Source organism: Phragmites australis, chromosome 10 (assembly GCF_958298935.1).
Source record: "Phragmites australis chromosome 10, lpPhrAust1.1, whole genome shotgun sequence".
In the NCBI taxonomy this organism is placed as follows: Eukaryota; Viridiplantae; Streptophyta; class Magnoliopsida; order Poales; family Poaceae; genus Phragmites; species Phragmites australis.
In genome coordinates this window covers 34,850,849-34,919,160 of record NC_084930.1, presented here as the reverse complement: position 1 = coordinate 34,919,160, position 68,312 = coordinate 34,850,849, and the positions used below count along the sequence as shown (strand labels likewise).

The 68,312-nt window shown below is 44.2% G+C and overlaps 8 protein-coding genes across 14 annotated transcripts in view; 4 read left to right on the top strand and 4 right to left on the bottom strand.

Moving 5' to 3' along the window:
• LOC133931039 (uncharacterized) overlaps positions 1-4,338 on the bottom strand; it is a 5,426-nt gene extending 1,088 nt beyond the window's left edge. Inside the window, exons 1-11 of the mRNA XM_062377870.1 lie at positions 3,858-4,338; positions 3,512-3,775; positions 3,209-3,388; positions 2,960-3,095; positions 2,107-2,441; positions 1,610-1,739; positions 1,099-1,221; positions 490-534; positions 266-345; positions 85-181; positions 1-18 (exon numbers count right to left, since the gene is read on the bottom strand). The exon at positions 1-18 is cut by the window's left edge and continues 72 nt beyond it. Coding sequence (XP_062233854.1) covers positions 1-18; positions 85-181; positions 266-345; positions 490-534; positions 1,099-1,221; positions 1,610-1,739; positions 2,107-2,441; positions 2,960-3,095; positions 3,209-3,388; positions 3,512-3,775; positions 3,858-4,285 — 1,836 coding nt within the window. The 5' untranslated portion in view covers positions 4,286-4,338. The remainder of the gene's footprint in view (positions 19-84; positions 182-265; positions 346-489; positions 535-1,098; positions 1,222-1,609; positions 1,740-2,106; positions 2,442-2,959; positions 3,096-3,208; positions 3,389-3,511; positions 3,776-3,857) is intronic.
• LOC133931040 (uncharacterized) lies at positions 4,333-6,251 on the top strand. 3 transcript variants are annotated; one of them, XM_062377871.1, is made up of 2 exons: positions 4,333-4,536; positions 5,182-6,251. In XM_062377871.1, the coding sequence occupies exons 1-2, from the start codon at positions 4,345-4,347 to the stop codon at positions 6,124-6,126; spliced, it is 1,137 nt and encodes a 378-aa protein (XP_062233855.1). In that variant the 5' UTR covers positions 4,333-4,344; the 3' UTR covers positions 6,127-6,251. The 3 variants fall into 3 exon arrangements, with proteins under 3 accessions (XP_062233855.1, XP_062233856.1, XP_062233857.1); XM_062377872.1 differs by having other exon boundaries at positions 4,493-4,625; XM_062377873.1 differs by lacking the exon at positions 4,333-4,536 and adding an exon at positions 4,648-4,780.
• A 13,652-nt stretch (positions 6,252-19,903) lies between these two features.
• Positions 19,904-24,603, bottom strand: LOC133931038 (NAC domain-containing protein 7-like). Of its 3 annotated transcripts, none has more exons than XM_062377868.1 (4): positions 24,177-24,603; positions 21,857-22,060; positions 21,417-21,707; positions 19,904-20,751 (listed from the first exon to the last, which is right to left on the bottom strand). In XM_062377868.1, exons 2-4 carry the CDS (start codon positions 22,026-22,028, stop codon positions 20,204-20,206), a joined length of 1,011 nt encoding a protein of 336 aa, XP_062233852.1. In that variant the 5' UTR covers positions 22,029-22,060; positions 24,177-24,603; the 3' UTR covers positions 19,904-20,203. The 3 variants fall into 3 exon arrangements, with proteins under 3 accessions (XP_062233852.1, XP_062233851.1, XP_062233853.1); XM_062377867.1 differs by lacking the exon at positions 24,177-24,603 and adding an exon at positions 23,791-23,963; XM_062377869.1 differs by lacking the exon at positions 24,177-24,603 and adding an exon at positions 23,791-23,963 and having other exon boundaries at positions 21,857-22,051.
• A 4,147-nt stretch (positions 24,604-28,750) lies between these two features.
• LOC133931034 (monocopper oxidase-like protein SKU5) lies at positions 28,751-33,625 on the bottom strand. The gene is made up of 9 exons (XM_062377864.1): positions 33,226-33,625; positions 32,414-32,523; positions 32,026-32,296; positions 31,801-31,939; positions 31,117-31,483; positions 29,962-30,327; positions 29,798-29,876; positions 29,347-29,549; positions 28,751-29,247 (listed from the first exon to the last, which is right to left on the bottom strand). The coding sequence occupies exons 1-9, from the start codon at positions 33,352-33,354 to the stop codon at positions 29,139-29,141; spliced, it is 1,773 nt and encodes a 590-aa protein (XP_062233848.1). The 5' UTR covers positions 33,355-33,625; the 3' UTR covers positions 28,751-29,138.
• A 6,251-nt stretch (positions 33,626-39,876) lies between these two features.
• LOC133931033 (rho GTPase-activating protein REN1-like) lies at positions 39,877-53,264 on the top strand. 3 transcript variants are annotated; one of them, XM_062377861.1, is made up of 27 exons: positions 39,878-40,056; positions 40,156-40,563; positions 40,931-41,040; positions 41,412-41,540; positions 41,936-41,972; positions 42,318-42,394; positions 43,172-43,242; positions 43,330-43,408; positions 43,765-43,909; positions 44,541-44,645; positions 44,778-44,855; positions 45,136-45,191; positions 45,289-45,358; positions 45,542-45,626; positions 45,856-46,099; positions 46,187-46,408; positions 47,838-47,865; positions 47,944-48,260; positions 48,344-48,393; positions 48,920-48,980; positions 49,067-49,150; positions 49,445-49,561; positions 49,643-49,806; positions 49,955-50,042; positions 51,902-51,995; positions 52,107-52,315; positions 52,412-53,264. In XM_062377861.1, the coding sequence occupies exons 3-27, from the start codon at positions 41,005-41,007 to the stop codon at positions 52,613-52,615; spliced, it is 2,850 nt and encodes a 949-aa protein (XP_062233845.1). In that variant the 5' UTR covers positions 39,878-40,056; positions 40,156-40,563; positions 40,931-41,004; the 3' UTR covers positions 52,616-53,264. The 3 variants fall into 3 exon arrangements, with proteins under 3 accessions (XP_062233847.1, XP_062233845.1, XP_062233846.1); XM_062377862.1 differs by having other exon boundaries at positions 39,878-40,563; XM_062377863.1 differs by lacking the exons at positions 47,838-47,865; positions 47,944-48,260 and having other exon boundaries at positions 39,877-40,056.
• A 40-nt stretch (positions 53,265-53,304) lies between these two features.
• On the bottom strand, positions 53,305-56,575 carry LOC133931035 (BAG family molecular chaperone regulator 7-like). Its single transcript, XM_062377865.1, has 3 exons — positions 55,534-56,575; positions 54,898-55,173; positions 53,305-53,791 (listed from the first exon to the last, which is right to left on the bottom strand). Exons 1-3 carry the CDS (start codon positions 56,299-56,301, stop codon positions 53,588-53,590), a joined length of 1,248 nt encoding a protein of 415 aa, XP_062233849.1. The 5' UTR covers positions 56,302-56,575; the 3' UTR covers positions 53,305-53,587.
• A 5,292-nt stretch (positions 56,576-61,867) lies between these two features.
• Positions 61,868-62,248, top strand: LOC133931036 (lipid transfer protein EARLI 1-like). The gene has a single exon (XM_062377866.1). It carries the CDS (start codon positions 61,868-61,870, stop codon positions 62,246-62,248), a length of 381 nt encoding a protein of 126 aa, XP_062233850.1.
• Positions 62,249-64,515: 2,267 nt separating this feature from the next.
• On the top strand, positions 64,516-67,310 carry LOC133931032 (scarecrow-like protein 6). Its single transcript, XM_062377860.1, has 3 exons — positions 64,516-66,492; positions 66,595-66,796; positions 67,072-67,310. Exon 1 carries the CDS (start codon positions 64,715-64,717, stop codon positions 66,266-66,268), a length of 1,554 nt encoding a protein of 517 aa, XP_062233844.1. The 5' UTR covers positions 64,516-64,714; the 3' UTR covers positions 66,269-66,492; positions 66,595-66,796; positions 67,072-67,310.
• The last annotated feature ends 1,002 nt before the right edge of the window (positions 67,311-68,312 follow it).

Below are 68,312 nucleotides of genomic sequence, written 5' to 3'. Positions count from 1 at the left end.
TGTCTTATTGACCAGAAGCTGGAAAAGAGAGATAGTCAACCAAAAGATCATGTAGTAAACCAAAAAAAAAAAAAAATGATTTACCTGATATCTATCCCGAGTCTGTTTGTAGCCCAGTGCCACACGGAACACAAGTATCACAAGTGCAGTAATAGCAACTATATCAAGAAGAAAAGCTGACCTGCATTACCATGGAAACAATATATATTATTTTGTTACTTAAAAGAGGAGTTCCATTAACTTACTGATATAATCACATACTTACGGAGATGAGGCTAAACTCTCAAATTTGTAGTTGACAACGTATGCCAACAGCCCTATTACGGTAGCAATATCCAGCCTTACCTGCATTAAACGAAAAGATATCAACAAACCTAAGTGCAGCAAAGAAAAAAGAGTAGCATACTCCTGTATCTGTAAAAGTTATTAGTAAAGGTCTATATGGACAACAGGGGACGATTACAAAATATAAGTTCCATAGAGAATTACTGTATCTAGGATGCGGAAGGACAACTTCTTGTGGGGAAAAACCACCTGCAGACAAAATTCAGCGGTGATAGTTAGGGTCTGTTTGATAGAGTTCTCTCTGATTTAAATTCTCCGCGGAGAGTGATTCTCTGAGGTAAGTGATTCTGTGGATGAAAATGATTCTCTAGTGAGTCTCTAGAATAAACTATATGGAGGAAGTAATTCTGTGCGGGAAATGAATCAAAGGAAACTGATTTTTTCAGCTCCTCAGCTTTTAGTTCATTTCAAAGAATCACTCCTACGGATTCCACTCAGAAAGCTAAAAGCTGAAAGTTGCTGTTTGGCAGAGCTCCCCTGATTCTAGCCAGGAAGCTACTCTGGGAGCTCTGCAAAACAGACCCTTACTCTGTTGCCAATACGACTGAACAGTGTGGAGGTTATTGCAGGCAGAATCATACTATAATTATTGAAAGTTTTCTGGACGAATTTTTCATCTTAATAACCATAATAGGTAGCAAGTCTTCTAACTGGACAGATACCAGTAACCATAATGAGGTACACCGAGTGTATTGTATACCTCGGAATCACTCAGTTGTCTTTTCCATAGGCATCAGAGACTCAGGCACTTACTGGCAGATCTGGGATCGGAATCCTCTCATAAATTTTCAATTGTAGCGGCAGCATCTCGGGTTTAGCCTTCTTTTCACTTTCCTCATCAGTATAAAGTAGGATCAATTCTTGGAATGCTGGTTCCTGGCAAGGAAAAGTTAAGCATCTTCTTTGCAGATTATCTTACTTAAAGTAAAATTCCTGTAGGTTATGGACACCCAACAGTAAGTACAAACAAAACAGATTATTATTTGAATATTGCCAGTCTTCTATCCATGGCCAGTCTTCTATCCATGATAGTAACACGTCTGATTATTTGGGACATTTGAATTATTTCTAAAGCTCCTGTTTCACTATCCAAGGCACTTCATGGCCGTATGTGCAGTCTTAGCATGCATCTTTGTTTTCCTATTGTGCATTGGATCAACCAGTTATTCAACTAAACATAGCCACTTTACCTTCTTTTCTTTACACACATGAGGACATCTATATTAGTAAGAAACAGGTTTCCAGCAATCAACTTTCCACATACCTGAAGAGTAGACTTGCCAAATAAAATACGGAAAGATGCTTTCACTATCTCCCAAACATTGTTGTCGCAAGATTCTCTGCTTGCCGGCTCCCATATATTTGCAAGGGTAATTCTTGGTAGAAAATTTGGCCTGAAGGAAAAGTCATGATATACTCAATAAAATCCGTTAAAATTTAACGGACAAGTTACAGAATAATACAACCAACTAAGAACAAAAAAATCCAGGTATTATTTTTCGAAAAACAGTTTTTCTGCCAGTTGTAGTAAAATTCTTTCCCGAACTACTTCAAGAAGCAAAAAGTGGGCAACAACAATATTTGTGGTGGCTTGGAAGGATACATGCAATGGAACAGGACAATCTGGAGTATGCTCGATGAATCTGGGAACCTTTAACAAGAGCTTGGTCATGAGATTCTTATGGAACGAAAACTATTACCAAGAAGGTTACGAAGTTTCCCTAAAGGGAAGAAAAAGCTACATCTATTTGGGGGTCCGACCTCACATAGCCTTCAAGATGCTTTGTTTCAACATCAGATTTTATTGTTGCTTCTGGAAGAGAAGGGATCAATCCAGTCCATGCAAGCAATCTTCTTAACAGTCTGCCACGAGGACCAACAGGTGACAGAATTCCTTCATAACGAGAGACTGCCCTTTGTGCAGCAATCCAAATAGGAGCATCTTCATCGGGTAATTGATCAGACCTAAGTTTGTCCCACGAAGAGTTTTCCATCAACAACAGTGAATTATCTGCATAAGTTTGCTCTTTAAGCCAGAGTTTTAATTTGTCGATCCAGATCTGAAATCCCGGGTTCCCTGTTGATCTTTTCAGTGCCTGCCATGAACTAAAATAATCACATACAATTAGATAAAAGTTAATAGGTGCATGCAAAACCATAAAATTAATGGCTTCAGCAGCCTACATTGCTTGAGAGTTCAGACAAGGGAACATAACATGAATGCCAATTGATACATGTTGCCTAGACATGGTGAGAGCTGCAGTGCTTAAATTATTCAGTATAGTTTGGGTAGCTCAATTTGCAAAACTACGAGAGGGTACAGGAACTTTAATGATATTTGCTTTTCAGTCCATTGACTAGAGAACCAAAATTAGATGTAGCGTTGTGAGGTATATTATTCAGAACTGAATCATCACTTATTATTCAGAACTGAATCATCACTTACAACTCTGTTGGTAAGCTTGTTGGTTCCCACTACAATACTATAGCTAACTAAGAGTTAAGCTTGGGTTGTGATTACATGCAAGGTGAGCAAGATGCACGGAAGAGGTGACAGTTGCATTGAAGAAAATGAAACATACATGTACATATCAGGACAGAAAGATTGACTGACCTCATTAAGCCATTTCCCTGGTTTTTTCAACGGTTTGGAGAGACTGAAGAAGATACTCTGTAAGAGTTTTGATTGCAGGTAATCAAGTTTCTCAACTAATAATCGCCCTTTCTGCCTCTCAGTGGCATACCCACGCCTGAAAATGTTTGGGGGAAGTTTTACGGTGAGAGTTCCTTTTGTAGATGTGCATCAGGCAGAACCAGAACAAAAATCTCAACTTTTCCAAAAGAAAAAAGAAAAAAACCTCACCTGAATATTATTGCATTAGATTCAGCTGCTTTCTTCCAGTCGACGTAAACCGGTAGCGTCAAGAGGTAATCACTATTCAGGGCGTATGTCAAGAGCAGATCTTGGGCGGAGAGTTCTTCGAACTGAGCATTGCGCAGAAGGTTCATGAAAGAACGCTGAAATTGAGTTGCAAAAGCAACTCTTTATTTTTATTTATTTTTTGGTCACACAAACAATCAAACATTAGGCAGGTCGACATCGATGTAGCTTACTGAGTAGAAGAAGCATCCATCTATTCCTTCATTACTAATTTCTTACAATTACCTGGTCCGGGAATCAGGTTCCGGGGTTAATCCGAGCAGAGTTCTCAAACCCAAGCTTCTAGTAAGGAATAATGTCCCGTCTTCCTGGGTGATGCCGAAAAAGCCAGAGGTTTTGCCATTGACCATGGCTTGGTCATCACCGGAGGGCGAGGAGCTCCCAGTCTCCTCTTTCTCCTCCTGGTGGTGCTTCTGCGTGAGCATGTAATAGGTGCGCATGTCCTCGAGCATCTGCTTGTGCTCGGCGTGAAGAACAGCGTCCAAGCACCTGCACAAGAAGAAAGATAGGATATTTTATCTCCGCAGTGAAGTGCAGTGGAGTGGAAGAAGTGCTATTATTTGTACTCCACCTAGCAAAGCGCTTGAAGTCTGCTGCAGCAGAGGCGGCGGCGGCGGCGTCGGAGGGGAAGAGGGAGAGGACGGCGTCAAGGAGGGCGGCCTTGGGTACGGCGATGTAGCGCTGGCGCGGGACGTGGATACCGGAGATACCCTTCTGATCCCTTTCCCGCCCCCCTTTCAATTGCTCATCCTCGTCTTGGTTGTCCTCGTGGCGTTCCTCGGCGTCATCCGTGGTGGCCACGCCGTCGACCCATGGATTGGAGTCGGAGCGGAGCGGATCGAACTGGACGGCGGAGAGGTCGGTGGAGGAGCCGACGGAGCAGCGAGCGATCGTGGAGGAGGATGCAATTGTAGGCCAAGAGCAACTATAGGCGGCGGCCGGCGCCGTGGAGAAGGAAACCGGGATGGCGGCGGCCGGGTTGGCGCGAAGGAGGAGCATCGCTGCCGGCGCCGGTAAGGGAAACGCGCGCGCGAGTCGAGTGGACGCGGGCAGCAGTGATGAGTCGGATAACGTCCCGCCACGTGGCCTCCTCTCCTCTCCTCTCCTCTCTCGTCTTGGGCCGTCCAGGCCCACGTGACACTCGCATATCATCAGCCCATGGACTCGGCCGCCCAACAGATCCGATCCAGAGGCATCCGGCGGCATCTCCTCCTCCTCCTCCTCCTCATCACCGCCGCCGCCACCCGCCGGTATGCTTCTCTTCCCATCCATCACCCCTTTGCTTTGTTCTGCTCCGCCGTCAGCGTCTGGGAGTGACCGGTGCTGCCTCCACTGCTAGGTTACGTTGCGGATCCTTCCCTCCCTCCCCTGTGCCCGCCACTGGCCATGCGTTACGTGCTCGCCACCAGGCGGTTGCCCATCCTCAGTCTCCCTCCCGGCTAGGCAGCAAGCTAGGTCACCGATCACGAGTCTAGCCAAGGCATTCATCTCTAAGTAACTAAGTAGCTAATTTGTCCATCTCTTCTTCTGCTATGACATTTCTATTCAGTATGTCAATTGGTCCATTTGTATGTCAGATTGTTATCCAGGGCTTTCTCCCTCTGTGCTGCATGTACATCGTTACACTGAATATCAATTGCGACGTACCGGTGCTGATGTTTAATTTGGGTACCGATTTGGTACTACTAGTTAGTAATCTAAAAATTCAGCCATCGTTTTCTATTTTCTGTTGCTTCTAAAGGCAGCGAAGCATATTTTCTTTTTCTTAGGTGAACAATCAGCCTACCTTTCACTTTCAGTTTCCTTCATCCGTAACTAAGCACACGTTGTTCTGTCTACAAATCTTGTTATAGTATATAATGTGTCTGAACATGTTTATTTCTTCTTCACTGTAGGTCTGCACGATCTCATTCACACCTGATACAGGATTCATGAGCAGTACAGTTGCAGCAAGCAGTAGCCTCCAATCAGCCCTCTCATACTGTGTCAGGCAAGTCCGCAGCTATGACTACCACCACTACCTCTGCCTTCTCCACCTGCCTCCAGCTATGCGCAAGGCTGCATTCACCTTCCGCGCCTTCAATGTCGAGACAGCAAAGGCCATGGACGTTGTGTCGGACCCTAAGACCGGCCTTGTGCGCCTCCTGTGGTGGAAGGACGTGATCGATAAGATCTTCGCCAACAAGGTGGTCGAGCACCCTGTCGCCCAGGCGCTATCTTCGGTTGTTTCGGAGCAGAAGATCAGCAAGCACTGGCTCAAGAGGTCTGTGGAGGCAAGGATAAATGACGCAAACCGCGATGAGGGTGCCATTCCTGAGACAAATGCTGAGTTGGAGAGGTATGCAGAGGACACCCAATCCACCATCCTCTACATGACCTTGCAAGCTGGTGGGATACAGTCCACTGTCGCTGATCATGCGGCCTCGCACATTGGCAAAGCCAGTGGACTCCTGTTGCTGCTCAAGGCATTGCCTCACCATGTAAATAAGCAAGGGACGATACCATATATCCCAGCTAGTGTGGCTAAGGAGTGCGGTCTGCTTACACGGGAGGGTGGCCGATTGGAGGTCAGGATGGATGAGAGGCTCCCTGATGCAGTTTTCAAGGTTGCATCTGTCGCCGAGGCTCACCTGCAGAAGGCGCGGGAGTTGGCCTCTTCTGTGCCACGAGAGGCGATTCCCGTGCTCCTCCCAGCCTTGCCAGCCCAGGTCCTCCTGGATTCCCTGCGAAGATGCGAATTCAATGTCTTTGATTCACGGGTGTCAAGAGGAGTCCATGGGAGCTCTCCTCTGGGGTATCAGCTAAAGCTTAGTTGGTACGCATGGCGAAACAAGTACTGAATCCAGCCAACAATGTTTGTGGTAAGAAACTGCAGTTGTTGTTGTTCCTCTTAGCAAAGCTGCCTTCATGGTTTTGTTGAAATGCCATCAGATTCAAGAAGACCAGCAGTGTCTTCTACTTGCTCCAACGTGTCTTCTACTTGCTCCAACGTTGGGCATTTTTTCTGTAGCTTTCTGTACAATCACGCACACGTTGGCAAGTTTGTGTTACTTTTTTTACATGAAGCGGATGGATTTGAGTGTTCTATTCAGTTTGTTCTTCAGTTGTCCACTCCAGAAACAGGCCCTGTGCTTCTAGGCTCTTTTTACATGTCCTTGAGACATTTACTCACTTGCCTTTTTTATGTATTCATTGTATTTAAATGTGTGTTGTTTTTTGAGAGAGAGAAGAGAAGAGCAGCAGGTAGAAGGAACAGAGTTGTAATTGTATGGCTTGTCCTGATAAGAGGCCCATCAATTGTAGGCTCTTCTTGAGCCCACGAGGGAAACACAGACAGCAGCATGGGCGTCTTCGCACGAGCTACCGCGCCTGCGAAATGGTGTTGCCGCCCTCTCCTCTCGTATCGCATGGCTGCCCTGCACCTTATCGAGACTCGAGAGTGGTCGAGATCCAGGACCCTACTCCCTGTCGCCTCTCCTACGGCGCATCACTGCCGCGCCCGCCCCCTGTTCGGCTGCCACTCGCCGGCAGCGGACACCCAGCGAGGACCGACTTGTCGCTCTGCAAACCACATGGAGATCTGGAGCGCCAGCTCTGCAAGATGACTGAGCAAGTAAATGGACTTGACGTTAACTCTCTGTTGTTCAGGTACCTAACCAACTTGAGGTCAGCAAGACAGCTAACTACACATGCCTATCTTCTATAAACCATCAACAAAAGCTCATCATCGTCGTCTTCTTCTGTTTCGATCGCCTCCTTTGTTCCAAAGGTAAACATGAAAATATCACATAATAAACGACCTGTTGAGCAAATGGCAGTGACTGCCTTTTTATAGCTTCCTGCAGCAGGTGAACCATCCTGTCTCTTGCAAATTTGCAGTTAACTAGGTGGTACTTGTATTCTTGCAGCAATAAAATTTGTCAACTGTTATGTATATGTTTTAGCACCAATTGGGCCTGCTGTTTATTTCTGAGAGATCTGCCCTTCTATTTGTTGCTGTTCCCTACTGTCATCCTTTTTCTCCACGACAGCAAAAACACCATTATCATTTACTCTGCAGCCTTTTTACTACTTTCTAATGAGTAGCAATGTTTACCGTTCTAAAGTTTAACAGTTGTTAGTTACTACCAGGCACCAGGGTATGTCCAAGTAACTTCGAAAGTTCACTGAAAAATGTTTCAAAAAAGTCACACAGCTGCTAAAGCACTTAACTTCCTGAGGGCATCAGCAAATGAGTAATGTACACTGTCACAAATCTTGAGTGCTATGGAACAGCTCTTAAACAGTTAATCTGGAATTAACTTAATAAACAATTTAATTACGGTGCGAAACAAAATAGTTGTATTCTGTTCTTTATTGCTTTTGGTTGAAACCGCTGTGGCGGGCCTCTTATACTAAGTGCTATTAATGGAGTTTATCGTCGTGATCAAAGTTTGACTTTCCATAATCCTATAATTCTCTAAAGTAATGGAAGAATCTGAACCGATTTCCTTAAAGACAAGACAAGGATGCGTCCTTAACTCATTGAACAAAAAAAGAATTTTAACTGCACTAGTTCGATTGTGCGCTCTGCTGTGTATAATTTGGTAACATCTTTTTTTTTTTAACTTTGTCTAATCATGTTTCACCGTTTATTGCTCGGCTGTGATAAAAAGTAACTACCTGTCAGGTCATTGTTTGTATTGCTGCTGGACTGTTGGCGATTGTTTCCTGGCGGTGTTTCTTATGCCCATGGACAAGAAGATTAGTCCGAAAAATAAAGGTAATTAACTTGTATGCTCATGGACAAGATTTATGTCTTACTACTGTCGTTGATCATATTTTCTCAATGTTTATGACCTGAAAAAAGTTCCACGTACTGAATAAACCTGCAGCAGAACTCTACTGTTGCGCAAACACACCAAGAACTGAATCTGAACTGTTTCTGTGGTACTCTGCTTCTCATTTTACTTCTTTGCTCCAGGCTCTTCCTCTCTTTTTCTGAAACTGGAGACGGCACAGCATGCTAGTTCTGGGGTTGGCAAGGTAAACTGCAACTGGGTAAACACAGCTCCTCGGGAGTGTCAATAGAGTAGCAGTAGCAAACCTCCGAGAGGTACTTAGGACAAACACCTGTGCTGACGCTTAAAAGCAACTTAACATAGCCTTTTTGTTTGGGTCCTTTATGCCTTTTTTTCTGAATGTTTGGTCCCTTGTGGAGTAAACAGCAATCACTGATGGAAGAAGCATTGTCCCCTTGTTGGTTGTTCCAACACCGTTTGCTTGCTTCGGCCTTCAGACCTAGCCCCATTATTGTTGTTTCACTCTGGTTGCTTGCAGCGGGGCAGTGGTCTTGATGTGAGACTGGGTCTATGCCCAACGAACTCAACTCGTCAGTGTATTGCTTGGTCATGCCATATCAATTCCAGGCAGGAGACACGCCGCAATAATTGTTGCATACGCAGCCATTGCAGTCGGCGGTAGGATTGGTGTTCCCGGTCCCAGCGGCAGCACGCAACTTAGGAACCACGAATTCTCCTTGCCCTAGTATTTCAGCTTCCATTGCACTGCTAGGAACCTGGCCTGCCACCAAGTGACATTCCGTCTGGATTACTCTTTTAAAAATGTGGATTACTGTAAACTCAATTGTAGTTTATATCTCGTAAAGGTATCTGCATTGCACAGTCCATATATAATCAAATCACTTTCTAAGTTTTTGTCACACGAGACAGCACTTAAGGGTTTGCTTTTTTTTTCCCCGAACACGCAGAAAAGCTACGTGTCATTTTATTAAGAAAAGAATCGTTCGATTACATGGACGTACCACCAGCCGTGATAGTTTTTTTATAGGAGCGCCACTTGTTTTAGATTACATAACACGACCAATACATTTACGACAACACGGCACGCAACCCCGTTGTTCCCCCTAAAGTCCAGAGCCTGGCCTCCCCCAAGATCTCCCTCAGCAGCTTCGTCACCATAGGCCGCTCACCATTGAATACGCACCTATTGTGGAGCTTCCAAACGGACCAGGCAACCAAGATCACCAAGGAGTTGAAGCCCTTTTGGACCTCCTTGGGAGCTCTGCGTGTAGCACATCTACACCACGTTTGAAAGACCGAATCACTGCCATCTGGAGCCAGATCCTGAAGATTGACACGCCGAAGCACACGGTACCACACCTCTCTTGCGAAGACATAATCTATGAGAAGATGTTGTATCGTTTGATCCACCTGGTCACACAAAGAGCACGCCTACGGATGCTAAAGGCCGCGATGCACAAGCCGGTCCGCAGTCCAACATCCGTTGAGCGTGGCCAACCAGACAAAGAACTTAGCACACAGCGGCGCCCATGTCTTCCAAACCCTCTTAAAAGGTTTGAAGGCGATGGAACCCGTGAAGAAGCGACGATACGCGGAACGTGCCGAGTAGAAGCCAGAGGCCGTGAGCATCTAGAGGTGCTGGTCTGGACACTCAGTAACCAGAGACACCCCCTCCAAGGCGTCCCAAACCTGGAGGTAATCGACCATCGCCTGCATGGACATCCCCCCTTCGATGTCATGTATCAAAGCGCGATCTTGCAGAGCCTCAAAAATCGTTTGCCTGGATAATGCCCTCTTTGCCACAAACGGTACTAGAGCCGGCGCTAATAGCATAGAGCCACCGATTAGTCTAAAATAGCGTTGATCTTCCATCGCCAACCACTGAGATCACATACATCGCAAAGAGAGCCCAAGCATTAGCATGGACTGCAAGTCCAAGCTTTGCCCATGGACGGTCTGGCTGTGTTTTCTGCAGCCAAAGCCAGCGCATCCGTAGCAACCAACCAAGCAGCTCCAAATTGTGTATGCCCAGTCCATCAAGCTCCAGCGATCAGCACACTCTACTCCAAGCGACCACACAATGGCCACCATGCACATCTTTCTCCCCTTCTAAAGGAAGGCCCTCCAACGCTTATCAATGGACTTAATCATCCACCTCGGCACCTCCAAGGCCAATAGCGTGTAGATGGGGATTGCCGAGAGGACCACTCGAACCAAGGTGCATCTGCCCACTGTGTTCAACAGACCCGCCTTCTATCTCGGCAAGAGATCATCAATCCTGTCCATGATCGGCTGTAAATCAGCCTTGCACAACTTGCCTAGTGTCAGTGGAAGACCCGAGTATTTGCACAGGAAGCTAGAAAATTTGCACGGCAATTCTGAACGAACCAAGTCCAAGTCGCTCTCTTGACACCGAATAGGGATTACAACACTTTTATGCATATTGGTTTTCATACCCGAGGCCTCGCCGAAGCTCTGCAAGATGGTCTTTGAAATGGACAGATCTTGTGTTGTCGGATGGATAAACAGCACTACATCATCCGCATATAGGGATCTGCAATGCCCAACATCCTTATTCGCCAGTGGCTGCAACAATCTCTCCTGGTCCGCCATGGCAAACAACGCATTGAGCGTGTCCATGATGAGGATAAAAAGCATCGAGGATAACGGATCGCCTTGGCGGAGGCCTCGGCGGTGCACGATCGGCTCCCCCGTACATCCATTCAGAAGAACTCGAGTCGATGAAGATGCCAACAAATTGCAAATTATTTTCCTCCACTTAGGGCCGAAACCCAAGTGTGCCAACAAGAAAGGCCAGACCACAGAGTCAAACGCCTTTCTAATGTCGAGCTTAAGTAGCGCCCGAGGCTTCCTTTGATTATGCAGAAATCTTGCCAATTGCCGAACAAGGAGGAAGTTCTCATGAATACAACGGCCCTTGACAAAGGCACTTTGGTTCACAGAGATCATCTTCGGCAGCCAGTGCGCAAGACGGTTGGCCAAAATTTTGGTGACTAGTTTGGAAAAACTATGGACCAAGCTGATCATCCAGAAACCCCGCACATGTTCCGCGTCCGGCGACTTCGGGATCAAAACGAAAAGAGCCGAGTTGAGCAGATGCAACTTCCTACCATCTCCACCATGCAGCACATGCACCGCCGCCATGACATCATCCTTAATCACCAACCAGCATTCCCTATAGAACTTTCCCGTGAAACTATCGAGACCAGGTGCTTTGTCCGGCGGCAGTCGCTTGATAGTCTCCCACACCTCGGATTCACAGAACAGCAGCTCCAAAACACCAAGATCAAAGGATGGGTGACTTAGAACATGAAGGTTCAATGAAATGGACCGATGGTGAGGCGTCCTGATCAGCTCATTGTAGAAGGACCACACTGCCTGTTCTTTGTCATCTTGAGAAGAAATGACCTGATCACCGACTTTGAGTCTTGCCACAAAGTTCTTCCGTTTGCGAAATCTAGCATGCAAATGAAAGAACGATGTGTTTGCATCGCCCTCCTGCAGCCAGGAAATCTGCGACCGAGAGCGAACAATGGTGCGATGTAGTGATGCGAGGGCCAGGCTCTGCTTCCTTAAACGGCGGCGCAGCCAGGCCACCGAACAGGAGAGGTTCCGAGCGTCCCACACGATTTCGAGCTGGTGAAGCAGCTCCCTGGCAAGATGGATCTGTGAGTTGACGTTGCTGACCGTCTGCTGACTCCAAGCCTGAAGATCCTGGCTGAGTCTGCTAAGCTTGGACACAAGGCACTGGAAGGGGCATACGTCTTGCACCGGTGCCGACCACACCTGGCCAACGACCTCTTGAAAGCTGTCAAGGCTAGGCCAAAAGGACTCGAAGTGGAAACACGGTTTGCACTGGAAATTGTCCCTAAGACCTAGGGTAAGAGGGCAGTGGTCCGAGATACTCGTCGCAAAGCTCTGGAGGAGGTAATCCAGGAAGAGATCCTCCCAATCGGCCGTGCAAAACACCCAGTCAAGATGGACTAGGGTCGGTGAGGATCGCTCGTTGGACCACGTAAACCGTCTACCATGGAGGGTTACCTTGTGCAGCTCTGTGTCATCGAGTAGACGGTGAAAGCGTCCCATCATGGTGCGATCCACATGTTCATTATTCTTGTCGGACAATTTGTAGATCATATTAAAGTCCCCGGCCACCACCCAAGGCCCCGCACGTTCTTGTAGGAAAAGGAGTTTCTCGGCATTGAGCTATAGTCCATACACACATGTGAGCCACCATTGCATTCCTTCACCTCCCTCAAACATGATAGAGAGGGAGTAGGAATCCACTCGACATGATATTGCCGCACACACATTTCCCTTCCACGCCACCATGATGCCCCCGCGTGTACCGTTCGCTGGGAGCGTAATACACTGGTCGAATTTCGGACCCCTAAGGTGTTAATGAGGATGTTGGTAGTCATGTTGGCGACCTTTGTTTCTTGCAAGCATACAATGTCAGGTTTTGCCACATTGATGACCGCACGCATGGAGTTGCGGTGTGCTTGTTGGTTTAGACCACGTATGTTCCACACTAATATGTTGGAGACATCCATTAGGAAGGAAACAAATAGCAACCAAGGGATCCATTGCACACAGTACAACTCACTCAACACCTAGTGGAGATAAACTCCATAGACTAGACCTCCCCCTCATCCGGCACGACCCATCCAAAGAGCGATGCGAGCGCAACCAGGTGGGCACGGGAGAGAGGTTTGGCAAACAACTGTGCATATTCATCCTAGGCCGACCTATCAATGGGACTCCCCTCTTCAAGGACATCCAGCTTTTTCATGAGAACCGTTTGAGCTCTATGAACCGCATTGGACTGGGAGTTTCTTGCCATATCGTCTAGCCTTCTGCTTTACCGGCAAGGAAACACACTCGACATCGAGGGCCTGGGCCGGCGCTTAGAGGTGGGTGGCTCCAGCAGCACCGAGTTAATGGATGTGGTCACACGAGCAAGGAATTCAGCCACGACAGACTATGGAGGTGAAGATGGTACATGCTCTGTCCTCCCCCGCCGTCGACGTCTTTGATAGACCAGCGAACATATCTTGGGAGGGTAGACACACAGAGGGTGGGGTGAGGGCATGTACATAGCATGAGCAAACATATCAGTTGCAGAAAGGCAGGAATCGACCCTCAGCCCCAAACTCTCAGACAAAGGCGTAGGCAAATTCATCTTCAACTCGGACAGAAATGCTCTCGAGTCCAGCCCAGATAGGCTTGGCCCAGAAGACGACACAAGTCCCTCGGCCTGGCCATCGGGAACCGGTGCCAACCTGACTCCAATGAAGTGCCAAAAAATGGCCATACGAGCATCCCTGCGTGCTCCAGGTAGGGAGAACGGGGTCTTGGAGAGAGGCAATATTCCAGCTGTCGGACCTGCACATCCTTTTCAGAAGTGGCAGGGCATGGGAGTGGACGAGTCGTGACAGACGGAAGCACATCGCCAACGGAGCTCACGTGACTGGGCCCTTCCGCCTGCAGTCATGGCTATTGACCAGGCAAAGCAGGGCACAGGTTCGAGATCTCCACAAACATTGGGTCCCAAGTCCTAGACAGAGGGATGCGCGCAGTCATGAGAGAGGCATTAACGTCTAGTGGGACATCACACTGCACGCAAAGATGGTTGTAGACACACTCCCCGGCCATAGGGTCCCAAGAATCCGGTGGCAGAACCCGATGAACAGTGAGGATGGGGTCCGGCAGATCCAGAGCTTGGACCGGTGCCTCACGCGCCCTGGCCATCGGGCACGACCTTTTTGCTTCTTCAGGCTTTTGGCCACTTTGCAAATCAGTCTTTTCGACTTTCAAACGACCAAACCGTAGTGGAGCCGCCTGGGACCAGGCCATCCCTGCCACCGGCGGATGGCCATCGCGCCACAACATTGTCGATGGCGGTGCAGCGATTGGATGTAAGCTAGTGGAGGAAGAAGGAACAATCCTGTCGAGAATGATGATGTCGCGGCCACATGCTCCATTGGTGTCTCCTCCATCCGCCTCTGGCTGGAGTTTTGTGCTTTTGGGCCAAGGCCTGGACCGGCCTGCCGGATCAAACCCTGGATAATCCTCGCCGTCGCTATCCTAGGTATCCGGAGGTGTGCCCCCCTCAGAGGAATCCGAGAGCGAACTCTAGTCATGGATCTCTGTGATGGTGATGGTGATGTCGTAGCGGAGGTAGGCCTGCTTGGAATGGATGATTTCGTCCGGGCGTAGGAAGAGACCCCTCTAAACGTATTCCACCACGGGCTCAAGAATGATTAAGCTCACCTCCGAGGGGTGAGAGCAGGATCAATACACCAAGTTACCACGCCGAAACAACGCAGGTCATCCTTGGCCATGGTGGACAGCGTAAGCTGCAAATTGTAGCCGGAAGAACCCAGGATGTGCTCTGCGGTTGAGATGTTGCAAGCCTGCACCGGGATCCCCCTGAGCTCGATCAGCACATGGTATAGCATCGAGCCTGCGCACGCCATCTACTGTCCCGTCCACGACCTGAACTGTAGTTGGAAGGGCGAACCGACAGGCATATCGGAGTGGAGCACACGATCACAGAGCGACGAAGTCTGGAAGACAATCAGGAAGTCCTCCAGTGAGCCACGGTGAACTGACAATTCCACAACATAAATACCATAAGAGTCGACCAAAAGGGATCAAACATGCTCCGGGGAAACCGGAGGTCTGGTTCTAACGACAAGCGCCACCAACGCCTGAGAGAGATGAGCCTCCTCCTGGATCAACCCCACCGACAGTGGAATGACGCACGTTTGATGATAGGGTCGCTGCTCAGTAGGTGTCGTTGAAGGTCCGGCTACCGGCGGTGGGGACTCAATTGCATAGATGGTTGGAGGAGAGAAGGTGCGGCCCATGGACTACGACGCAGCAGACGGTGTGAGAGAAGGCACCGACTTTGGGGAGGCAGCTTAGGACGCAGGTAACTAGCGTTGAGAGCGACTTGGCTGGCAGAGAGGCAACTCTGATCGAGGGAGACGCGGGGCCTGGAGGCAGTGCGTCCCTGGCGATGTTCCTGACGATGCCATGGGCAGGGAGCAAGGGCGCTTGCAATGGCGAGCTTGGTGACCCTCCTGTCGGCACCGCAGGCAACGTGGCAGGTTCCAGCAGACGGCTGCGGCATGGTCTGTAGAAAAACAGTTGAAACATTTTCCTACGAGATATGCCGGGACCGGTCTGGTGGGCGGCGGGGGCAAAGCGCGATTCCGATGTCTTTTCCTCCTGGTGACCAGCTGCCATCCCTCAACATCCACCACCAAGCGGCCTGGGGCCACATCGTCGGAAGGCGGGGCCTGACTACCAGTTTGCAGAGATTGGTGCTTCGATATTGTTTGTGGGCGCTCCGGCGATCGTAGTGGCTCAGTGCGACGAGTAGCGTCGAGGAGCACCAGTGAAGGGGAGTGTTGTCCTTGCTGGCCTTGCGTAGATGTGTTGCCCGTAGCGACCTCGGGATAGGACGGCAGCCTTGTCGACGACAGACCGTCGGAGTTAGCGGTTGAGGCGGATGAGGGGCTGAAGAGCATCCATTCTGGCAGCTCTCGCCCAGAGAGGGAGGGCCCGACCAGACCCGGACTGAATGGAGCGGCAAGGGGATTTAGGGTGGATGGCGTGACCAGAGTGGTCGCCGGCGTGATGAGATGGTCAACGGGAGGGGGGTTGGCGACTGCGGGTGGGTGGGCGACCTGGGGCGAGAGCGCTCCATCCTCATGTTAAAATTAAGGGTTTGCTTTACATATTTGTTTATTAAAAAATGCTAAACCTGTTGGTACATGATAACTGGGCATCTACGGTTGTAATATATCAGCTGTTTCTTACTCAAGCTTGGTCGGTGAGGGGTGTGCGTGGGTGGGGAGCTAGTGCTATGATTGAACTTGTGAGCAGACCCTTGATTTCAGAAAAAAAAAAATAGAGAGAGTTAAAGGATTGCTACTTTGCTAGGGGTAAAGACACATAGCTTAACATAGACCACAGCATCAGATAAAGATAGATTGAATTGCAGTTTTCCTCCCCTGTTTTCAAGGATACTGTTTTTCCTCCTTGTGGACTAATATTGAGCTGAACTTTTTCCATGCTTCCTTGAATCAAATTCTTGATATTTCACTTTGGTCATTCTGCACATACTGAAAGTTGATATGCCATTTTTTATATAGGAGCGAAGCTGATATTTCACTTTGATGTGGCCGGCCTTTGGGGAACGACGGGAGCAAAGGGTTTACATTTGTTGCTTGTTTGAGTTTTCTGTTTCAGATCATTTTTTCTTTAATGGTGCCCATGTAATCATCTACTAACCCGGCCGTTACGGCCTATATTCGGACGGCTCTTTTCCTTATATAATGACACAGCGCTCTCCAGCGTGTTCGAGAGAAAAATATGAGTGTAGCTGCTTTTTTTCCTGCACAAACTAAACAGTGTAATACCGTGGAACGATCTATAAAGGATCTTGATCTACTTTTCTTTTTAAATGGCAGAATAATAGATTGACCTGGTTACATTTGGCAACTGATAGTCTTCATCCATCATTACATGATACATACTCCTCCAGGCTCCCGCGTGGAATGAACACCATAACGAAGTAAGTACAAGGAGCCTTTTCCCTTCGCTCCATATCTTTCTTCTACATGTTCAGAGTATTCTTTTGAAGTGCATCTATATATATGCGTAACGTAGCATCCATTCTCCTATAAAAAAAACGTTGCATCTATTCCTTTTTTATTCGTTTCACTTGAGAATAAGATTGGCATATGAATCATTGTACCTGCAGTGTGAAAACTGCAGAGGATTAAGTAGAGAGAGATTTAGAAGGGCTGCGGACATGATGGGGTCTCACATGAGGGCTTTCACGCAGACATCATGTTATCTTCCTCTACAAACAAACATCACCCTCTCGATCTGTCTACTTAATTATAGATAGCCTCTTGGTTCTCTTCCCGCTCTCATATCATCTTCCATCTCATGCATGTTCTTGCCTGCCTGGTTCCCAACACCCCCCTGCCTTTTTCGCACCTTCTTTTTAACCTCATACACGCGCGGCCGGCGCAAATAATTATACCATATTGTGCTTGCCTAGCTTGTTTTCCCCTCATCAGAAACTGCATGCAGCCACTGACATGCAGGTCCGTATGTATCCCATCATACCATGTAGTATACACAACCGATCGAGTAGCAGTTGAGAGGTGTGGTGCATGCAATGCTTTACTGGAGTGTGTGTGTGATGGATGCTTGCTTGAGGGCCGGGTGTGTGGAGTGGACTCCACGGCTGGCTTGTGGTCAAGTGTGGGGTTCTTGCACTATATATAAAAGCCGGCCGGCCGGAAGCTGATCGAGTTGGTGGGAGGCATGCATGCATACATTGTCTTTGCTGCTCGATCTGATGCATGCATGCTTGCTATCTTTGTTCTTTGATCCCCTAAAGCAACTTAACACGGTCGATCGGGCCGGGAAGCATTGCCTGCTTGCCCTTCAATTCTCCTCAAGGGGTCGCTCGCGCTCTCCGTGTCCGGCCATCTCTAGCTAGCTTTCTCTCTCTGTAATCTGCTTGTCATCAGCTGGCTTCACACCATCCTAATTAGCTTGCATTGGGCCATAATCACCAACGTGCAGTGCAGTGCAGTGTTCTCTTCTCTGTGGTATAATAGGTGAGTTCCATTACTGTTATTTCCCTTTCTTTCACGTCATTATATTAGTTAATCTAATATACAGCTGTCATTTCTTTGCCTCTTCGATCTCTAGACGCTGGTCAACTCAATATACAGCTGGCCAGTCTATATATATTACCTTTCTACATATCCCTTTGAAAAGAAATGGTATGCTTTTGCTTTTGATGACTCCTGACTCCTGAGGGAAGAGCCAGCTAGCTGCTTCTTTCTCCTGAAACAAGGACTAGTTGGACAGATGCATGCATGATTACTCCAAATTTTCGTTATGGTCTGAAGCTGTGTGCGAATAGGTGATCATGCATCATCTTCTCCTAACTCCTGATTAAGTACTTCTTGTAGTGATGCACATGGCGCGCGTATGTTTGTATATATGAAAAACTGATCGACTTTTAGTTAGTTAATTTTCTTTCTTTGGCCTGTTCTCTGCTCATCATCTGGTGAAGTTCTTACATGCATGCCCCTTTTGATCTTCTCAATATCTTTTCTTATGGTTAGATACTTGCAGTCGGCCGGAAGAGCTAATATAAGTCGTTTCTTTCAAAACATATATGTAATGAGTACGATCCCGCTCTAGAAGTATCCATTTATATATTGCCTGGTATGATATTCCTGTTGAGTTCTGCCTAATCTCAAGATATTGTCCTTGGCATCATTTAGTCACAACTGTAATGGAGGCCTACCACGTACGTCCTCTAAGGAGCTGAGCTGCCTTTTTGTGAGAGGAAGTTTGGTCTATGATAGGATTTGTTGTTGGTGTAATCCCTTCCCTTGGTGTTAGTTGTAAGAGAACATAGCCTCCGTACCTACTGTCATCTAAGGAGCTCAACGAAACAATGCCACTAATTATCGATGGTTTAGGCTTTAGATAGTACACGTATCCCGGGTACCCAGATAAGTTATGGTGATGTGCTTGAAGCCCTGAACACCTATGACCCACATAATATTCAAGCTATCGAAATTGAACACGAAAATTCCACCGGTGCATACGGATTTATGGCTTATCAAAATAGTTCATTTACGTTGAGATTCATACTAGAGTGGTAGGTGAAAAAAAAATATAAAATAAGTGAGAGAAGTAATGAATATATGAGTATCATGTTGAAGTGATGGACGGTCGAGATAGATCTTGTGTGTGCAAACACATGCAGAGTTGCATTTCCGTATTGAAATCTAATGAAACTGCAAGGTTGCATATCATCCTAAATCAGTAATGTTTTCGTCTATCCCTACGGCCTTCTTTTCTGAAAAAGAAGAATCAGTCGCGCGTGTCTGTTTTTTTTTTTCATGAGCATTATTCCTGCGTATTCTTATAAAACAAGAATTAGCAGTTAATGAGCTGATCCCTATAGCTACTGGTGACTATGTTAAAAAAATAAATCAATGCATATTCACATGCCTTCCTTCATACAGAGAAGAATGATGGATCATCCTTTGGACCACATAGAGAGAATGATTAGTCATCCTTCAAACTCTGGTTCTATTAAGGTTTAATTAAGTCCAACAGTGACATACACATACGCCTTACTTATTAATTTCGATATTTTCCCCCTCTTTTGTAGATAGTACATAGAATAAACCAACTAGTATGGCCCATCTCTGGTAGAATTGTTGCTACTTACTCTTTGCAGTAACTTTTTACTTTTATTCAAGAAAAGCTAAAATACTAGAAACATACAGTGGTACAGCTATGAACATCTTCTTAGCAAATTTAATTTACATGGTGAAGCGCTGGGGTGATGCTTGAGGATACTAGCTAGCAAAAGAAAAATGCTATAGGATAGATAGGCTCTCCTTAGGTAACTTGTGACAGTTCCTGACTCCATGTTCAACACGGTTTCTCATAGCAAACTGAACTTTTTTTCAGTGTAAATGACATCATATTCAACACTGGTATGGATCAGATGATTCAGTGATATGTCGTTTTTGTTTTAGAATCATGTTTACGTTTCTCATCTTCATCTCTCGTTATGTAAGCACAGCAATATAGGGATTCCATATCATCTAATTTATCATAATAGTATTCCACTTGAAGAAAAATGCGGTGCCAAAAATACAATGTAGAATCACACGACAGTATAAATATATCATATGGCTATCAAGTTAATTAATTCATTGATAGACCAACATCTTACTTTCATATAATTGAAAGAGTGTCACCTATTACAAATAATGATTCATGAAGTTTCTAAGTTCTCCGTGACCTTATTTCATATAGAAACATAGTGATCAAGTATATATTTAGTACAACATTCTGAAGCATGTAAGTAGCACAATAATACACATCACAATATAGTCTTATTTACACGGCATCATGTCGATCAAATTACTTATCTGTCCAATTGATATGATATAGATAATCATCATTGTTGTAGCTCTTAAGATAATATTTATATATGAGGTAGTATGTTTGATTAATTGCATCATCACTTCCACGGATCAACTTGGCTGCTGGATGTTGATGTCGATGCATAATCAGTGGCCACCTCTGCTTGCTTCTCATTGACCTGAAGAACGTCTCCTTCATCAGTATAATCTACACCCTTTGTTGCGTCGTGACTAAGTTGAGATGCAACAAACTTGTCCAGAACTCTCCAATCAGTGACTTGGTCGACTGCATGCTCAATGAGCTGAACATGTTGGTGGTCATGGTGCACATTGGTTTGGTGGTCTGGTGAGACCAAAAGAGAATGGAAGGAAGGGCATTCTAGCTCGTGAGGAGTGGTGTTGAGAACGTGATGGCTCGGCATTTGGTACTGCAGCTTCAGTTCCCTCTTGTAGGCATTGTTCAGCATTTGGAGGTGTTGTTCTTGCAGTGCCATGCTGTGGTGTGGGGCCATTCCGCTCATGGGAGAGTTAAGGTCATGCATGAAGGGTCCATCTTCATCAACGTACCAGCAAGGTGCATCATGGTCTGACTCTCTTCTTGTTGTTGGAAGCCGCTTTTTGAACACCCTACATACTACCCATCCTTCTTCCTGAAATATAGATGATAGACGTTAAAAAATATAATTCATGGAGTACATGTGATTAATAAAAAAATAGAGACCATGCATCTTGAATCTACAAAATATAAGATCGATAAAATAGAAGAAAACTAATATGCTGAAACGCATGTGGGGTTGTGGGTGCAAGGGCCCATATCCTGCCTATATGCATATATGTTCTTGATCAATTCACATCGCCCTAACACAGTGATATCTAGATAAGCATATGAGAGTACTTATTGATCAATTCACATCTCCTTAATAGTGATCTGTCGACAAACAATTCCATGTGTTCTGATATGCAGGCAAAGCTGGTTGCAGTGAGTAACGGATCACATGCAATTGAGGGATGTCGATCGGTCAGCGGATCAATACACTCAACGACCACTGTGAATACGACAGTTATGGATTGGCATTCTGAATTTTATGCATGTGTATGCATGATATACGGTGTAACTCATTGCTTGTATCATATTATTGAATATATGAAACTTCAATGGTTAATTTTTGAACACTGAGTGCAATTAGTTAATAAATAAAAATATATACTGTATGTACTTAATTTTCTTTTTTGAGGGAACATTTTATCTACTTGGTGGTGCATTTAATTAATCTGTACAAGCTAATTACTAAATTGGAACGGGTGATGGACTTGCCTGCGGAGGGCCATTCTCATTGGTTTCAAGGCGGTACTCATGCATGATCCAGTCAGACTTGTAGCCATTGGGAGCCCTGCCCTTGTAGTACACCAGCGTCTTCCTCATGCCGACCAGCTGCCGGTGCTTATTGGCGTAGATCGGCTTGTCCCTGCCGGTGGCCTTCCAAAACCCTGCCGCGGTGGCCCGGTTCGTCCGGGTCCCGGTCGGGTATTTCTTGTCCTTGTGGCTGAAGAAGTACCACTCGTTCTGCTCCTCCTCACCAGGTCCTCCCAATCTGCACTTCTCTGCATCAATTAATCGTATATGAATGTACAAAGAGTATATATTTAGCCTTACTGCCGAGAACAAACTAAACCATCGGTACTATATATGTTAAACTAGCTGAATGATAATGTTACGGTTTCAGTTTGTGACCATGCATCTATCAGCTAACCTTGGAGATCCCATGGCTCTATCTTGTAGAGATCGACATCTTTGATGACGTTCAGATCGATCATTCTTGAGGCCACCTTCTTCCTGAGGTAGTAGTCCACGAGCTCTTCATCAGTCGGGTGGAATCGAAAACCTGGAGGAACCAGCTGCGTTTGTGCTTGTGTGCTTCTCATACCGATCGAACGACTAAATCAACCTGCCGAAACTAAATTAAAGCACATATATAAACTTCTATATATTAGCTAGATCCGGTCATGTATGCGCGCATGTATCAAACTAGCTTGCTAGTGATGATCAGTTAAACAGGGGGAGACCGGTGTGGAATGATCAATCATGCATGCATATGTGTATCATCATAATTTTAACCCGGCTGCAGGGGCGCATGCGATAATGGACGGATGAAAAGTAATACTCGAGGCAAGCATGATCATTTGCAGTAGTGACGCATGCACTAATTACCTCCATGCATGCATGCATGTGGTGTGGTGCTGAGCAGCTGAGCGTCACCACTCATTGCTCTTCGTGGAATGTTCCCCTGCTGGCCTGCTGCTAGTGAAAGCTTCTCTCATCACGCATGTCCAGGCAGGCCCTCTCTAGTGCATCCTGGCCTCTATATGTGTATGTATAATGTGCATTGTGTATTTCACTCCCATTGGGGTCTCCCATGCATTAAAGTGGCACCCACGCGTTGCCTATGTATGATCATAAGTTCTGGCTGCAGGTGTTATCTAAGTAAGCGTAGTTTTTCATTCTGATCGATCGATATTATATTGGAGAGATATTGATTAATTTGGACTCGATTGTGTGAACGAACGTACCTATGATCGATTAACATATCAAAGCATGGTCGATCTTGTGCATATTGTCGACCGGTAGTATATGCTTAGTTCACAAGCGTCCGTGCGTTTTAAATTAATTAGTACAAATGTACATTTCAAATTATATATACAGAAGAACATGTGGCATATATGATTACGCTTTTCGGGAGAATATATGCATATTTTTCTGGAGAGACTATTGTCCATATGCATGCATTGTATGCAGTAGATTTGCGTACAATTTTGGCATCATTCATTACAAAATTAACACACAGTGGGAGGAGAGGGAAATGCAAAACAAAAATCTAGGAAAAGGTTGATAAATTTATTAATTGCAGAGAATGAAATCATGTACCATAGCCATATGCCCAAGTTTTTTCTTCGTAAAAAATAAACAGAGGCTTCGAATTACACATTGCATGTATGCAAGTTAACGAGGATAAATGGTTTTAATTATAAACGTGGCATGGCAAAAACTATATATATATATATATATATATATATATATATATATATATATATATATATATTTCTAATTGTAAATTATACTACTATACCTGAGATAACTAATCTTGCAAGCCGATCTGGCCCTTCGAAATTCTCTCTAGAAGACAAAAATCACTGCAGCACCGCGTGTATGTCATAAACATATTTTTTGTGCATGTGTTTTTGTACGTGATTGCAAAACTGGTTTATATATAGGAATAAAGATTATTGTATCTGTAAATCTGATGTTGAATTATAAGAGAGAAATCAACGTGGAAAGGATGAAAATAAAGGATATTGATCCTAATTAATGTTTCTAATTGTTGTATATCAACATGTAGATTTACCAAATTAAAGAGACCCACATCGTTGTATGTGTTTAGCACGTACTAGTTTTGTGAGTGGATTTGTCCAAGAACGCTATTCTTCTGCGATCAACAACATATATCCTAATCAGATTCAAACGGAATATCTCTAATATCATATTATACTGGATAGAGTTCTATCTAGGGTTTTGCATAGGACAACTAAATATAGGTCTTATATGCGCCTGAATGCAACCCGGAGATCCAATATGAAAAGTAACATAAGATCAAGAAAACATGAGCGAGAGAGAGAGAGAGAGAGAGACCTGTATATACCTGTCCTCCTTGGTCTAAGTTCGAATCCAAATCAGTTGGATGTGATGAAACCTTGTAGAAATCTAGAGATCTAGCTAGCTAGCAGCTACAGTAGAGCCAGGAGACAGGAATATATGAACTTTTTCTCTTCTCCCTGGCTTGGTGTATTATCTCTCTCTCTCCACCCCCCCCCCCCCCACCTCCTCTTTCTTTCTAGGTCATTATCTGGTTCGGATCCCAAGAAGAATGTCACAGCAGCACGTACAACAAAAACATCAGCAAGAAACTTTTAAGGAGATGACAAAAAAAGTAACAGTTTAACAAGTAGACATGAATCGCAGTGTAGTACGTATATGAAAAACTTTAGGTTCAAGTCACAGTAGCATCAGATACAAACCTTCCTATAAGATGCGTTCATCAGCATGAGCCATGCATGCAAGTTCTTGATGATTTCTCCCTCTTCGATCCTCCTGAGCACAGAGAGCAGAGAGGAGAGAGATAACGGGAACGGGAACGGGGATGATGATCAAATTAATACAGAACGGGCCGGGACTGATCGAAATAGGAAAAGAGAAACAATAATGCAAGTGGAGTTAAAGATTGAAACGGAGCACAATCGATCTATGGCCGCCGTGAATATCAGAGGCAGAAAAAGAAAAGAAAATCTGAGGCAAGAGAGATGAGGGGGGAAGAGGAACAGGAAGGTGCAGGTGCAGCTAGCTAGGGTGAAAGGGAAGGAGAGAGAGAGACAGCGAGAGGTGGAGGCCGGGGAAGAGGAGACGTAGAAGAAGAGCGAGCTTTGTCTACTCCCCACGCAAAAGGGGGCAGCGCCAAACAAATCCCCCATCCATTGCCTCGCGCCATCATTCCTTCCCTTTTTTCTGTCCTTTTTATTTCTTCCAAAGAAATTAATATCGATCGGTCTTAATTACTTCTGATCATCACTTAGCTTCCTCCCAAAGGTAATGGCCGGCGGTAATTAAGATCGAGGCAGCAACGAACACATGCATAGATTAGGTTTGGTTAATTAATTTTCAATTTGAGAGTAAATTGGAAATCCGCCCAGCTATCGATCCATTAATTTTTCACGAACGGCTCACTAACATGGCACTGGCAAAGGTCCGAGGTTTAACCTCCGGACGTGCACCCGCATTTAATACCTCCAATATAGACCCGAGAAGAGCATCCGACTGAAAAATAATAATTAATTGTTCCCTCGGATTTAAATTTGATCAATGGTCCTATATATGGTTAATAAGCCTTTGGATGAACCGGTTGAAGATGCATCAAATTACGTCTCGATATGCTATAATTAAGAGAACAAAGTTTTGATTCAGACGCGGCTAACAATTACTGTTCATAAAGAATAATTACATATGACCGACGTACTTGTGATATAATCCACACACTTCTCATCGATATATAGCATTTGGGTGAACTAGTTAAGTTGCAGCGCGAAACTAGCTCAATATCGTCGTCCAGTCTGCATCTACCATATAAAGGGTACGGTAATTTGCCTCTACATGCAGTTTGAAGGGTACGTACTAGCGAGCTTAGCTAGTCTGAAAAGAATTTGGAGGGATGTATCTGCTGGTAGGATACTTGGGTTTTGACGTGACCGTGCTTCTTATGTCGTGTAAAGGTGTTTAGCAGCTACCTCGGAGATGTGAGAAACAAAAAGGTATAGTTCTTGCAAGATAATGATATAACACTACAACAAATTCGACCATCTATAACAAAATCGGAGTTATTTGGTGACGATTCAAGAAATTTCGTCATGAGTTCGTAATGAAGCAGTTTTATCATGTGTGTCTATGACAAACTCTTACCCATCGTCGTCAAATATCCACTATTTTATTATATTACTATATATCATTATCAAAAAAAATAAGACGATGTCTAGTATATTTTAATGACAAAATCTGTTTTGTCACGGAACCATCTTGATTTCACCCACACCGCCTCCTTTTTTCCCTACGCCCGGCTCCCCTGACATGTCACTAAACTTGAACCCAACACTCCAGACCCTAACCCCTCGCCTACGCGATGTCGGCCGCAACCACCTCCTCGACCCCTTCGGCAACCACCCAGATGGTGCCCCGCCGTCCTACCCAGCCTCCTCAAGTCGTCGAGGCTAGGGTTTTGGTTTTTGAGGAGTTGGTGGTGCCGGAGATGTGTCTGTCGTGACACGATGAGGTAGAGCAGTAGTGGATCTAGCGGTCAAGGACTCGGATATGTGAGTGCCTTGCTGGTGAGCCTCAAATCTCTTTGATCCATCACATGGAGTTGTGTTGGAGCCTCAAATATCTCCCCTAGCAAATAATCTTGGCATGAGATCAAGAGCTCGAGCAGTCAACTCCTCTCCTCCCCTCCCCCTCTGCCCCTCATACGTGCCGTCGCCCGTCGTTTTTGTGTCGACTCCTCCTCGATCCTCCCTGCCCAACGTTGCTCCTCCTCACCTGAAGCCCTCACCTCATTGCCGGCTCACCTCCTTGCTCGATGCCACCGGCTCTCCTCTGCAAGATCTGTGCCAGCTGCGCTCTCTCAGACGGCCACCGACGCGCCATGCCGCCATCACGCGTCTTCGTCGCGGTGAGCCCGTGACATCCACGACCTGCAATGGCTCAATAGTGCTTTCCATTCTTTGGTGATTAGAACATGTGACTTTGAACTGTTTTTTATTTAGGTTGATCTGTGGTTGCAGGCGTTTTAGATCCGGATTGATAGATCCTGATGCTTACAAGAAACTGAATTTTTATGTTTCTTTTGTTGTTTGATACACAGGGAACGAACACAATGGGGGCAGCCGGTAGTCTGAACGCCGCGCCGAAAGAGATGGCTAATTTTACTATGAGTTAGTATTTCACTTTAGCTTTAGATCTCTGATTCTGAAGATCTCTCTTAATTTGGTTTCAGTATATAAGCAACGCGAGCAAGAAAGTTAACTTTGATATGCTCTCTTTCTGCTTCATTAATTTCTCTTCACTTTTGATGTTTGACCTAAGCCTGACATGAGTCGCTTTGCATCGATGGTTGTCTAGATCATGAAGATCGATCGGACGAGCAATCTGCGCGATCATGATATATAGGCTGTGTTCAGTCTGCAGTCGTCGTTCCTTGCAGGGGCGAAGCCAGGATTTGAGGTTGGGGGGGACAAGCCAGTGAAGCCTATGACCAAATGGCTTGTGTAGTTGTGTGAGCTGGGCTGCGGGGGGTTCCAAAATCGGATTGGGGGGGCCCGGCCCACCCCGGCCCCCCCTGTAGCTTCGCCCCTGGTTCCTTGGTCATCAGCGCGTAACTAGTTAAAATTAGGGAGCGGATGTGTATATGCGTATACGTATGTGATGTGGGTGTAATTATATATGTGCCCGTCCCTAGCTGCTCATGCATGTGTCTTGTATCATACGGATTATTGGCACTCCTGCTTGTGCATTAGTGGTGCATTATGTGCATATATATGTAGATTGATCGTTCGAGAAGGAGATGAAAAGGGAATATCAAGAGCAAGCGCTAGATCGGCATCATATGAGAATCAAGTCTTGGCTTATATGATTAGTGAAGGTGGGTGTATGTTCTACTCACTTGGGGATCAAATCCTAAGTTTACTTCATGTGTGTCTCATCAATACGAATTTTTCTTTCATAGTGATGTACTCGTCGACAGCAAAATATTTATAGTAATTTTATCAATCTTTAAGCTCCGCATATCTGTTTTTCAATAGACGTTGTATGAGTGTGAGTGTGCGTGTTTATAAGTTGTACTAGTATTTTAAAAAAATATCGGCATCATATTTTTCTCTTTGAAGACAATCTAGCATCCGCACTTAGGTAGTTAATTGTTATTGGGCCCTTGGATCATATGAAATCAAGAGGTGAATAGAAGCGGGGTATTACGGATGCAGAATCAGATTTACTGGTGGCTTTCTTAATTGTCGCTTCAAGATATATGGGTTTGTCTCTACTGCAGTCAGTGTTTCTCAGCACCCATGAGTCAATTTTTTAATCCATTCGATCAAGACTCAAACACTCTTTTTTTCAACCTCTAAACACATGACACCCTCCCCTTCTCCCTTAATCTCACCGGCCACTGGCACCGCCCTCCTACCATCCGTGGCTCCAGTGGTGCCCCCGCTGCTTCGTCGCACCGCCGGGCCAGCAGCCACCCCTGACTTTCGCTCTAAGCTTGCCCCCAAACTATAACCCTAGCCACCACAGAGCCTCGCCGGAGCGTCACGCGGCGCGGAGGCGAAGAAGACCTTCCTCAGCACAAATCATAGCAAGAACGGGCGGACAGAAATTCGGGTGCGGATAAAGGAAGCTTTGCACGATAAGAAAAGGCAAAAGAGGTGTGTGGGAGAATACAATCTTGGCTTTTGCTGAAAAGATGGCAGGCATGCCGGCCGGCCGGCATATTTCCCCTCCCGGCTAGCTGCTAGCTCCATCCACCTATGCATCTTGATCCATCCATCCATACCTCCAGCTCATTCCCCTGCAGTGCAGTGGCAGCAATAGAGAGGGCAGGGGCAGGCGTGAGCTTTACCCGATGATTAGCCTCGCACCGGCATAACCCATGCATTCTTTATTATTTATTTGTTCCTACAAAAATGCATTTGGGCCTCTCTAGCTACTCGATCTGTATCTGTACTGCTGCTTTGGTTTCTTTTCCTCGTCACGAACTGCACCGCATGTCTGGTCTGTGCTCGCCGTTCAGAATGTTCCTACACCGTATCATACTATCATGCATCAAGCTAGCATAGCACTCCAGGTAAACTGCAAGAAAGTCACACTAAACAGCGCTCCCCATGAGTCAACGGCTGCACCACCACCTTGCCCTTAATATTATTATTCTGTCACACTCACAGCATATTGTTAAACTACTTACCAGTCCACTAAAAAACACCGTTACGCAGTTGAAGCCAAAGAAATTTTCACCCGCACTCGTATCTGATGTCAATGATGTCATGCGCAGCCATTCGTTTAGGATATGGATCTCTTCAATTCAACTCATCGACCAACAAATTCACAACTTAACATTTAAGACTTTGCTTGCAAATTGCAATGGGATGGCTACAACCAATATCCAACTCTCCAAGCTAGCTTAGCTGAATGCGAGAAAGAAAAAATCTCAGGCAGCACAGCACTCCTTGCTTGCAGGTGCTGACTGCCGACAGACTCAATGCAATGGTGTACCGCTCACTACACAATTCTGGTAAATTCCGACAACACTTGTCGCCCAAGATGATGCACAATGACAGGATTTCCACACAAATCATAAATGGAAACCTACAAATTGGACCTACTCAAACTCTGTCAATATCCTCCTAATTTGCAAACAACTGACCACAATCTGGCAAGTTTTTTTAATGGAAGAACGTCAATGCAACCAGTGAGACCAAAACTGCAAGCAGATAGCCGTTTAGTTTTGCTGCATAGACTGATGAACTTGATGAACCATGAGGTTTCTGGGCCCTGGAAAATAACGACAGTTGAAGCATTAGACATTGCTCATATATGGCTATATGTAAAAAGGATCTACTATCTAGAGCAGCACATAAGCAAATCGCATACTTCTGTTTATCCTTGAGGAGGCCACAATAGAGCATGTTATCTGGAGCCACCATCTCAGTAACATTATAGCCTCCATCTGGATCCACAACCCTGATGTAAGTCTCCTGACCAAGATACCATGTGTCGAGGTTTTCTGTGCGTACATTCCAAAAACCCGGGCTGTCAAGTGACAGCATGACAGCAGTCCATGCTCCAGGAAATACCTACAGTGTCAATGTATGATATAGTAATATCAATATAATTAACAGCAGGCTGCAAAACTTTCCGCAGTGATGTCTAGATAAGTAAATGTGTCTCTTCAATCTTCACTAATAGAAAGTAACATCTTGCATCCATCAGCTCATAAATAAATATCGCCGAGGGTGTGAACACTAGTAGTAACAAAAGCATCCTGGAACACTAGCACTACACAGAGAAATGGTTCATGCAAATGATATCCTAGAATATATACCTGAGTGGTGCAACGAGAAACACCATCCCACTTGTTGTACGTCCCCCGGCTATTCTCAGTCCACTCACCATAGTCCATTCTGTTGGCAATATGCAGATGATTCAGTATACAGGACAATTACCGATTTGTCAACAAAGGAAATGAAAACTGGGAGCTTTACTCACCCTACGACCCAAAATGCATATCCATCAATATGGTAGGTCTGGACTTTCGTGTCATTGTTCTGAAATACAATTTCCAAAAAGTTCTTGTATGTGGAGTTAATGACAGAAGTTCTGATCACTGGCGGTCCATCAATTGGCATAGTAGGGAAGTCAAGTGTGTAGACTCCTTTCTTGTCATAGAGATCTGCCAACCTCAGGGGAGTATCAGGTGGGGAAAAAGATATACCACTCAGTGTAGTCCGTTTTTTCCCATTGATGGTAATAGGTGGTTCATTCCTTAGCTTGTAAACCTGGCTGACATTGATAGAGCCATAGTGAAATGAACCTTGAGGATTCGGACGAGCAGCACCAGTGCTCACATTCATCCTGAAAGAAAAAAAACAAGATGTTTTTTTAGGCCAACGGATGGATATATCCATCATCCAGAATTACTGTGTGCGCATGAAAACTTGGGGAAACAGTGCTACATGTCTAGACCGTCTCTGTTAACAGACAACCTTACACTTTATTGATTAATGATGCTAGCCAGACACAAAACTAATGACTATTAAGCCTTTAAGAGGTCACTATTGGTATTGATAACAAATTGAAGTTTCTAAAGGAATGTATGAGGAAGAGGTGCTAAGGCATGAGAACGAATATTTGGGCAGAATAACTCTCAAATGAGTACACTGCCAAAAGTGTTGATTTGTGAAGAAAGGATTCATGTATTTTATTCCAAAAGGAGCTTTTGCCATTCAGAATCAGAAAGCAAGTCATATTTGGACAAAATCTCTTGGAGATCAACATATGACTAAATGTACATAAACTACATTATGGGAGATAGCCGAAAGGCCATGGAAAGCCAGGGGAAAAAAACCAATTAGAAGGAGCTATGCTACTTGTTTGTGCAAGAGTACCACAGAAGTGTAGTTAGGTGCATAAAAAAAGATAGTTATATAAATATTATAGCATCCTCTCAAAAAAAAATATAACATATGCTGGGCAAGTGGGCATAGATAGAGAAGACTATAAAAAAGTATCAGCACATGATGGGTCAGCCATTTCTAAGATCGATGCTTTTAAAAACAGGGACTTGGATTGCGTCTGAGAAAATTAAGCCACTGGTCAATTGGACGGTCAGCGACCAAGAAGAAGGGTTTATTTTACACAAACCTGATTGAGCGCGCCTGGTTCATTGAGAAAGTTTTGTCGTACTCATCATTTGGTGGATCAGGAAGAGGACCAGATGCTTTTCCCTTTGAGTTTGAATATTGCAAAATTGCAACACCAGTAACTCTGGTCCAGAGTGATTCATTCACAAACCTAGCGCTGCCCACAATGTAGTAATCGCTGCTTGCGTTCTGATCCATTGTGACCAAAAATGAGTAAGACTGCCCCACATGGATGTCGAGATTTGTGAAATTCTGCTTCATTGTGTATGAACCTTCTGCTTCAACAAGGGCCAAGTTGTGGTTCTGAATCCTGAAGTTCAAGCTCGTAGAGACACCCACATTATGGACACGGAAACGGTATGTTTTTCCTGTTGTGGAGTTGAAGCTGTCAGTAATAAAATTATGACAATGTACAAAAGCAATCATTGTTCAAACAAACTTTCCTATGCCTCGTCATGAAAGTGATAATGAATCATCACCTTCATTCCATCAACATCTCAGTGAAAACATATTGTGCAATCAGTGGTAGCATTAAAAAATATGGGAAGCAACAGCAGAGGGATAAACTTTAGGAACCAATTTTTTTCTGTTACCATGGACATGGATTAGGGGAACATATAAGTGATAAAAGTCACTGGGTTTTAATGAGACAGTCTATAATGCTGAAAGTGAGAGAACTAATCACCTGGCTCAACTTTGATCGTCTCGTACTCGATGCCATCAGGGACGAGGGAGTCATTGTATCGATATGGCCCTTTGCCATTCATCAAAACACCATCAGGCATCCCCAACTCCTTTCCATCATCCAGCATCTTCCTCAGGTCCTACACAAAACAAACACAATCAAAACCCTTGATTATTGGAAAAAACTATAGGCATCCTGCGATAGAGCCTGCGATTTTTCCCCTACCGTGTGGTTCTTCTTGTACCAGTCCCCAATGAACAACGTGATGTCCCCATCTGGCGTGTCGAATGGGACTGAGATCACGGCGCGGTTGTTGACAGTGATACCTCCAAACCCCCCGGCGGCACGCTGCATGCTAAGGGGTGGAAAGTAGAAGAAGCTCCCAATCTGGTCCTTGACTTGGAAATTGTAAGTCCAATTCCAACCAGGGGGTATCGGGCAGGTTGTGCCGAGAACTCCATCCTGCCAGCAATTCTTTCTTTGCTGGATCCCATCCCTGGTTGGATTAATAGACCAATTAATACTTGAAATCACATTGTGAGTCAACAAGATGAAACGGGCCCATAACCTTAAGTCCATAGGAGCCCCTAAAGATCGAACCGAGAGCGCTCACCAAGTGATGAGCACTGGCTCATCCAAGCTGTTGAGCACATTGACGACCACATTGTAGTTGGTGGTGACATTCATGATAGGGCCAGGGAACTGCTTGTTGATTGCTATCACCTGAAACAAGATGCATACAGAGTTACAGACAGAAGTATGATGGCGAGCATCTGTGAGGAAGCCTAAAAGGACTGAAGGAGTGGGAAAACAGGGAATAGTGTGCAAGTGTTGGCAGTGATAATCAGTGGTACAAGATTAGATCGGGAAGCCTGGATGATGGAGTACATGAGATCTGAATGAATGAATGCCTATTGGAGCGCGAGGAGTTGGTAAAAAAAAGGGCTGAACTTTGCAGGTTTGAATTCACGCGAACCGCCAAGGGGTTTTAAAAAAAAAGTAATCTTTGAGCGAGAAACGAGTATGCGAGTCTGAAATCCTGAGAATGAATTGCAAGGAACAACACATCCAGTCCAGATGCAAATGCTCGATGGAAAATGGAATCCTGAAGGTAAGCACAATAGCAAGGGCTCAAACGCTCAGTGCAGAGAGTTGGAGATGCTGAAAAATGGAAGTTTCCCCTAAGGAAACGGTGCCAAGAATGAGGGGCGACAACTCAATCTGGACGAGAAGAGCGTCCTTGCTGCCGTAGCAGAGCGTGAGGTGGTATTAGGGATGAAAAATGAAATGAAATCTTTAACGGAAGAAGAGGACGAAGGCGGAGGCCGTACGAGGAAGCAAAATCCGAGCTTGGAGCAGGGAACGGAGCATTTCCCGATTTTCTAGTGTCGTGTCCAGGTGAGAATGAGATGCAGAGTTGAGTACCTTCTGCGGCACGCCGAGGGGGGAAGCGGTGATGTAGGAGACGTCCCAGTCAAAGGAGGCGTAGGGGTCGGCGGCCTGCACCGCGGCGGCCAGGAAGGCGACGGCAAGGAGCGCCGCCAGCGACGCCATTGCTCTTCTTTGGGACCTTTTTTTTCTCTCCGGGACCTTTTCTCTCCGGTTCTCACTGGTGGAGGGGGTGACTGACTAATGGTGTGATGAAGTGAAGGCAAGCGGAAGCAGAGGGCGGAGGCGGAGGCGAAGGGGAGGGGGACAGTTCACACCCAGCCCAGAGCCCAACTGCCCAAGAGGAGAGGAGAGGAGAGGGGAGAGTCAGGACTCAGGAGACCACCTCATCTGCGCACGCTAGTACAGCTGTAGTGACACAGGCAGGCAGGCAGGCCGGCCAAACACTACTAGGAGAAGGCTTGACTCCTGAGACAAGGAAATTGTTATCGTCCTGTTGTGCCGAGCGAAGATAATCCAATCCAGGGGCAGACAGCTTGTTGTCTGTCTGTGGATCTTTATTCCTACCGTGACAAATATGCAGGTACTGTACCTTGTTTGCGGCGACCCACATTGAAGAGCAACAAACTGTCAGTGTGTGTCCTACTGTCCACAAGGACCAATTTAAACTAAACACGCCGAGCCGAGTATGGATGGGAACGAATATGCAACTGGGACTGGGAGACGATTGGTTACATTCTCCCAAGGGCGAGCGGACGGAGGGAGGGAGAGGCGCGTAGGAAGACCGCAGCTCCATGTCCATGTGGATGCGATGCCCGAGACACACACACGTCCTTCCGGCGGACAGAGACAGCAGCCCCCAGGTCAATTCAGACCACTATACATGGAAGACGTAAAACAAGGGGATTACTAGTACTTAGATTGGATGACCAAAATTAAAGGCGCAAAACCAGGTCCATGTATAAATCCTTGCCTCGTGGTCTCCAGATAGAACCCGTGGACTTGATGGCTACATGCCATGTGCCACTCATGTTCACATATTGCCGCCTTATTATTTTTAGCAAAATAGTCAAATTCTTCCATCTTTCGCTTAAAGCTCAAATTCATCCTTTCATCTTTTAAAGTGGCCAATATAGTCCCTCAATTTTCGTTGTGAGTCCAATTTTGTCTCTGATCCAAGCTGACCGTCCACCTTGATGCGTCTTGTCAGTTGAGGGCGTGCTTGCATGAGTCATTCACTGAGAAATACTTTTTTGCCTTTGTCCTGTTTTTCTCCACAGGCTGCAGCGACCTCCTATTCTCATTCGTGTTTCATACCCCATGGCGGTTGCACCCCTTCCGTAGGTTTCGTGGGGTGGGGAAAGGAGCTGCTAGAAGGCAGCGTTGCAGAGGTGCATGGCTAATCTCATAGAGTAGGCGACCGAAGATGTAACACCCCGGTGACCACCACAAGCCCAGAGCGCTACTAAACTACCTACAGGCCTGCCGAACAAGAAAATTTCAGCAACACCTCCCCTATAACTAGAGGTTTAACTGGCCACCTCAAAACAAAGAGATATAAATATATCAGTATCATCATACTAACAACAATAATAATCCTAACAAACGAGGCACAAACCTCGATCATACAACTAAGTTCTCCACAACAAGATGTCATACAACATAGAGCATCCAAAGCCCACCAAGCACGCATTACAACAATTAAACAAAGGGTGAAGGTGAACGTGCAGAAGACGTGCTTCTACCCATCCCCCATGATTGCCATCACCTCACGACGCACCTGGAATGATAGCAAGAGTGAGAATCGAAAATCTCAGCAAGTAAACTGCTATAATAGGCTATTTAAACTACATGTTAGTTAAGCATCACATTAAACAAGTCTCAATTCCCTTCTCAGGTAACATACGGTATTGTACCGATACGGTTGCATACGCGGTGCGACATAACTTCCAATGCAATGCATGAGATGCACGTGTATGACACGCTTCATGCAGAGCCAACAACAGAACTTCAAGATATGCATAACTTCAAGAATTTCATAATATGATAAAGAACAATTGCAACGCTACGTATCTCACTTCCTTCACTTCTTAACTCATGATTCAGGTAAACTTCGAAAAAAGTAAATACTGAGGCAACAAACTCAAGACTAATCGAAGGACATAATTCCCAACAGAGGTATATGTGTCATGATTCGCATACGAGAGAAATAAACAATTGCAACAAACAATACCTATCTCACTTCCTTTACCTGATCCAGGGAAAACATTCAATCTTCATAAGACAGAGAGTAAGTAACACGCTCACATTTTATTTAACAAATTATTAGTAAGTGCGACAATTAAAAGATAAAAAATGGAGATAACCAAATAACAAGTTAAAATTACTTCACCCTCCGCTACATTCACTTGCCATCAATCACTAACCTTGATTCATCATAGCATCCTCATCCAAAACGATATTAAGCACCTACTCGTATTATAAAAAGCATCATCGATGCTAATTAAAGTAAAGATCACATATAAATCCGTATATATGCATACGCCAACTGTGAGCAATGCATGATTTGAATTTCAACAACTTCATATATGAAAAACAAGTAAACTCCAACTTCTATGTAGATCAAAGCAACGGCAAATACCTTACTCATATTTAACATCATTAAAAGTAATTGAATATGTTAGGGCAAGAAGAAACTCACCATATTCAGATTATTAGATTCGTCAGGTGTGCTCAAATTAACGATGGAGATAGTATAAATAGCAAGGTATAGTTGTAACAAACCACCGCTACGTTTACTTGTCTTTATCGATGGCGAATCGACACTAACCACGATCCAGAGCACTGCCACATGAACAAACACACTTTTAGCACTAGCAACAACAGCAAAACACATATAAAACAAGCACAACCTTACTACACCCAAAAACACCTCGTATTCACGGCATTACCGAAAAGCCGACGTCCGGCCAAAGACAACAGGGTTGCATCACAATTTCATATATTAAAATCTACTGCATAGAACTTAGCAAATTATGATATTTCTGAAATTTCTACACCGAATAGATAACTTCAGGATCTACCACTTTTGTTTTAACCAAAATGTCTAATCCGACATCAATTAAGCCTAAAAAACAAATTAAATCGCTACACGCTAAACTGATTATCGAAACACTTAACCGACAACAGAATCAATCGTCCCCACACACATCTACAAGCTTCTAAGGACTACAAAGAGATCACCTTTGGAGAGAGGTCTCGAATCAATGGCAAGAATTCGGCGAACTCGCGGAAACCCCTTCTTTTTCCTTCTTCCTTCCCTTTCTTCTTCCTCCTCCTTCCTCTTCTTCCTTCCTTTTCTTATTCTTTCTCTTTCTTTCTTCTTTTCTTCTCTCCTGGTCTTCGCTTCTTCTCTCGGTTTTGCTTCTCTCGGTGAACACACACCCACAAAGAGAGAGGGCAGGGAGAGGAGCACGAGAGAGAGCACGGCGGCCGGTGCAGCTGCACGACAGGGCGGCAACGCAGCAGCAGCAGGCGGTGGCATGGCAGCAGGCCGACGGGGAGGCGTGACGCAGAGACAGCGCGGGCCGGTGGGCCGGCGATAGCAGCACGACGAGTGGGGGAAGGGCACCGACGGGCGAGTGGCGGTGGTGGTGCAGAGGCGGGGTGCAATCGGTAGAGAGAGACAACGGCTAGACTCGGGAGCTTCTGGATGGATCGGGGTGGTGACCGATCCATCTGAGCCTTTATCTCTTTTTTTTAAAAAAAGAAAGAATCAATGGTTTAAATTTATTGTGCTCACTACGAGTCACAGAGTGTATGAAATGGACATTTGAATAGCAAAATGGGTTCATCTCGATGAGATAAATGCAACTACAATCCAATCGTTGAACCGAGAAACGGTTTAAAATGTCACATTATTATTATTATTTGCGGGTACTACAGAAGAAGAGCTAGAAGGGAGCTACTGGAAGGTGGTGTTGCAGAAGTTCGACGATGGTGACGGTGGGAGGAGCTGGACTCACCGTGCGCCACCAAGACAAGATAATTGGATGGAGCTTTTACTTGTTGATTGAATTTTTGTGGTGTTTTTGCTTTGATTTGACCATAGGGTGGTTCGTGTAGGGCTTAAAAAGGATGGGAGATTGTGAGGTATTGGCTGTCAAGTTTTATTTTAATGGGCAATTTGTTCTTGATGGGTCAAAAATGCAATACTGTAATGATGAGGATGATGAAGCAAGGGAGATTAGAACTAATTACAAAAAATTCATGTAAAAAATGAAGAGGAGATGAGACATTCCATTGGACACCCCAATTGCATTGGATCTTCCACAAGGGTTGGATCGAAACGCTATGACTCGAGTTAATGAAAATGGAGATAACCTTGCATACTTTGATTCAGATGAGGATGCATCATATTATGATGACAGTGATGGTGGTGCCAAGAAAAGGAAGTGTCGGTTTCCAATATTTAATAGTCATGCTGAGGTTCCCCACTTAGCCATGGACATGTGCTTTAGAGGTAGGGATCAATTGAAAGATGCAATAGAAAGATATGCATTGAATATGAAGGTAAATATCGAGTTTGTCAAGAATGATAAGAAGAGGCTCAAGGCTGTTTGCAGATGGAAAGGTTGTCCTTAGGTTTTGCATGCTTCATACAACTTGAGGAGTGATTGGTTTTAGATTGTAACATATAATCCAAATCATGCATGTTGCCTGAACCTAAACAATAAAAGGTCGTTGACAAGTAGACTATTTGATAAGTATGAGAGTACTATCAAGGCTAATCTAACATGGGAGGCTAGAGCATTGAAGGAGATAGTACATGAAGAGATGTAATGTTTCATTTATATGTATTTTTATCATTTCATGTAAATAGTGTATTACAAAGGAATTCACCTTTTCACCATACAACATAGTGCTAAAATAATTTTATAAATTAGTAAATCACATAAGAAAAATATTGGTGAATTTTCTCAGATTTTTGGGAATTTATTTGAGACACTAACAATTATTACATGTTATAAAATTAGTCTTTTTTGAGAATTTTAGTTTAAAGTATACAAATGATTTTTGAGTGAATTCAATTAAAATAGGTTGCATATGGATTATGAAACATATATTAAAAGTTATAAGATTTTTAAGTAATAAAAGACCATCATTTTAAAGAAGAGGGGAAGGAAATTGAACTCGCTGAGATTGTTGTTCATACGAGGCAAGTGACGGTGCACAACCTATATTCGGCACATAGGTGTTGAATACATGTGATTTTCAGCACCTCATATGTTGAATATGGTGTACAATACCATATTCAACACATGAGATATCAAATATTGGCTGGTTCTACCTTTTTCGGTGCATGTTGTACTAAAAATGGATTTTTGATAAATGAATACCGAATACGTATGCTAATTTGTAGATACGATAATATTTTATCTATTTCGACAAATACGATTACGTATATTGTCTATTCTTGAATTTTTCCCAAAGTCTGAGGCTCAGTCGACTGAAATAATCACTCTGTTTTGAAAAATAATCACTCAGCGCTTAGATTCACTCGTCCGTCCGTGATTCAGGAATTTTCCATCCAGTTCATATATTAGAGTACAAACTTGTATTCGATACAAAGTTCAATTCACCTTTCACATATAAATGCCCAATTTTCATGGATATTCTAGTAAGGACGACGGGATGTTGATGACCATAATGGGTATTCACTTGACGAGGACCTTGCGATGGATTGGGAAGCAATTGGGGCTCGCAACAAGGCTCCGTTTAGATAGGTTGTGAATTTGGTGTTTTTATCTGATTGGGTAAGTAGTTGTAGCTATTAAATTTTGATGGTTATTTTTTATAAATGTTTTAGTTTTTCAGCATACTAAAAGTTAGAAAAGTTATTCTCAGTCTGTTTCTCCGTTTTTAATTCATTTCAGTCATAGTTATTTCCTCAGCCAGCTAAAATCTACCAAAAGCCAGAACTAAATGTAGCTCTTTGGATAATTTTTAGCTTTCTTTAGGGAAAAGACAGAAAAACCTATCCAAAGGGGCCTAAACCCCTAAAGCTCCCTCTAAAGCCCCCTTTAGATAGACTATGGTTTTAAAGTTTTTGGAGAAAAAATTATGCCTGTATGGTTGTTAAATTTTGTTTGTTGGTTTTTATAATAAATTTTTAGGTAGTGTTTGGTTTGAGAGCGATGTGAGATGAAATGATTCCATTCATATATTCGAGGATGAGATGGTTTCATTCATATATATATGTTTGTTTGGTGGGTGGGATGAAACGAGTCCATTTTAGTATATCAGGCTCACCGTCAGTGTCACGTTCGAAATATGATAATTATGTTCCATCATTTTTTTAACAGCTCCATTCTAAATCTTTAAATAATATTCACTGATTCTAAAATATTCTATCACATCGCTCTTCATTCAAACATCTCAAAAACAGAATAGATCCGTTACATCCCATCCCATCTCACAAACCAAAAACTACATTAGCTTCTCAACGTAAAAAAAAAGAAGAAAAACTCATCTCAATCTGCTTCTCAGACTTAATTTATTTTAACTATAATCACTTTCTCAATAAATAAAAAGAACAAAAACAGTACTCTAAATAGCTTCTAGTTAAAAAAAGCAGAAAAAGCCCCTATCCTCACCCCACCTAGCCCCCAAATCCTACGCAATCCCGAAGCTCTAACCTTGCCGGCGGAGCTTGACATCCGCCGTGTTCACCCGGTCGACCGAAAACCTCCGCGTTTTAGCCACTAAACATAGGAAGGGTGCTTTTTTTCTTCTCTTCATTGGTTGTTCGTCAGTTTCATAACTTACCGACCAAAATCGAGTTTGATTTTGAAAATCTACATGCTCGTATAATATCTCTTTCTCTACAAATATGAATTCCTTTTGAGATATGTCATTGGAGAGATCCTTACTCTATATTTTCCCGTTCCCTGCTTATGTGCTCAGCATGGCAACTGCCCACATCAGCGAGGCCGCCCTGTCGAAGGTCCAGCAGTCTGCCACTTCCCCCCCCCCCTCCCCTTCCCTCCCTCTCCAAGAATAGCACTCCGATGCATGTAGCATCGAATGGAATTGACTATTGGGCTCGCGCGAGGGGTGCGCGAGGCGAGAGAAGAGGAAGAGGTCAACCGCCCAACCATTGATGCATGCATTGGTGGCCGGGTGCCAAAACAACAAGAGCGGCCGACAGGGAAGGGCGGAGCAGCTCTTGTTGGGGGTGTTGTGGGGAAGAACATCACCAGGCTAGTCTAGCAGATTTCTGATTGCCTCCTGTCCTCCGCCTGATCTGAATTACAGCCGAGCGGCCTGCGCCATTAACGTCTTGTCCATGAATCGCTTGCCAATTTCCTTCTGGTAACATCCCCAATCACTCCTCTCTGGTTTACGATTCCTATCAATTTGCCCTTGCCTTACCTTATTACGGTACGGATTGTGGACTTATTGTTATAAAAAGAATATTTTCATCGGGCCAATTGAATCTATGTTTCATCAATCAACGAGCACAATCAAAATCAAATCTTTGTTAGAAAAACTGAAAGTACATTTTGATCTTCACTCTGCCTCTCAACTTGGTCAAGTTTTTATATCAAAGCACTACAAATTATTGATGTTTGGTGATAATCTGGTTACCTGTGTCACCTTTTCTTTTCCTTTCTTTTTGTGGAGCGCAAATCTCATGACTTTGTCGATACAACATTGTACACTGCGTATCTCATTTCAGAACACCCGCTCTTTGCCGGCGGCAGAAATCATCCTGAGGTTATTTGTAAATCAACCACTTAGAGCAGGCAGACAATGTCAGCTTCTGAGTTCAGGATTCCTTACCCGCAAGTAAGAGCCTCATATCTTCACCAATAATTTTGCCTGTTCTCTACAAGCTCTCCACTTTCTCATCCTCGTTTATCTGCTTCAGAAAAGTATTCGTCAGTCAGGTTTCTACACTATTTATCCACTTTATTGAAGTTCACTTGATTTTGAGTTTCTTTCAAGACATTCTGGATAGGTGCAATTCATTTGCAGTAAAAAGCTACAAGAAAATCTCAGTTTGGTTATCAATGGCTAAATGCTCATTGCCTTATTCAAGTAGTTTACTGGAGTAGCGGGTTATGGTTGTTGGTACCAACTATATTGCACGCTTATTTCAGATAGCAACGATTCTTTGTGTTGCATATTCACTCCACTTTGTTTCATATACTTGATAGGTTTCTTCTTCACAGCCTGCTGAGAATGCAGGTCAGTTCAAGGTCTGCAGATGTGGAGAGGGAGACCCAAATTTCACAAATGCATCTGAAACTGGTGACGGCACACCAACTAGCTGTCCTAATTGCCAGGTTTGTGGGATCTTCTTACACCTAAAGGATCTGCGCTGCAGCAAAAAAGGAATAACAATATAAAGAAATGGCCTTTTCAATGTTGTATGTGTCCTAGAACACATGATACTCTGTTTAACACATTGCTGATTACTTAGCTTCATATCATGTAATGTCTCGATAAGCTGTCATCCCTATGCATAGTTGTCACTGATGCTTATCTGCAACTTGGTTGTGCCTCGACGTGCACATAATCAAAATGAAAGTTGTTAAAAAAAATTGCTATTGCAAATCATACTATTAATTCAGAATTTTGTTCAAAGGTAGAAGGAAAAATATATCTGGTTACTTTTCTCCTTCATTTTTTTTGTATAGGAAAATTTTCAAGACCAATGATAAATACTATTCTAGTGCAGGTTCTTAAGAGTGGGCATTTACTACTTTCATCTAAAGGTATGCTTGTGGGAAGGCCAAGAAGTCTCCCAACTATAGTTTACTTAATTCGCCTCTAGTTTATACTAATTTTTTGAAGAGCTTCTATTTGCAGTTTAATTAGATCCATCATATCATTTATGCATTTTTTTATTAGACCACGTGAGTTCTCATTTATGACTTTGAATCATGTTTCTTTTGTGGCAAATGGTTAACTCTTGTTGAAGATTGGCTACCCTACTTAATCTCTTTTTACTGATCACTTTTACTTTTTTTAGATGAAATAATACATATTTGTAGCCACAATATTCTTTGTGTTATATTAAATGTGCTAAAAACAGGATTTTTTATGGAAACTAAAAACAGGAATTGGTTGGACATCATGGAAAAAACGCTGGTTTATTCTTACAAGGGCATCATTAGTGTTCTTCAGAAGTGATCCTGTAAGATATATTGCACTAGTTCCTTCAGCGCTGTTCCTTTCTCTTTAAGTTATACTATGTTGTAGGACATCTGTACTTTCTTGTGTTTCTTTACATCACCATTCATGCGTTGATCTGCTCCCAGTGAATATAGTATTTCTATGTTTGAGGTAAAATAATTTTTCTTGTAATAAAATGCACTAAAGAAGCTCTAGCAGTGCTAATCGAACTCTTGTCAGGACATATAATTCTTCCCGCATGTACTCTCCTATCTCTCCATAGCAATTTGAAATGTGAGATTTTCTAATACCTGCATATATGCAAGTCTTATTTGTATTACCTTACTAATCATTACCTTGTGATGGCTGGAGATAGAGTATTTGGTAGACTCGCTGAGTTCTGTTTTTTTGGGACCCTCTGCATATGGATGTACCATGACTATCTATTAAAAGTGTACAGCTAATTATACGAGCTAATGGCATCATAGGGCTCAGATACCCTTACAAATTAACATCATTCTGCATTGGTCTAGGTCATTTAAAGGAGGGGGGGGGGGGGAGGATCTGGTTAAGTGGAAATTTTATTTTCATTCTAAGTTGGATGCCAACTGTTGCATGAAATAAATATTAGTGCTACTTTTGATTGTCAGTGCAACTTTTATTCAAGTCACAAGTACAATCACTATTTTTTTATATTTTTGGTCAAAATACGAGGATTGGCTTGATAAAATACAAAATTATGCAGATTAAATTACGTAGACACATGCTAATTATTCCCAAATTTGTGCATTAATTTCAGAATATCCCCCCTCCTAGAGGAGCTGAACCAATTGTTACACTCGGTGGAATCGACTTGAATAACTCCGGAAGGTATGCATGGAAAACCAAAATTTTGATAACAGGTTGAAGATTCTCCAATATTATCTGATTAACTTGTAACCTTGAGCAATGCTTCAGTGTTGTTGTCAAAGAAGAAAGGAAACTTTTGACAGTCTTATTTCCTGATGGCCGTGATGGACGAACTTTCACTCTGAAGGTTGGTTGTGCACCTCATGCAATTTCTGGCATACTGTTTTTGGTGTTTCAGATGGAGGTTGGCTGTGCTTATCAGTTGCACTACTGACTGCAGCTGGCAGTGACTGGTGAAGCAGCTGTGGCAATGGTGACATTGCACTGCGGCCATGCTAACTGTGGTCGGGTAGTGGCATGCAGGGGCATACACTGTGCATGCACACTTTGCATGCGCGCGCGCGTTTGTGTGCGCGTGTATGTATGGGGGTGGGGGAATGATACCAAGTTTTTTAATCAACCTGATCCAACAGTGGGATGTTTTTATTCCATTGATATGGCAACGGTTGTATAAATTTAATAGTATGATCTTTTACCAAGCAGGCAGAAACCATTGAAGACCTAAATGACTGGAGAAGTGCATTAGAGAATGCTCTGGCACAGGCACCCAGTGTAGCAAATACAGTGGGGCAAAATCCGATATTCAGCACTGATGTAGCAGAACCTGCTGAAGTTCCAGCTGAACAGTGTAAGCTGTGTTAACTTTCATCGGTTGCTCACCAGTTGAGATATTAGATCATTTTTATATGCCGAAATCATGTGTCACAGACTTCAATATGGAACTCTTGTTTTTGCTGACAATGGACAGTTTAAAATCAATTTCTTTATTTATTTTTTCCGAGTTATTGTTCACTGAAAACCAACTTCACTTAAAAATATATTTGATGTGATAAAGGATGGAAAATGTCTAGATGAGATGTGCTGATGATTCGAAAATTCTACAGGTTACTTAAAAAGTGACTTGTATGCATGGCAGTATGATGTGCCTTTTTGTTGTAGTGTATTGATGATTTACATTTTTTTATGGGACACTGACATAAGCTTATACACATGCTTTGATATAGCTGCATTCTCTACACCTGAGTAGGCTTATTCTGACAGATATCATAATATATCTTAAGTTCCATTATAAATTAGATGTATCTCATCCTATATGGATCTGGAGCTTTGTTACCCAGTCTTCCTTTTTTTACCACAGTCATTTCCCTGAGTTAAATGTATCTTTCTAATTTAATTTCCTTTCTCATTTTCTTTTGGCGGGGAGGGATGGACTCCTTACATTGCATTTGAATAAGTAAATTCAATTGTTTCTGTTGCAGCGGAGGACAATTCTGTTGTTGGCAGACCTGCAGAATTTGCACTTGTGGATCCCGATGGTAGTCCATCTTTCCTGGAGAAAGCCCTGAAGTTCATTGAAGATTATGGTAAGTATTTTTACTTATTGAATTCAACTAGCACACAATGTTGACCTATTATGCATTATGGTCAGTAGAAGCACTAATGTATATAAATCTTGCAATAGTTCATAACACAAAAAGGAAAACCTTTGTCTATAGGGATCAAGGTAGAAGGAATCCTGCGTCAGTCTGCTGATGTTGAAGAAGTCAAACGCAGACTTCAGGATTATGAAAAGGGTGATTTCTTTTGGCCTAACCTTTTTCTTTTCTTATTATAACTATGCTTGTCGTTTGAAAGTGTCTCATGGGCTTTACCCAGACTTTATTGGGTTTAGTTCTAATTGAATTAAGAAATGATCTCTGTTTTCTTTTTCTATATTTTCCTGAAAATATTTTATGAGGGTTGTAATAACATCCGATGATTGTGTTTTCTATGGTTTTTTTACCTCCTTTGTCTGCTTTAACATATATATATATATATCCTAACTAAAGCCATATATTTAATATGATTTTACAGGAAAAAATGAGTTCTCCCCAGAAGAGGATGCACATGTCATCGGTGACTGCATTAAAGTACTTATTTGGCAAGCGTTGACTACAATCTCACTAGACGAATTTACTGTGATGATATTCTTGTCAGTAATATTTGCTTGGTTGTCATTTGATACAGTATATTCTTCGAGAGATGCCATCATCTCCAGTTCCTGCAGCATATTGCACTGCCCTGGTTGGAGCTTACCGTAAGATTGATTTGAAACTTTTGTCCATGTATTTCTTGTATTTCTGAACTTAAGCAAACTGATGTATAATCCCAATTGCAATCTCATGAATTAACTACAAAAAAATCAACTCTGCTTATGCCCTTATGCACATCATTCTGATGTGTTAGAACCATAGACTGATCAAGACAAGTGATTACACAGGAACTGACAAGACAAGAAGACTAGATGAGATAAATAGAGTGATATATGAAGTCTTCCCTGAACCAAATCGACAATTATTGCAGAGGTATCTACCTTATATGCTTTTTTCTTTTCAATTTCTGTTACAGTCAAAACTGTATACTGAACGTATGAATGTTCGCGGTGTCATGGCTGGATTGTTATTCTTGATGAAGGTACCATTCTAATCCCTTGATGTCACGATAACCTATTTAATTTTGAGTTATCTTTGTCCTGCACAACCATAACAGCATTATTCCACCAAATGGGTACCAAACTTATCAGTTTTGTTTCAGAATCCTTAAGATGATGCAGATTGTTGAATCGCACAAAGCTGTGAATAGGATGTCTCAATCTGCTTTGGCAGCTTGCATGGCACCACTCCTTCTTCGACCTCTTCTTCTTGGTGAATGTGAAATCGATAACGACTTTAGTATGGGCGGGGATGGTTCATTCCAGCTGCTTCAAGCTGCTGCTGCTGCAAATCATGCTCAAGCTATTGTTATTATTATGCTTGAGGAATATGATCGGATATTTGATGTATCCTCCTTCAACTTTTTCATGTTCTTTTTTTCTGCACTCAAGCTCCATTTGAAATTATACTTATTTGACTGGTTATATATACAGGACTCGGAAGAAGGTTCCTATTCTTCAGATGCTTATACTGAATCCGAGGACGATGATGTTGACAAGGAATATTCCACGGATAACGACATCCATGAAGAGGATGGTTCTTATGATTCTGGAGAAGATGACATTGAAGAAGAAGAGTTGGATGACAATAGTGAGCAGTCTTCTGGTGGCAGTGAATATGACAATAATATTAGAACTGATGTCACGGATGAGAAGGTACTTCAACTAATGACTCTATTGATTTTAAACATTGTAGATGTGTTGGTATTTGAAGGGCCTGCAAGGAGCCTGCTCCTTTTCTTTTGCAGCCTTTTATGATTTGCACCTTGTTTGATTGTGCTATTATTTGTTATTTCAATTTTGGACTGCACTAGATTGTAAATCACCCTGCTTATATTCCTTTTAGCATGCATTTTTTTTGATGGGGGAAACAGTAGGGGAGGCCCCTACTGCATAAAATATATTAAAAGAGGGAGAATTGTACAACAAAGAAGAAAAAGAAACAGAAGGAGAAGCGAAAACCAAAACCCCAAAACAGGGGAAAAGAAAAGAAACTAAAGAGAGGAGGAGGAAACCCAGCCAAGGAAAGCCTGTCTGTAAACATCTTTAAACCTATGGACTTGAAGGAAGATATCTTCCTTAAAAGTCCTCTTCCAGAAAGGAAAATTTGGTTGCTTGTGATCGAAGATGAAGGCATTTCTCTGCTTCCAGATGTTCCAGGCTCCGATAATAAAGATATCCATGAAGAAAGAGTGACTGAAGTTGTTTCTAGCTTGAACCATCATATCAAATAATGGTTTAGAGAAGTCCCAGAAGATGCCCAAAGAACTCCAACACCTCATACTAAAGTTACACCTGAAGAAAAGATGGAAGGCAGTTTCTTCAACATGTAGGCTGCAAAGAACACAATTGTAGTTGTCATTGTCCACTTTGAAGTGTTTTCTTTTGAGAATGTTCCTTGTGTTAAGTCTATCCATGAAGAGCAGCCAGGAGAAGACTTTAAGTTTGTTACAACACTTAGATTTCCATATCCAGTTGAAGGGTTGCGGGGGAGAGAAATACTTGTAAGGTAGGTTATAACATTGTTTGGAAGAATACACATGAGAACCCCAATGATAATGCCAAGAGTCCTTGGTATTTTCTTGAATCTGAATACCCTAGATGAGATCTTGAAGAGAATTGTATTCTTCATAAGCCTGAGCTGAGAGAGGAGTGTGAAATTGCGCATATATATTATTACTTGCCAGGAACTGTGCTACTGAAATTTTCTTGTTCTTTGCAAAGGAATAAAGTCTAGGAAACTTTTGTTCTAGGAGATTATTATTCCATAAGTCAGCCCAAAACATGACTGTTTTCCTTTTAGCATGCATAGATTAGCTTTCGCTCTTGTAGCCTTGTACTCTCACTGTCCATAAATATAAGTGCTTAAGTTATGTGTGCGGTCAAACTTTTTCCATTTTTTACTAGTAATATTTATATGTTCTTGGATACGATATTGAGTAATACTTTAGATTACTGCCCCAAAGAACATGTGAATACATGTGAAATTTCGAATAACTGACTCATGTGCTTCAAAGTTCAAACATATATATTCTCCAGAATTACAGCTTTATGCCTCTGATTTAAAATTTGTCTTGGTTCATAGGTTAAAAACAATAATGCGGGTGTCGCAGGTAATTACGATTATCGATGCCTCTGGCTTCAATTTTGTCTTGGTTCATAGGTTAAAAACAGTATTGTGGGCACTGCAGGTAATGCGAATAATCAAGCTGTTCAACCTCCTGTTAAAGCAGCAAGAACAGAAAATGGTGCGTCAAGGGAAGGCATTGATCAAATTTCTTCTGTTCTGCTTGATTCATTCTCCACAAAAGTTGCACAAACGGAGGATACTTCTCAAATGGAGATCAATAGTCGATCACAGCCAAAACAAGAATCATGTGAACCAAACGAATCCAAAGATCATATGGTAAGATCAAATTCCCGCTCATCATCTTCCAGAGCAAAATCTATTGAGAAAGCAAGCAGCTCAGCAAATAAGGGCAAAAGAACCTTATGGGGCCGTACTTCGGTAAGTGCAATTGTTATTAGTATAGTTCTGCATATGAGCTAGTAGGATAATCTTATTGTTTTACTGGAATACTTGATTTGCAGGCAAGAAAAGACCTGTCAGCAGAGGAGATTGACTGTTGCAGTGATGATGAGTAAGTAGCCTGCCATATGAGCTTGTAGGGCACCTTTGGCATGTCCTATGTAGTGAAAGAGTTGCAGACATATACCCTACTTTTAATGGAATTTGTAGAGATATCCCTTAAAAGCACCACAATCCTTTTCCACTTGTTATTTCACCTTCTCTCTTTGCTCTCCTTTTTCTTTCTCAGCACTCAACAACCCCTCTGATGATGGCCCAAAGAAAAAAAAATTACTCTTTACTTGTCACTTGTGGCTCACTTCTCTTCATTGCCATAATTATAAGATAGGATTTTTTTTTTTGTTTCTTGCATTACAAAATAGGGGAACTTGCCATTTGCCATTCACTTGTGCAAATTTGTACCTTTTGTGAAGTTGTCCTTCCATTTGGGGTTTGCATGTTACCTTCAACCAGTAAAAACATCCCAAACAAAATGTAACAGCAGTTCGGAACTCAAAAGTCTCAAAAATACAAGGAAACTTTTACAGTTCACACTGTTGACATTTTTGAGTTATTTTCTAATTTGGCTTCTGAACTAGGACCCTTATTGATAAACTTGAGAGCAACAAGACTGATCTCCAATCTAAAATTACAAAAGAGGTAAAACCGTTTCCCCTAGAATCACATTAAGTGGGCTATGTAACATCACATTCCTCCGTATGGGTTGATGTTATGCCTTTTTTCAGGTAAAAGAAAATGGAATCCTCAAGGCAAGTCTAGAAAGGCGGAAAGAAGAATTACATGAGCGTCGTTTAGCACTTGAAAAGGAGGTAAGAACTAAAGGATGGATTTTTTTTAATTCCACATAGGAAATGGAAGGTAGCTTTTACTATTGGATCACTTTGTCTCGATAAGATATCGTTGTATCGAGCAGAAACAAACTTAGAGTAACTATATGAGAACATAAGAAACGATGCAATATAATAGGTCTGGAACTGAGAGTGTTCGATATGGGAAGTTACAATCACATGGTATTTTCATGCTTCTGAAAGTTTATTGGTGTGTTAGTCAGAGTAAGCTGCACATTTTCTCTGTTCAATAATAAAAGTTTGTTCATTCAATAGGTGGAAAATTTGCGAGACCAGCTGCAGAAGGAGAGAAATTCGAGGGCCTCATTGGAGTCTGGGCTGATGAACTTGCGAAGAGGGCAGGTGTCGTTGCCGTCAACAATAGATAGCAAGGTACTTGTCTCAAGATCTGGTTACTGAGTTTAAGCTCAAATTATTTTTCACCATTGGAAATGTTTGTCCTGTAAATAAAAGACTAAGGCTGATCTTGAGGAAGTTGCGACTGCTGAGTCTGATATTATGAACTTGAAGCAAAAGGCTTCTGATCTTCGTGGACAATTCAACAGCCAGCAGCTGTGCTCCACCGCATTATGTGAATCATGCCATAAACGGCTCCTAAATACAGACAAGCTTGTCAAGTAAGGGTCGCTCCGCCAGACCATGTGCTAGTGTTTTCTCACTGTTTGTTAGCATCTGCTATCTTTTAAAAAAAAAAAAAAACTCTAGGTTGTGGAAAGCAACCTACTTAAGATGGACTTCTACTTAAATGAGGCTCCACTTCTGCAGATACGAACGAAATGCTTCACTTTCCCCAGAGACGAGCTCTTCAATGGAAGCATTATCGGTTATTGGGTGCGATTCTGTATCGAGCATGGTAAGAGTTACCATTTCTTCTTTCTGTTTTGCTAGAAAATGGTCTTCCTGGGACTGCTATTATCTTCTTTGGATGCTCAAAGTCTTTTTGAGGGGAAACAGGAGGGGAAGCACCTATTGTGGTATTATATTATACCACACAGGACCTCCTCCCGTGTATTCTACACCTAGGACCCAACCTACCCAACTGGACCTCCTCCAACCCACCTGCACTACACCCACCCACTGGTTCAGCCCACGCCTCGCAGCCTGGCATGTGTCCCTGCAAGCCCAGCTCTACGCGCCCGCGCCGCATGGGCCTCGTCCCACACGCCCTCCTGCCACGTGTCACCACCGCCTACGCGCCTTGCCCCTCCGTCGCCCGCATCAGCTACTGAAAAGCTACTGAATGACTTGGAACTACTGACAACTACTGACCAAAAACTACTAATACTATTGAACAAACTACTTATACTATTGACATAAACTATTGACAACTACTAACACACTGCTGGATAATTTACTATGAATTGGAACAACTGATACTACTGAATAGCGACGACTACTGACACTACTGAATAACAACGATTACTAACACTACTGAATAACTTTTCAATAGCTTGAAACTACTGACATACTGAAAAACTACTGAGCATTACTTAGCGGGACTACTGAACAAAATACTGATATACTGGAGCATTCGAATCATAAAAATTACTAAATATATGAATGGCAACTACTACTGAAAAACTACTGAACACTACTGAGAGGGAACCACTGAAAACTGCTGGAAAACTACAGGGCACTACTAAGCACCGCAGCACAGGACGAGCGACATGTGAGGACGCGCCACGTGGTGCAGGGGCGCACGCTAGGGGTGTGGGGGGGGGGGGAGCGTGCTGCTGGCACATGCGCGCGGGGCTTGCGTGAGCTAGGTGCAGCCACGTGGCGTGCGGCTGGGCGAGCGTGCGAGCCTGGGCGCAATTGGGCCAGCACGGTCTGGCACGCACCTGGCGCGGCTGGGTGGGCTGGGCTGAGTCAGGGTGTAGAATAACTGTTATACACATCGGGTGTAAAATAGCACTTTATATATATATAAAGAAAAGAAAGTTGCTGTACAAAGCCTCAACCAAGGCAGGCTCTAGAAAACAGAGCAAAAAAAGAACTATACAATAGAATTGAGCCAGAGGGAAAAGGATAGATCTAAAGGAGCTTTCAATCTGTGAACCTGCAATAAAACTTCATCTTTGATATTATTCTTCCACCTCAAAGTTATTCCGGATCTTCGAAATGTGGAAACAGAAAACAAACAGAAAGTATGTTGGGTGTGATTATTGTTGTTGAAAGTACAAGGTTATGGTGGTTGAAGACATGAGTTGGATCGGAGCCGCCTCTGCCTTCTTAGACACAAAGATACACAATTCCTCCTTTGTATTATTATTTTTATTCTTTGGAAGTAGGAAATCATCAGATATAGCTAGTTAAAAATAAAGATGTAAAGTTTGTAGGGTGCCCAATGAATAGCACACCAAAAAGAACAAAACATTCATCTCACAAATTTAGTTCTGTAGATAGTCGAAGGACTTGTTGGTTAAGTAGCAAAAGAAAGAATGCAGCTGGATGAAGTTAAGGATGATTTGGTTGGGCTCTTTCAGTCCTCTTGTTTGCTTGTAATATCACTCAAACGATCTGTGTTGCGAGCACGGTGCATTCGCGTTGTAACTCCATGTACTTTTCACCTCTACTTAATACAAAAATGCAGAACTCTCAAGGGAAAAGAAAAAGAAGTTAAGGATGAGAACACAACCTATTCTGGGCGTGCTTCAAGTTGTTCTGTTGCTCAGTTCTTCCATTATCTGACATATGAAGTGTGTATTTCAGGCAGATTTTGAGCAATCAAGGAAGCAAACCACACAGCATTCACCTTCTTCAACAGACAAGGAGAAGCGGCAGCAGAGTTCAAATACGAGTTCAGGTGATAGATTTGATAAACATACATTTTGGTATTTATTAATTACAGGAAGAAGCAGCATTCAATAACAACAATATTCTTAACAGTTTTAAATGTTTGATTTTTTTTTCCTAGGTGTGACATCTAATGAGCCAGTGGGGACCATCAACCAGAGGAGTCAGAGAATGCAGTCCTCAAAGGGTGAGATTGCCAACAAGGATGGCCAAGAAGGGTCATCGTCTACCTCAAGGTGGAATTTTGCACAGAAACAATATTCGAATAGTCCGCTGATAAGAGGGCTTCAAGGATCCAATAGTGTTCATTCAAGTAGTAAGCGGCTCGAGGTACGTACGTAATCTCATTCATTCGAAGATCGATGACGCTCCTAATATTTTTATTTATTGACTGATGAATCTGGAATGTGTTTTGCTGTTTTTCAGGAATCTGGAGGCGGCGCGCCAGCAGCAGCGTCTGCGTTAGCCAAGCTGACAAGCCGGCTCAACTTTCTCAAAGAGAGGAGGGCGCTGCTTGCAAGCGAGATGCAAAGCTTGGATTTGGGTCCCCGCCCGCAGCCCCAAGCCGGGCCTGGGCCTGGGCCTGGCCCTGCTGCTGCAGCTCCGTCCCCCAACCCCAGAAGGGCCTGAGCCTGACTCACTCACCATGCTTTGCTCTGTTGCCTCTGTAATGCCACAGTTAGTTTTTGTTGCTAGCAACAGTAGATTACAGGAGAGTTATATATATATATATATATAGCAGCAGGACAACAACTGCTTGTAGGCCACAGCCAAAATGCAAACCGTTGGTGATGACATGACAGCCGGTAACAAAATTATTACTCATCAAGTGATGAAATGGATCGATCAAAGGGCGGCGCTGATGAGCTCTCGATGGCGGCCTGGATGCAGAAGGCGATAGGTCCAGCGGGTTGGCGTCCGCCGACGGCAGCGCCGCGTCGGGGTTCTCGTCCAACTGTCCCGTGCTCTTCTTGGCGATCGTGATCGGCGCCAAAGCGGAAGATGTAGACGGGAACGTTGCCGACCTGAACGTTCCTGGCAGGCATCGCCTCCCGCGCTCTGCTGGCCGTCGGACATGAGCATGACGCTCGGAATAAGAGTTTCGACCTTGCTGCCAACTACAACTGGAAATGAACACAAGAATGCAGAGGCCTGCCCAACTGAAGCAGACAACACTAATTTTTTGCTGAATCAAAACAACTCGACAGCAACAGCTATTCATTCATGTACGTCTACACCTTCAACAAGACAGGCCCTAAACGGTATCATAATTGCAGACAACTTGCACGACTATCACCCTCCAACAAGGCATCCATCCATTCATGAACTTGGCTGATCCAGGCAGGACGTCACATACCCTAAAGCACAAATTGATTGTTTAGGAACATACAACAAGTCCACAGCAAAGGATGGATAAAACTAGAGGTACACTTAATAAGTGCACCAGTTCCGTCGAGGATAATGGAAAGCGACATCACGCAGAGTTCTCTAAAGTCTCGAATTCTACTAGATGATAGATATGCTGCTGCTGCTGCAGGCTTTATCAGGATTCAGGCATGATAGATTGATATCCACTAACAGGGTGGTGGTGCCTCTCAGTCGTCACTTGCCCTCCTCGATGATCCTGACAGCATTGTTCACCCCAGCCGTCTTCTCGTCGGAGACGGCTCCACCCTCCGGAAGATCAAACTTCCTGCGACTCAGTGACCTCTGCTTACCTGGTGGATGGGGGTCCACAACCTCCAGCATTGCCTCAAGCTCCTCCAGCATAGATTTCTTTGCCGTCCTCACCATGTAGTCAGGTCCCTGGGTGGAAGCACCAAAAATGGTCAGAGTCTGCAACTAATGGCCGATGGTTTACAAATCACATGGATCAGCAACCCAGAAAGCACAAATGTTTTTGCTGGTTGTCTGGAGTTCGGGGGCAAAATGAGGTGAAAGCGTGGGAAGTTATGTAGACAACATTTCAATCGATTGGCATGCAGATGATTGGTCAAATACAAGCAAGGGTAGTTATGAAAGTAGTAGTTTGCTTGATTGGCGTATAATCAAGGACAGAAAGAAAAAACAACCTGCCTTGCATAATTCTAGTCCACTGCTGCTATGATACTGAAGGGTAGTTATGAAAGAAGTAGTTTTCTTCACTATTATTGCATTTTCTTCTGCTACACTTCAATACAACAAGTTTTAAATAGTTTTGAGGCCATGAAGGTCAGCAACCATAAATCAAGTAAAATGCTTAAATGTCTCGAAAAAAATTGGAATGATTTGGAAGGCTGCTCTTACATGAGCTTCACCAGGAAATGTTAGAAACCCAAAACATTAAGGGGGAGAAAAGAACAAGTTCTGAAGGAACAAACTGCCATGGATCCGAGTGCATTGATCAATCAATATTAGCCATATACCTCTCCTACTGGCCAAAATTGACTACACAGTGAAATATGTAGTGCCCAAGAATAATAATCTACAGGACAGCAATATAGGTTTCGACCCAATAGCATCACTCAGGACACTATTGAGAAAAAAAATTATCAAAATTAAATCAGCTATCTATATGTTTTGAGGGATCTTGTGCAGCTATTCTAGAATCTACATGACTACAGCTAAAATAAACCTAGTTCGTAGCACTATTTGATAAAGGGTGATAAGCAATTAAACTCATTAACAAGTTCATACACGATATATACAAGAATAGATCCACAATGGTATGTTAAGCTATTTATACCATGCTTCCATTTTACTAATGATATAACAGCATCACTAATCAATAACTTCAGATGCTAAAGCAGCATTCGAAAGTAATGATTACATAACGATCGTTAATAATATATCATCCCCAGGCAAACAATGCAACAACTGAACTTGCAAACCAACAATGCAGCAAAGGCAGCAAGAATAAACAGGTCGTTCACCTCAAGTGCATCCACGGTGAGGAGCAGGACAATGATTTTCTCGGAGAACCTTTGGCGCTCTTCGTGGTCATGCGCAAGGCGGTGCCTGTAAGAAATGTTATAGAACAGGGACCTGATTTCCTTCAGCTTGGCTTTTGCCACAGCCAGATCACGCAGGCAGCAAAGCACTTGCGTGCGGTGAGCAAGGTGAGCCCTGTAGTTCATCTGGATCAGCAATGCAGCATCCTGTGGGGACAGTTCCTTCCTCTTTCCCTTGCCATTGCCCTTAGCAAAAGCCTTCAGAGAGGAAAATGCATGTTTGTCAGCACACTGCACACATGTGCTCCATATTACAAGGAAGCATGACAAGATTTCCCGAGCATAGCACAATGCACAACCAGTAACACAGATACAGATCGTAGGCACGTGCAGCATCCTCAAAACCCCTCTGAAAACACAACCTTTATCTCAAATCTCACCAGATATAACCAATAAAAGCACTATGGATCTCTCAGAACCGGCTAAAAAACTAATCTTTCCTCGGATCAGAGTAAAAGTTTGAACCCCCTGTAAAAATCCAATCTTTCGGTCCCAAGCATCACACGATGACATCTAAAACCCCGCGGAAGCGAAACCCTAGTAACAAGAAGGTCTGACCTTTCTGATGGCGACGCATCCAGCATCGTTGTCGGAGATCTCCTGGATCTTGATAGAGGCGACGGGGCATTTCTTCTCCTTCTTGACGACTTGGTCTTCTTTCTTCTTCTCAGTCACCCTGGTCTTCTTCTTGTCCGCCTTGCGGATGTGCTCCTCCTCTTGGTCGCTGTCGCTGGCGGCGAAGTCCTCCTCCCAGGTGTAAGCCTGCGACCAGGGCTCGAGGCACCCCTTGCCCTTGACCGAGGCGCCCCACTTGAGCTTCCTGGCCGAGGCCGAGGATCGGGCGGTGGCGCCCTTGGCCTCCCAGTTCCACTTGCGGTCGAATCCATCGTCGTGGGGGGACTTGATGTCGGCCTCCCACTTGAGCGCCCGCTCCCCCTCGCGTGGCTTCTCGACGGCGGTCCACTTGACCCTGCGGCCGGCGGACTCCGTCACATAAGTATACTTCCTGCTGGTGGGCTCGGGGTCGGCGGGGCGGCGGGCGGCGACGGCGATCTCAAGGGCCGCGACGCGATCGGTGAGGTCGCGGAGGAGGAAGGGGTAGGGGGAGGGGGCGGGGAAGGGGTCGAGGGGTGGTGCGGGGAGGAAGAGGTCGAGGTCGTGGAAAGGGGAAGCGGAAGCGGAAAATGAGTGGGTGTTGAAGTCGAGGAATGGGCAGGATGGGGATGGGGAGGGGAGGAAGGGGCAGGAGGGGGAAGTGGGTGGCGGTGGTGGGAAGGGGAAGAAGGGGTCATCGAGGAGGCGGAGGAAGTGGCGGTGGGAGGCCATGGTGACGGCGACGGCTTCGGCTTGGTGGTCTGGTGTTGCTCCTCCGATCTGCCTGATACTGGCTGGGGAAATGGGGAGTGGAGTAGGGAGTGGTGTATGTGCAGTGCGCTGCACGTGACGATGTCGATGGGTGCGGCAGCAGCTGCGGCGCCACCAACCAACCCAGCCAGATCACCGGCCGCGGGAGCAGCGTGCCTTACCCTTCTTTGTTTTGGACGCTTATGAGGCGCCCATCCGGCTCTGCTCCCGACCCCAACCCAACCCCATTGGCCATTGCGGTCCAGCTGCTCGCTCGCTCAGTCCTCATCCATCACACTTGCCCTCTTCTTTTCGACAATGGTTGTATATTATTTGCCCTTACATTTCATGAGATTTATTGGCATGGCGTATCAGTTTAAGGTGATGTTGACCTGATCGAATTACAACGACTTCATTTGTCAAACCCGGGCTACACGAATTTGGAAGTGAACTTGTCAATACTTCAGCTCATGAATCTCTTTGCCATACAATTGCAGGAAACTTCAGAGAAAACAACCGAGGCAGCTGCAAACAAGAAAACAAAAGCTGGTGGAAAGAAGAAACAAGTTTGAACGTTGATGTGCAACGGAGCAACAGAAGCTGTGGTGGCGTTCTCGCTTGGATTATTACGATCTTTGTTCAATGTTTTCGTATGTTCCAAGCAAGGTAAATTAGTTGCCCTAGAGAGAAAAATTTTAGTGTCAAAGTGACAAAACATGTGTCATATTTTAGGTCATCTGTTATGGTGCATTTGGTTGGAGAGTAAGGATGAATGTATTATGATCATTTATATTTTTAGGGATATGATCATTCAAGTTGTTTATTTGGTTAGGTTGGATGAAATGATCTAATTTTGTGTTTGACTGGAAGTATAAGGGCAGATGAAATGATAATAACTAACTAAATTATATCTCTTAATTTCAAATAATAATAGTTAACCATACACTAATCAATACATGCTAACACTTATCAATACTAATATTGTCACAGTAATTACTAATTAACAACAAAATATGCTGATTATCACTAATCTTATTATAATCAACACATCAATAGCCTCCGGGCTCAAAACCAAGAGGCCCACCTCAAATGCAAGAATCAAAGAGATTGTCGCCGATTAGGCCACCAAACCATTATGGCCTCCGAAACCCCCCAAGACCCAAGGCTCCGAGTCGCCACAAAGACCTAAGCCTTCAGAGCCTGGGGACCCCCAGAGCCATGTGGGAGCGAGCGGACCCTCCGTAGATCAGCGGGATGGGCCCCATCAGGCACCAACTATCTGCCAGGAAATGATCGGTATTTAATGTTATGGGCAGTTGGAGGCCGTCCCTTCGATCTGGATTGGGCAGTCATTGTGGCTGATGACCAACTAAGCACTGCGATCACATGTCGTCAGGGTTACCGCCACGGTTGAGTGATGTCATCAGAGTAGTTGAAGGTTGACCTAGGCCTGGACAATGTTTTATCAGGATAGCCTTAGGGCCCGGTTGTGCAGTGAGGACTTGTATCTGGATGGTAATGTAAATATTGACAAATGACCACTGCGCTAGGGGGTTTTTTTCATGACCTTGGGCATTCTCTTGATTTCTTCTTCAATCTTGAGCCACTCTAGTGGGTTGGCTTTCGCCGCACCATGTTCATAGAAGATATTTTCTTCCGCCAATAGTTGGCGCCATCCATAGGGATTTCGAGCAAAGTGCTCAAAGAGGTAAGATGCCACCGAAGAAGAAGACCATCAAGGCGGCAACCCAAACAGTTGGCTCCATGGTGATGCCTGTGTGAAAGTCCGCATGATAGCTGTGGCCAAACACGTGTTATGCCGATGCCAGCGCCCCAACCGTGGATGACGATGAGTCCACTCTCGGGTGGGACGAGAGCCCCGTTGCCACCGACACTGGGGGCCTCGCCAGTTCAGAAGCTCTTCAGCAGCAGTACGGCGAGAACCAACTTCGGTAAGACTTCAATGGCATTGTAGTTATTTTTTGGTGGCATATTTGGAAAGAGAGGAATCGAATGACCTTTCAAAATAAAAAAGAGGACGCGCTTAGGGTTGCACAGATAACTAAAGATCATATAGAGGAATTCTACAAAGTGTTATCTTCCATTCCTTGATTAGTGTTTTTCCCTTTTCCATCCATTTGCGTGTACTTCACGGTGTTGCCTTTTAGGGCCTGCTGTGTATTTTCTTAATAGTTCGAGGTTTTCTGACCTCATAGCGTTTTTATTTCTGTTCTTTTATGTTTGTACTTATTTTTACTTCTTGTCTAATAAAACGGCAGATCTCTGAAGAATATTTGTGGAGATATTTAGTGGGTTGACTCTCGCCACACCCTATTTGTAGAGATATTTTCTTCCGCCAACAAAAATACTAAATCAGTCTATCCAGCATCTCTGAAGAATATTTCTTAAAGATGGATGGCACTATCCATCCATACATCAACCAAACGTCTTAAAAATATAGATAGCCATCTCCCATTCAGTCCCATCCCACCAACTAAACGCACCTTGGTGCTCATATGTCAGTGTGTGTGCCTCTCTCTTTTTGAGTTCATGTTCTGCAAATTTTAGGTAAATTTGGTTGCTTTTATGCACTCATCAAGTGACGGTTTCAGAGAATGTTGAGGCGCGCCTGAGCTCGTCCGCGACAGCTGAACTGGAGGGGCTCTGCGACCGGCGTGGCTCACTCCGCTTGGGCCGCCTCCCCGATGTTCCGATGAGGCAACATCCGTCCTCACTCGGACGTCAATTGGGACAAGTTGGCTCCGATCAAGGTCAGGCCAGGGTGATTTTCCGCCACGGCAACTTTCGGACAAGAGATTTCCTCCACCGCCACGGCTCGACGCCCTTCAACGGGGTCAACCAACTCATCTCGGCGATGGCCACAGCAGGCATGGATCGCCTAGAAACGGATCCCATTATGCTCTGGTGTGCGCATGTTGTTGATGTAACCTACTCTCGGGCATCTCTGCTCTCTCCCCCCTCTTGTGTATCCCTAATGGCGTGCTATGAAAAAGCTTCTACTGCCTACGGGCCATTCCTTTGAATGAAACGTTCAGGTGGGCGCACTCTGCCCCCTATTGTTCCTTCAAAAAAAAAGGGGGGATTACATGATCTCTTAAAGCAGTACAAAAGTTTAAAGCAGGATGTCCGTGACATTGTCCTCTCTCTGGAATATGTTCTGCCTTTCCGATCCAAGCGAAAACACCTTGAGGAAATTAAGTTGAATGAAGAAGTGCGTCCAAGGTTTGCTAAAGACGGTGTGCCTCTATTGGATCCAGAAGAGGATACGAAAGTAAGAAAAGCTGATGCATGTGTCAGATTTCCTCCATTCATGCGGTTCTAATAACTTCTATATATTCTTTGAGGTACTATCAAAATCTTTTCCGAAAGCTACCAGAAGAATAGAAAGCTCTGGAGATCTTATTTGAGAAGAACGACATCCGTAGTTCTCCACATATCCAACAAAAGCTGAAAGTCTTGCATGCTAAGCAAGAATTACCAGCCAAGATGAAGTCCATCAAGAAAACAATGTTGTCGTCCACTGCTTTAGCTTTCAAGGATTAGCTCAAGGCCGGAAACAAAGCCACAAGAGGAGCTTGATTTGCTCTTCTACCAGTTGCAAGAGACAGCAAGAAGGGTTGATAACCTTCAGCTTTAATGCAAGGTAGTTAATACTATCTAAGTACCAAACCATCATATCAAATGCATTTCCTCCTCTTCTTTTTTTTTTGAAAGATATAGTGCTATTTATAAATTGGATCTTAATGCTGAAACTTGGTGTTTTCCTCTTTCTGATGACAGAACCAAATTGACGAGGAAACTTTTGTCAATTCTTTCTGACTTCACATAATGGAAGTCGTGTATACATGGGCCAGAGGGTCAAAATTCTACCAAATCATGGAGATGACCCAAGTGTTCGAAGGAAGCCTAATTAGGGCCATCAGGAGGCTCGAGGTTTGTTCTACAACAGCTAATTCTGGCATCCAAATCAATTAGGGGAACGCGATTAGAAGCAAAACTTGAGGAGGCAGTCAGTAAGATCAGAAGGGATATAATGTTTGCATCATCTTTGTACTTGTAACATGTCATGTTGGCGTCATGGTTTCATCAGAGCTCTCAAGGGCATAAAGGATTTAATCTCTTGTTCTTGTCAAGTGTTGTTGGCACGATCAAGCTGCCTGATTCGATGTTAACATGGAGCAGTGATGTGGCAGTGAAAGTTTTGTAGGGCCTATAAGGAACTTGAGAATTTTGCAGGAAGCAGTATAATTCTGGCAGAAATTATAGAAAATCACAAGGATTGCCATAGCTTGTACAGAAATTACATTGCTAAGTTGCTAGGGGCAGTCAAAGGATGCAAATTTTTTCTCATTCTTTCACCCATGTATACAGAATCACTGATGTACTGAAATCCATTATTTGTGAAGCAATGAGCGTAACAGGGCATGGCTGTTTCAGATAATTTTTGCATGGTATTTCAAGCTCAATTTCACTCAAAGCTATCAATCCAACGATGTCATTCAAACGCGAACTATACATTTGTTGTTTTGGATGTTATTGGCCGGCTGAAGGTCACGGGCTACCGTTTGAACAATCTTTTTAAAGTGAGCTTTTGTATGTTTCGCATGGAGAAGATGAGTGATAGATACAGCATTGTTTTGATATACAGCACCGCAGATTATGCACAAATCAGTAGTACCAAGACATGGGACAGCGAGTCGCAGATATATGTTATTTACTCTGGGAAACGACAACAGCAAACGCCGGCTTTAATTTCTAGTGTGAAATGAAGCTTCAAACTAGTCAGGTGATATGTGATAGTACTGTAGTGATAGCGCATGCAGTGTGCTGCACTTGGCTGACAGTAAATTCTAAGATCAATTGTTTCATCTCCGGAAATTACATCCTGACCTGCGAGGCCTGCAGAATAGATAGAGATGCACGCTAGCTAGGATCGGATGTGCTCTGAAACCAGTGTTATTACTGGTTCATGCAAATGGCGCAAAGCAAGTTTCAGCTCAAGACACACGATGGGCGCCAATCAAAGTAAAGCAAACCAAATTTGGACATGCTACTAATTTTCCTTTTACGACAAGTTAGCCCTGATGCAAGTGGTGAGCAAATCGGCATTGGATATATTTTATTATACAGGGCCTAGGTCATATATGCATGCTTGCATGTGATCGTATTTGCACTTTATCTCTGTCTTATTCTGTAGTATATATGTACAAGCTTAAATAGCTACTCAATAATAATTAGCTGCATGCCAAGAACAAAAACATGTTTCATAACCAGTAATTTGTCACTTACTCAATCCCGTTTAATTTAGGAACAACTTGACTCATTAACTAGTCAATAAGTAAATCGATCATTAACCAAACTAACAAACTATAACCTCCAAAATCCCTTGAGTATAAACACCCCCCAAATCTCTTCACACTGATCGCAGAGCAAGTCAAAAGCCATATCTCTCTCTCATCACAGACACCACTACACTCGTAGTCGTAGCTGAGGACAGTACAGAGGTAAGTAGCTAGTAGCTAGCTTAATGGCGAGTTCCAGCAGGAAGCAGCTGGGCAGCAGCGTGGCGATCATGGTGCTGTTGCTGCTGTCCCTGGCCGTGGCGCCGGCGGCGGCGTGCGGCGGGCATCCGTGCCCGAGTCCGGCGGGGAAGTGCCCCTTGAACGCCGTGAAGCTAGGCGTGTGCGCGGATGTGCTGGACGGGCTGATCCACGCCGTGGTGGGGCAACCGCCCAAGGAGCCCTGCTGCTCCCTCATCTCCGGACTGGCAGACCTGGAGGCCGCCGTCTGCGTCTGCCTCGCCATCAACGCCAACGTCCTCGGCGTCAACCTCAACGTCGCCGTCGACCTCTCCCTCCTCGTCAGCTACTGCGGCCGCAGCGTGCCCGCGGGCTTCCAGTGCGCCTAGCCATCGATCGACCCTACCTGCATGCATGCATGCATATCATCATGTTTGTACTTTCTGATGACATTACGTACGTTATATATAGTACGTACGTTTCGTCGAGCTCGTTTACGTGTGTGCATGCATGCATACGTAGCATATTACGCATGTACGTGTTGTAATCGTCGTCCCTACACGGTCGAGCTGAGTCATATATATCCTCATGTGTGTGGTCGTACGTAGCATATTAATTACGCACGTACGTGTTAATGTGTTATATATGTATGTGGTTGTGCTTTTTTTTTTTTGAATAATGTATGTGGGTGTGTTAATGTTTGCGTACGGGGTGTGTGTGTGTTTTTGTGTGTTACACACAGTACAAGAAATAAAAGTACATGCACGCAAAGCTTTCGAGTCCTACCTTGCTTGTCTGTAAGTGATCGATGCATGCGTACTCTTGCTGGTATGATGAATAAGAAGCAATATATAATTAAGCAGAGACTAATCAAATGCATAACCAATACAATACATGCACGTAGTTGATCGATCATTTATAGCCTAAGAAAAGCAGCCCCGGCCGGGCAGAGCGTCTCTTTTGATCTTTCTCAACTCGCGGTCGACGCCGGTGAGCTTCGTCTCGGTCGGCCACCTGGAACAAACATGCGGAGGAGTCTCATCTGAGGAAGAAGTACTCGTGGATCAAGCCCAGGCTGCCCAGCCCTCTGACGAGTTTCTTTCTTGGACGACTAGCAGCAGCCCAATTATCAATTCGCAGATTGGACCACGTAGGTGAGCTGAAATTCATATGCAATGGTGTTGTGAAACTCAGATTCATGTACGAAACTAGCCGTGACACTAAGAAGATATATGGGGGGCAGCTCGTTGCCATGCAATTGGCTCAGTAGTGCTACATGACTGGACTAATCAAGCTAAAAGGAAACATGACTGAACTAATATATTGTTCAGTTGTTCACCATGAAGAAAAAAACTACTTTCGTCCCTCAACATTTCATAGAGACTGATTTTCAGCCCTGAAGTTAAATTGCGTCCCTCAAATTAGACTTGTTAACTAGATGACAGATTTTCTTTTCACACGACACGCACCGCCTGCATGCTTCGTGTAAACAATATAATTGTGTCGTTAACTGAAGACTTTGGCGCCTATATGATTGAAGTGAGAGGTATGATCGAGCTGCTTGTCCTTGTTGATAATCCTATATTAACTAGCGTAGTGGTCGCACAATTTAATCATGTATTGTTATATCACTCTGGTTTTACTGTCTATTTGTGATTTATTTTACCATCGATATTCTTTTTGTCACTAATATGCTTGCCCTTTTTTAGACATAATTCGAACATTAGCCTGTCATAACAATATTTTTATCTGTTCGGACATTATATCGCCATATCTTTTTCTTTTGCCTTGTGATCAAAATCATGACTTTGTGACATTGATTTTTGTAGAACTCTTGACTAAAAATATTTGATCTGTCTATGACTTTTGTATGTGCTGACTTGCTTGATGAATGAAGATATTTGATCTGTTGTTTGCAGATGGGTGTGTAAATTCAATACTACATAAATGATTATTACATATGGCTTCAGTATAGAACTATCCGTACACATCGATTAGTATACACGTTTCAAACTGGAGCCGTCTATGCTTATCGATTAGTACAGACGGATCCAGTCTGAAATAGTTTGTATAAATCTAATTTGTACATGCTCTTTGCTACAGACAGTTCGAAAGGGTTTTGCAGTAGTGTTTATAGCTAATTGATTTGGTACTATGAAAGACGCCCTAATAAAACTTTGGATCGGAGGGAGTAGTAAAGCATTGGGTAAGAGAACCTTTACAGTACACCATGATACTAGATGGAGGAGAGTATCATTGTTGTGATCCAACTGTCCATTTTAGTAGATATTATTGTAATTATCTTGGTACCCTTAGGGATAATTACGTCATTAACTGACCGGACTTCGGACCTTCGCCACCTATCATCAACCGGCCGACGGAGGGTGAAAACCCTAATAAATGAAATGAAAGAATAAGTGAAAATTTATCCGAAGAATAAACTAACATTTTGACCTTCCCTAATTAAACATATAATTTACAAGTTTATCATGATTTTTTTCTTTCAATCCTACCCTTATGATATCCATGATACTCTTTAATGATACCCATGATACTGGTGGACGATAGAGTATCATTGGGCCAATCTAAATCACCAGATGAAGAAAATAGACGGCATACACTCATTTTGATGTACTGTAAAAGTCTTCTTGGTAAAAGCAAGGCAAGTGATTGATGCCCATGAGGAGTAAAGGAGCGTTAGCATTAGCAACAGTGAGGACCTATTAATCTCTTGTTTTTTCTCCCTCCGAGCTGCAATTTGCAATACCAACAGCAACAGAATCACCTCCCCCGGCCACCACCACCTCCGACTCCGATCCCCACACGTTCATGTTGTCCAGTCTAACACTTCTCTCATGATAAGCGCAGCGACCATGTCCAAGCTAAAGGGGGACGACGAGGATGGCGGCGGCGGAAATGGTCAAGGATCCGTCTTTGCCGCGGCGGCCAAGCGCCTCCGCAAGTCGCCGGCGCCGGAGCCCACCTCCGTGCTCTACAACCGCAGCCCCAGCCCGCCCACATCCTCCTCCCTCGGCGTCGCTGCCTCCTCCTCCGCGCCCGAGCCGCCCCCCATCAGCGCCGAGGACTGGGAGGCCGTCCTCTCCGGCGACATGACCGCGCCACCGACCGCGCGGTGTCAGGACATTTCCTTCCTCCGCTGGATCATGGACGCGGATGGCGAAGGCGACGCCTTCGGACTCAAAGGCCCCGCCTTTGACCCCTTCCTGCCTCCGCCGCCATGCCAAGAACCCGCCTTCGAGGCGTTCCGGCTGCCGCAGCTCCCGCTCCCCGTTGCCGAGGATCTCGAGCCTCAGGCGGCAGTGGATGAGCTCCTCGAGGCGGCGCGCCGCGCCGACACCGGGGACTCCACTGGCGCGCGCGGGATATTGACGCGGCTCAATCATCGGCTCCCCTCGCCGCCGCCACCGGGGTACCCTCCTCTCGTACGCGCCGCAGCTCACCTCCGGGACGCGCTCCTGCGCCTCCTCCTCCAGCCCACCGCCCTCCCGCCCGGCTCCGTCTCATCGCCGCTCGACGTTGCCCTGAAGCTCGCCGCGCACAAGGCCCTGGCGGACGCGTCCCCGACCGTCCAGTTCGCCAGCTTCATGTCCACGCAGGCGCTCCTCGACGCCCTCGGCGGCGCGCGTCGCGTCCACCTGGTCGACTTCGATGTCGGCTTTGGCGGCCACTGGCCGCCGCTCATGCAGGAGCTCGCGCAGCAGTGGCGCCCCGCCGCCGCGCCGCTTCCTCCGCCAATATTGAAGGTGACGGCTTTGGTCTCGCCGGGGTCAACGCACCCCCTCGAGCTCCACCTCACTAACGAGAGCCTGGCGCGCTTCGCCGCCGAGCTCGGCATACCATTCGAGTTCAACGCCATCATGTTCGACCCCTTCGACCCGTCCCCGCCCATGAGCTTGTCCGCTAAACCCTACGAGGCCGTTGCCGTCCACCTCCCGGTCGGCTCCGGAGCCTGCTCGCCGTCGCCGGCGACTCTCCGTGTCGTGAAGCAGCTCCGTCCCGCCATAGTCGTGTGCGTCGACCACGGATGCCACCGCGGCGACCTGCCGCTCTCGCAGCACGCCCTCAACGTCGTGCACTCTAGCGCAGCGTTCCTCGAGTCGCTGGACGCAGCAGGCGCGTCACCGGACTCAGTGGCGAAGGTCGAGAAGTTCATCCTGCGTCCCAGGGTCGAGCGCCTATTATTCGGTGACAAGCGGCCTCCATGGCGGCCCATGTTTGCGTCCGCCGGGTTCGCGCCGGTGCAGCTCAGCCATGCGGCGGAGGCACAGGCCGAATGCCTTCTCAGGCGCACGCCCACGCCGGGCTTCCATGTCGAGAAGCGCCAGAAGGCGCTTGCACTGTGGTGGCAGCGGTCGGAGCTCGTGACCGTGTCTGCGTGGCGATGCTGAAGGTTGATTCCGGCATTGGTACAGTTGTTGTTCTTGCCAAAGATTGAATCTTTTAACGTTGTAGTAGTTGTCAAGTTGTTTTGTGATATAGCAATTGGGTAATGCAATGGAATTCTTGCCTGGGAGTAATTCCTGCTCCTTGGCAAGGTTGTACAATCAGTAATTCAGTATGCAGTATGAAAAATTGAAAATGGGAATGCTGAAGAACGTTAGCCCCCCAGCTTGTGAGTTAATTGTTCATATTGTAATTATGTGTGTGCATGCGTGCATGTATGTATGTTTGAGATCGGTAAGTAATAATTTTTTTTCCTCTTTTGCTCATCAAGGTCTTTAAGGTTATTTCAGTGGGAATCGGGAAGAAAATTCTAGGGGAACGGAAGAAAAAAGTGAGTAGTAGGTATTATTCAGTTGAGTACCAATGGAGAGCAACTGAAAGGTTTCTGATACCCTGTGGAGAGTAGGCAGTAAATCTAACAATCAGTATGTGCAGTGGAGCAGTGCTATGGTTGGCATCAGCTTGTAACTAAGGTATGCTGAATGAGGAGCCTTTTCTACTTGTCGTGGATTTCTCTTTCCTAGTTCTTGGAATGTACAGCAAAATTGAAAAATAGATATGAATGTGATGTGCCTTCACTAATCCATTGTATCTTTCACAATCAGGTTTACATAGTGCATTCCTTTTTTTTTTTAAATGTTGTTCTTCCTTGCAACTGCAATACTTACTTATTAACTTAAGAAAATATTCCGCTAAAAAAACTTAAGAAAAATATTGCTACACATTTTGCCTCATTTGCATGATGTAGGGTTGTTGAGATGGCATGGAAATGGAACTGCAGTTCGCAATGTCAATGAAACTAAGGGTGACAGGCATGCATCCTCATACCTACCAGTAAACAAGGAAACATTTCTGTTCAGACGTCGGCATCTGTGAGATGACACTGTCTTTGGATCATGTGCGAATGACAATCTTGCTTGTTTTTTCAGTAGCCATTTCAGGAACATTAGGAAAGCCACACACTTATAGTAACAACTTTTTAAACTGTCAAATGAGATGGTACTGTCACTCATAATCTATTCTTTTGCGTTGCAGTTGCTACATCTATTGTTAGTGCTCTCTCATTAGTTGGGAATGTGGTCCGTAATTTCTGAATGTGCATGCAGATTTATTCAGAATTAGTACAAACGTACTTAATAATTGATACACCCCAAACTGTATTCAGAAATCAGAATTACCACTTTAAGAGCAAAGGCGACACTTTTATCATAAACTGATGTATATATTTACTAAATATTGAAGTTGATTTTCCTGTCCCAGCAGACCTGTATGAAACTATTTTGGGAAACATCACTGGTATTTTTCCATATCATAATTTCTTTGTCCTTGTATACTCTCTGCATAAGTGAAGGGCTGTTTGCAGTTCAGCCTTGAGAATCTTTTGTTGCAGTTGAGATTTGTGAGCCTCTCCTAACAATTTTTGAAGTTTCAATCAACTTTTCTTGAGTCACTTTGATTCGGCTTGTTGGCTCTTTCACTTTCACTATAGACCTATAGCCCTATGTTCTCAAACAAGTGATGCTTGAGAGATCATTCTTGTTCTGCCCTGGAAGGTAGTAGTAGTAATCTTAAACAAATATCCTCGCTTCAATTGGTTGTATTATAGCCAAGCAGTTACTTAGCCCTCTTGTTCTCTAATTATGTATATCCTGTGCTTTTGAAAGCTTCAAGACATATGTATGAATTTATTATCATGGTGTATTATACTATATGCATTGTGCCTAGACTTGAATCATTTGGTGTCACATGGACTTTGTCCCCCATCACATGTAGTGTAGGATGTAGACCTGTTTTTCTATTCCACTTGCCCCATCCACACCCTATCAGGTATACATAATCTCTATTAGATTAGGTGACATTTGCTATTGTTTTCCTCACAAACTAGCATTAGGTGAGCTTGAACCACATGATGCACTTGAAATACATGCCTTTGTGTCTTGTCTGTTTTTTTACAATTGTTATCACGAGCTAGTACATGTTCATCTATCA

Coding starts and splice junctions, on each gene's coding strand:
- LOC133931040 (XM_062377871.1), top strand. CDS start 4,345: ATGAGTCGGATAACGTCCCGCCACGTGGCCTCCTCTCCTCTCCTCTCC. Junction 4,537..5,181: donor ACCGCCGCCGCCACCCGCCG/GTATGCTTCTCT, acceptor TCTTCACTGTAG/GTCTGCACGATCTCATTCAC.
- LOC133931038 (XM_062377868.1), bottom strand. CDS start 22,028: ATGAGAAGCACACAAGCACAAACGCAGCTGGTTCCTCCAGGTTTTCGA. Junction 21,708..21,856: donor AGAGCCATGGGATCTCCAAG/GTTAGCTGATAG, acceptor TAATTGATGCAG/AGAAGTGCAGATTGGGAGGA. Junction 20,752..21,416: donor GAATGGCCCTCCGCAGGCAA/GTCCATCACCCG, acceptor TATTTCAGGAAG/AAGGATGGGTAGTATGTAGG.
- LOC133931034 (XM_062377864.1), bottom strand. CDS start 33,354: ATGGCGTCGCTGGCGGCGCTCCTTGCCGTCGCCTTCCTGGCCGCCGCG. Junction 30,328..31,116: donor AACCAGGCGCGCTCAATCAG/GTTTGTGTAAAA, acceptor TTTTTCTTTCAG/GATGAATGTGAGCACTGGTG. Junction 29,550..29,797: donor TTTCTCGTTGCACCACTCAG/GTATATATTCTA, acceptor TTGACACTGTAG/GTATTTCCTGGAGCATGGAC.
- LOC133931033 (XM_062377861.1), top strand. CDS start 41,005: ATGTCAGCTTCTGAGTTCAGGATTCCTTACCCGCAA. Junction 43,910..44,540: donor TGAAGTTCCAGCTGAACAGT/GTAAGCTGTGTT, acceptor TTTCTGTTGCAG/CGGAGGACAATTCTGTTGTT. Junction 45,192..45,288: donor TCATCGGTGACTGCATTAAA/GTACTTATTTGG, acceptor CATTTGATACAG/TATATTCTTCGAGAGATGCC.
- LOC133931035 (XM_062377865.1), bottom strand. CDS start 56,301: ATGGCCTCCCACCGCCACTTCCTCCGCCTCCTCGATGACCCCTTCTTC. Junction 55,174..55,533: donor GATGCGTCGCCATCAGAAAG/GTCAGACCTTCT, acceptor TCCTCTCTGAAG/GCTTTTGCTAAGGGCAATGG. Junction 53,792..54,897: donor TCACCGTGGATGCACTTGAG/GTGAACGACCTG, acceptor GCTTCCACCCAG/GGACCTGACTACATGGTGAG.
- LOC133931036 (XM_062377866.1), top strand. CDS start 61,868: ATGGCGAGTTCCAGCAGGAAGCAGCTGGGCAGCAGCGTGGCGATCATG.
- LOC133931032 (XM_062377860.1), top strand. CDS start 64,715: ATGATAAGCGCAGCGACCATGTCCAAGCTAAAGGGGGACGACGAGGAT.